This window comes from Grampus griseus, assembly GCF_964374135.1.
Source record: "Grampus griseus genome assembly, chromosome: 10".
NCBI lineage: Eukaryota > Metazoa > Chordata > Mammalia > Artiodactyla > Delphinidae > Grampus > Grampus griseus.
In genome coordinates, this window is record NC_139004.1 from 98,810,301 (window position 1) to 98,880,429 (window position 70,129).

A 70,129-nucleotide genomic window follows, 5' to 3' on the forward strand; every position below is an offset into this window, starting at 1 on the left:
TTTCTTTCAGGTTGCCCATTTTATTTGCATAGAGTTGCTTGTAGTAGTCTCTTAGGAGGCTTTCTATTTCTCTGGTGTCCATTGTAACTTCTCCTTTTTCATTTCTAATTTTATTGATTTGAGTCCTCTCTCTCTTTTCACTTGATGAGTCTGGCTAAAGGTTTATCAGTTTTGTATATCTTCTCAAAGAACCAGCTTTTAGTTTTATTGATCTTTGCTATTGTTTTCTTTGTTTCTATTTCATTTATTTCTGCTCTGATCTTTATGATTTCTTTCCTTCTACTAACTTTGGGTTTTGTTTGTTCTTCTTTCTCTAGTTCCTTTAGGTGTAAGGTTAGATTGTTTATTTGAGATTTTTCTTTTTCTTGAGGTAGCACTGTAATGCTATAAACTTCCCTCTTAGAACTGCTTTTGCTGCATCCCACAGGTTTTGGATCATCATGTTTTCGTTGTCATTTGTCTTGAGGTATTTTTTGATTTCCTCTTTGATTTCTTCAGTGATCTCTTGGTTATTCAGTAGTATATTGTTTAGCCTCCATGTATTTGTGTTATTACATTTTTTCCCCTGTAATTTATTTCTTATCTCATAGCATTGTGGTCAGAAAAGATTCTTGATATGAATTCAATTTTCTTAAATTTACCGAGGCTTGATTTGTGACCCAAGATGTGATCTATCCTGGAGAGTGTTCCGTGTGCACTTGAGAAGGAAGTGTAATCTGCTGTTTTTGGATGGAATGTCCTATAAATATCAATTAAATCTATCTGGTCTATTGTGTCATTTAAAGCTTGTGTTTCCTTATTTATTTTCTGTCTGGATCATCTGTCCATTGGTGTAAGTGAGGTGTTAAAGTCCCCCACTATTATTGTGTTACTGTCAATTTCTTCTTTTATAGCTGTTGGCATTTGCCTTATGTATTGAGGTTTTCCTATGTTGCGTGCATATATATTTATAATTGTTATATCTTCTTCTTGGATTGATCCCTTGATCATTATGTAGTGTCTCTTGTAACATTCTTTATTTTAACATCTATTTTATCAGACAGGAGTATTGCTACTCCAGCTTTCTTTTGATTTCCATTGCATGGAATATCTTTTTCCATCCACTCACTTTCAGTCTGTATGTATCCCTAGGTCTGAAGTGGGTCTCTTGTAGACAGCATATATATGGGTATTGTTTTTGTATCCATTCAGTGAGCCTGTGTCTTTTAGTTGGAGGATTTAATCCATTCACGTTTAAGGTAATTATTGATATGTATGTTCTTATTACCATTTTCTAATTGTTTTGAGTTTGTTTGTGTAGGTCCTTTTCTTCTCTTCTGTTTCCCACTTAGAGAGGTTCCTTTAGCATTTGTTGTACATGGTTTGGTGGTGCTGAATTCTCTTAGCTTTTGCTTATCTGTAAAGCTTTTGACTTCTCCATCAAATCTGAATGATATCCTTGCCAGGTACAGTAATCTTGGTTCTAAGTTCTTCCCTTTCATCACTTTAAATATATCATGCCACTCCCTTCTGGCTTGTAGAGTTTCTGCTGAGAAATCAGCTGTTAACCTTATGGGAGTTCCCATGTATGTTATCTGTCATTTTTCCCTTGTTGCTTTTAATAATTTTTCTTTGTCAATTTGATTACTATGTGTCTTGGCGTGTTTCTCCTTGGGTTTATCCTGCCTGGGATTCTCTGCATTTCCTGGACTTGGGTGGCTATTTCCTTTCCCATGTTAGGGAAGTTTTTGATTATAATCTCTTCAAATATTTTCTCAGGTCCTTTCTCTCTCTCTTCTCCTTCTGGGACCCCAATAATGCGAATGTTGGTGCATTAAATGCTGTCCCCGAGGTCTCTTAGGTTGTCTTCATTTCTTTTCATTCTTTTTTCTTTATTCTGTTCCGTGGCAGTGAATTCCACCATTCTCTCTTCCAAGTCACTTATCTGTTCTTCTGTCTCAGTTATTCTGCTATTGATCCCTTCTAGTGTATTTTTCATTTCAGTTATTGTATTGTTTATCTCTGTTTGTTTGTTCTTTAATTCTTCTAGGTGTTTGTTCTGTAATTCTTCCAGGTCTTTGTTAAACATTTCTTGCATCTTCTCAATCTTTGCCTCCATTCTTTTTCCAAGGTCCTGGATCATCTTCACTATCATTATCCTGAATTCTTTTTCTGGAAGGTTTCCTAGCTCCACTTCATTTAGTTGTTTCTCTGGGGTTTTATCTTGTTCCTTCATCTGGTACATAATCCTCCACCTTTTCATTTCGTCTGCCTTTCTGTGAATGTGGTTTTTGTTCCACAGTCTGCAGGATTCTGGGTCTTCTTGCTTTTGTGATCTGCCCTCTGGTGGATGAGGCTATCTAAGAGGCTTGTGCAAGCTTCCTGATGGGAGGGACTGGTGGTGGCCAGAGTTCAGTAAAACTTTAATCCACTTGTCTGCTGATGGGTGGGGCTGCATTCCCTCCCTGTTGGTTGTTTGGCCTGAGGTGACTCAGCACTGGAGGCTACAGGCTCTTTGGTGGGGTTAATGGCAGACTCAAGTCCGGCAGGGCTCACGCCAATGAGTTCTTCCCAGAGCTTCTGCTGCCAGTGTCCTTGTCCCCATGGTGAGCCACAGCCACCCCCGGCCTCTGCAGGAGACCCTCCAACAGTAGCTGGTAGGTTGGTTCAGACTCCTATGGTGTCACTGCTCCTTCCCCTGGGTCCCGATGCACACACTACTTTGTGTGTGCCCTCCAAGAGTGGAGTCTCTGTTTCCCCCAGTCCTGCTGAAATCCTGCAATCAAATCCCGCTAGCCGTCGCAGTCTGATTCTCTGGGAATTCCTCCTCCTGTCACCAGATCCCCAGGTTGGGGAGTCTGATGTGGGGCTCAGAACCTTCACTCCAGTGGGTGGACTTCTGTGGTATAAGTGTTCTCCAGTCTGTGAGTCACCCACCCAGCGGTTATGGGATTTGATTTTATTGTGATTGCACCCCTCCTACCGTCTCACTGCGGTTCTCCTTTGTCTTTGCGTGTGGGGTATCTTTTTTGGTGAGTTCCAGTGTCTTCCTATAGATGACTGTTCAGCAGTTAGTTGTGATTCCAGTGCTCTCGCAAGAGGGAGTGAGCACACGTTCTTCTACTCCACCATCTTGAACCAACTTTGTAGCTTATAGGTCTTGAATAATCTTGTTATGGATTGAATGTTTATGTTCCCTCAGAATTCTCTCACCACCCCCACCCCCAATGTGACGATGTTCAGAGGTGGGGCCTTTGGCAGGTAACATGGTCATGAGGGTGGAACCCTCATGAATGGGATTAGTATCCTTATAAGAAGAAACATGAGACCTTGCTTTGGGTCTGCTGGCTCCACTGTGAGAGAAGACACTGGGAAAACAGGCCTCTGCAACTAGGAAGAAGCTCTCACCAGAAACCGACCATATCAGCAAACCTGGTCTCAGACTTCCAGGCCCCAGAACTGTGAAAAATCAATTTCTGCTGTTTATAAGCCAACCAATGTGTGGTATCTGTCATGGCAGCCCGAACTGACCAAGGCTGATGAGAAATACTTATTTTATCCCATAAGCAGTGGGGAATCATTTTAGCTTCTTGAGGAAGAACCTGACCCAATAAAACAAAAACACTTGCAGAAGAAAACAGTAACAAAAACAATAATAGAAAGTAATGACAGAAGTGACATTTACTGAATGCTACCAGGCAGTGTCCTAGTACATAGGACACTTGGCTTGCAGGACCTTCACTACAGCCCAAGGAGGTCTGTACTGTTATTCCCTTTTCAGAGATGGTAAAACTCTTCAGAGACACTAAATAACTTGCCCAAAGTCACAAAGCTAGTCAGCAGTGGAGCGAAGATTCAACCCAGTTTGGTCATATCTTAAGCCTGAGCTCTTTTGGGTTGGAATGAGCTGAACCCAAAGGTAGAAAAAATTAGTAGAAAACTATTGTTCAAATTTTCAAAAGAACCTAAGGGTCTGCACTAGAGCACTGGGCAATGGAAACAGGGTGAGGTAGAGACAATCTGAGAAAAGAAAGACAAAACCTGAGCTTGGACTGAAGAGATGATGTGCCAGGTGAGGGAACAGACGCTGCCTCCCCCCCATCCCCCCATTTCCATCCATCTGTCAGCTCATCCTGCAGCCCATGAGCTGGAGGGGAGGCAGGCTCAGGTCCAAGCTCCTTGGCCTGGTTCCCCCCGGCCATTCCTGGTGCAGTGATGGGCAAGTTACCCATTAGGGCCCAGGAATCCAGACAGAGGCTTGCTGGGAACTGTTGCAGTTCTGTTGCTTTTCTAAGAGGGCTTCTGAAAGGAACTCCCCCTGTCTCCCCAGATGCAGATGGGGGTGCACACAGCCCTTGAGGCTGTTGTCAGGGGTCTCAGAGTTAAGAGGAGAGCTGGCCTTAGTGTGATGTCAATGTGGCAAAGGATGGAGAAAGGACAGAAATTGGTCTGTTAACCCCCTAAATCAATCCAACTCTGAAGCCCACCAACCTCTGACTTTCCAGTTCTTTGAGCTGATGAGTCCTTTGTCGTTTCCTGCTCCCCAAACGCTCCTGTTACACGGGAAAGCTCTGCACCGGTCTGTTGCAGGTTCCTCACTTGAGTCACTGCCACACACCCTCATGGAGAACAAGGAGAAATGTTAAACACCCAGATCCAGGAAGATGCTGACTGGAGCTCTCACTGGAGAAAACCGAGTGAGCGGATGGAGCCGAGGCAGACAGAGCCAAAGCTCCTGCCCTAGCACGGGGCTGCCGGTCCACAGCGTGTGCACCGCCACTTAGACCTCTGACCCTCGTTGCCAAACAGACCACAGCCGAAGCTCTCAGGAAAGCAGGGCCCAGATGGTGCTGTGTGTAACGAGGACTCTTCTCATGCTGAGTCCTCAAAGGTATTGGTTCCCCCCGGATAAAGGTCTGACGCATACATTTCCAAAATCCAGTACAGTATCATGCAAACCAAGACCTCTTCAAATTCAACCAAATAGGTCAGAGTAACAGACGCTGTTCCGTCAAAAAGGATCATTTTATTCAGCTACACATAACATAGATAAAAGCAAGCAAAATCAGGATGTTTTTCTCAGCCATCCTTTCCACATTTTACGCAGTTTTAGAGAACTATAAATCATTGATTTCTTCAGGCCTAAAAGAGAAAAGAAGAGAGAGTAAGAACACTGAGGCTTACTGAGTAGATGCTCAGTGGAGGTCCTGTGGTATTCAGATCAGACTCATCTTTGGAGTAGAACAGCGATGGGCTGACTGGGGTTCCAGGAGAGCCTGGGGGCCTGACAGGGTCCAGGAGACCCTGGGGGCCATCGTGATCAACGGGAGGGAAAAGAGTGATTTCCGCATCTGCTGAAGCAGTGATACGGATGCCAAAGGCACCCAAGCTTCTAGGGTAAGGGAGTCCTTTCAGATAGGAGCATGCTGCAACCTCTGAATTTAGCAGCTCTTTGAAAAAGGAGGAGAAAGGAAGGCAAAGACAAGACGCCATATGTAAGTGAGCGTCCTTGGCCCCCTTTCTAGCCCCCGATGCCTCCCAACCACCCCCAGCGCACTGCTGCCATGTCCCTGCGTGTGACGCCAGTTTGCCCGCGGTGAAGGGCGTTCCCACCACACCCTGCCTGGTAGACGCCACGATCCCGTTCAGATTTTTCCCCTGGAAGCACCGGGCTCCCCAGCCGATTCAGCCACTGTTCCTCCTGGTCCCACGGTGCCTGTGCTGACGCCCAGCTCAGCACTCACCACACTGCACAGTGCTCTCCTGTCCCTCTGCCTACACCGGGAGCTCCTTGAGGACAGGGACCTTGTCCTATTCATCCCGGGTTCCCCATTACTTAGTGCAGCACCCGGCACACAGCAGTTGCTCAGTAAACACCTGCAGTGATGGAACAGATGTACCTTGTTCAGACACCTGCCCTTCCAGCACCCCATCTACTGAGTCACAAGTGCCTGATGAAACCAGAGGAGAGGCTCTCGGGGGAGTTTACGGGAAAGAAGTCCGACGGCATGGACTAAGCGGGGTGCTGCTATCTGTCGGGACTCACAGGATCCCATTTGCAGACGGTGTTACGGGCTTGACCTTCTTTGTGCTGAGGATGAGATCATGCAGTCTGTGTTTCAGGGTGTGGCCCAAAGATCCGAACAGTCTTTTTCACCCTGGGATCCAGACCGTGGTCTGCGCTGCAGGTGTGACATGTAGTGTGGGCACCGCTCACAAGGTATAACAGGACTGGTTCCGGAGGCTCTGAGCACTGGCGTGTAAGCGCTCTCAAAAATACCTGATCATGTTACCTGTAGGCCGCCTCATGCACTTAGGACCTTTTACGCCGCCACTGCAGGCAGCGGCAGGTAAAAAGGCAGGGCACCGATAAAGTCATTAGTGAATGCTTCTAGAAGCTGTGGCCTCGCTTGTCCACTGACCGACTCCTGCAAACCGAGACTCGTCAAGAAACTCAGAGCTCCTTTTCCTGCCTCCACCCGTTTTAATTTTCTCCCTGGAGCAACCACTCTGGTAAACCTCACCCACTCGAGCACTGGGACTGGAATCTTATTACGTAAGGTGCTTTTTAAAATTCCAGGCAGAACCGATCAAGACACCAAGGTAGCTGCACACGGTAAGGGTCAACGCGGCAACTCCAGGGCACTGAGTCACAGCGAGAGGAAGAGGCATCGACCATAATGAGTCCCAGCTCAGCTTCACAAACCTTCCTCACAGACTCTGGGGAGCTTAACATTTACGGTAAATACACCACAGTCCACGAGCGGCATTGTGGAGCCATGTTTTGCTGCTAGTGGATAGAAACCTCCCTTAATTAAGAAGTCTCTCCCTTCGGCAGCTCTGCCAGAGACATGTTCTCAGGACGGCTGCAGCCGGGGACGGATCTGGCAAGGGCGCTGGAATGGGAGTCAGGAGAGCGGAATGTTAGTCCCCGCTGGGGACAGGGAGACTCCCCGTCTCTGGGCATCGACTTCCTCATCTGCAAACTGACAGGTTGGACTAGGTTACGGGTTCTCCAACGAGGGGCCAACAGACAGGCCTCAGTCTGAGAACTCCCTGAAGCTGCAGGGAGGTTTGCTGAGTGTGCGCACGTGTGCATGTCTGTGCAGAGGGCCCAGAGTTTTAGTCAGAGTCTCACTGGGAGCCAGGATTTTCAAGAGGTTAAGAACCAAGAGATTAGAAGGAAGGATCCTGCCTTAATATTCTAGTTGCAACGAAGGTGGAGGACAAAACTTCATGAACTTGGAGTAGGCAATATTTCCTAAACAGGACACAAAAAGCTGCTAACCTTACAGGACAAAACTGATAAACTGGACTAAGTAAGATTAAGCACTTTTCATCAAAAGACACCATTAAGACAGCGAGACGACAAGCTCTAGAGTGGGGGACTTTTGCATACCACTTGTCCAACGAAGGACCTGTATCCACACTATACAGAGATTTCAGTGTAAAAAAAGAAAAAAAAAAAAAAAAAGGCAGACAATTCAAAAGAAAAATGAGCAAAAGTAGAATAGGTACTTCACAAAAGAGGATCTCCGACCATGTAAGCATGTGAAGAAACGCTCAACTTTATCGGTCATCAGGAAAGTGCACGTTAAAACTCCAATATGATACGTCTACTCACCTACCAGAGGGTCTAAAAAGAAAAAGACCTGCTATCAAGCACTGGTCACGGAGGTACTGCAGCAGGAACTCTGCTGCTTGGAGTGTAACCTAGACACTCGTTAGGTAGTATCTACCACAACTGGACATTCACACACTTTATGATACAGTAATTCCACCCGCAACTAAAAACCTAACAGAAATGCATACCTACGCTCGCTCGAAGACAGGTACCAAAACATGCATAGCAGGACTCTCTGAAATAGCCCCAAACTGGAAACAACCCGGGGGATCATCAACAGTAGAAGGGATGAACTGTGCTCTAGTCAGACGATGGATGCAATGAGAATAAACGGACTACTCCCAACACCACGAGGAATCTCACTGCTGTTACAAGGAGTGAAAGACATGAGAGAGTACGTATTTATATGAAGTTCAAAAATGGGCAAAACAGAAGCATGGCATTAGAGGTCAGGAGAGTAGGTACTCTGGGAGGAGCAGTGACTGGACGGGGCACAGTGGGGTTCTGGGGGAACTGGCCCTATTCTAGTTCTTCATCTAGGTACTGGGTTCACGAGTCTGTTCACTTTGTGAAAATTCACCAAATTTATGATTTGTGTACTTTTCTGTATATATGGAGACTTTGCCTACTACCAGAAAATTCAGAATCTTCCATTTATTCAGTCACTGAAATACACTGAACAGGCATTTCTTGGGCACCAACACATACGGGACACGGAGCTAGTTGTTCGGGACACCGGTATGAACAACAGCCCTGGTCTCTGCCCTCACAGAGTTTATAATCCACAGACTTCTACTTGGCCGACACTGAGCTTTTGTGTGGTTTCTGCTTCCTTTCTAAAGATGATGGTGACTTAGGAAGTCTGCATTTAGAATGCGTCTTGAAGGAAGACAGCCTGCTAAGAGAGAAACTCTACTCTAAGAACCATCATTGTTGACTTTGCTCCTTCCCCAGAGGATAAAGGTGCAAACATCTCCTTAGCGACATCCTGTTTAGGCAGATCCTTATTTACCTAAAGCTGGTCGTTATGAACACTGATTAGTAACCAAAGTCAGGATTTTGTTTTGGAAGCAAACGGAAATCTACTCTAATACATGGCTCCTAAGGTTTTTCTTCTGTTGGTTTCCAGTATGTTTCACGTTACCTACAGCAAAATCACTACATATGTAATACTATGAATTCCCTGCGTGACCTTAAACTGATAGGTCCAGTGACAGACAAAATGCTCCAGGAAACAATGTGAGGCAGAGATGAGACCAGGTTGTGAGAGGTCTCTACCTTCCCATAATCCTATATTTCAGATATTTAGGAGAGAAAATCAGCAAGCCTCAAACATTCTTCCAGTTAATTTCCAACCACAGTTAGCTACATCTACAAAGAAAATCTTTTCTGAGGCAGTTTTATTTTTAAAACTTTCAGGTTTAAGTGATAAATACATCACCAGAAAAATCTTTATTATCATGTGTTCTTCTTATTGAAACATGTAGGTACCAAAAAATGGAGATAAAATGTTTCAGTCATAAGAGATGAGAAGGAGAAGATAATCAATGATACATTCTATCACTTTCAGGAAAGGGCTGGAAAGGACCGGCCGAGGCGTGCCGGAATCTTTTTAGGCACAAGACTAAACCTGTCTTGTTTAAGTTGAATCTTTTGAAGCTACAGAGGTAAATAGGTATTTGACTCCAAAGTGAATTCTGATTGACCAGAAAGTCAGGTGGGGAAAAATAAAGCAATATTTCAAAGATTAAACTTGTCATCCTCCCCCGCGTTCCCTCACCCCAGGAAAGGCACCTCCGCCTCCGCTCCCCAAGCCAGAAACCTGGGAGCTTCTCTGACTCCTCTCTGCTTCACTGCCCAAATCCCTCTCATCACCAAGACCTGGGGATGCGTCTTCCAAGTATTGCCTGCATCTCTCCTCTGCCTCTCCTGCAAAACCCTGAGTCAGGGCGGCCAGGCCTCCTCACCTGGCGGGCTGCAGCCGCAGTCGATCAGTTTCCCAAGCAACAGCGTCACCTCCCTCCAAGCTGCTCTCTATCCTCTCGCTACAGCCGTCTTTCGACAATCCTTCAGCGGCTTCCCTCTCCCCTCAGTGAAACTCTGGATTCCCCTTCAGGCTTTTACAGGCCTTCCCCTGTCTGGCTCCTGCTTCCTTCTCAGTCTAACTGCTAAGCCCCTGACCCATTTCTCCCCAAGCTCCCCGCCGCCGTCCCGCAAAGATGCAAAGAATTCCACTCCTCTCTACTCATTCAGGTTAGACACATAAACGGCTGTGGCTGATCAGAACGTGATGTTTGCTTGGCCGGGCTGAGCCGTGATGCGGTGTGCTGCTGCCCTGCAGGGCGGCGCAGGCAAGGACCAGGAGGCTAAACAGTCTCCTGCTCTCCCGAGCTGCCTGGCTGCAGCTGCTGCCCCGAGACCCTGATAAAAACCGCTGCTCCATTAACAGCACAGTCTAAGAAGTCAGTATTATCTTGCCAATAACCGACTCCCAGGCTAAAGGGAAAAACAGTGTTTGGTTTTGGAAGTAGTTCCGTACTCACCTTGGAACATGGGTATATCTGATGGTAGGGGAATTTCAGGGAACTAACACAGACAGAGTGTCAGACCACATGAGGACACCTGCCGTGTCACCCAACACAGTTCATTAGAAAGGGCAACCCTTTGGGCTGACATAGAGCCTGGCTTCCATCTCTTCCAGGAAGAGACTGATACTTAGATCTAGACTCACTAAAGTTTATAAAGCACCTACTAGGTACTGGGTACATACTGGACACTCTCACAACATGCCACGAGTTGGGTATTAGTATCCCCTTCATTTCAAGGAAGAAGGGCTGTTAACATACCAAGGTTACAGAGCGAAGACGTGAACTACAACTCTGAGCCAAGGCCTTCTTATCACCATCTTAGCTTCGCTCTCTCTGAATTTAACAATATTTGAATATAAAAGTTATTCACTAGCTAAGGAGACCCTTCCTTTTTACCCCCACTACGAGTGGCTGGCTGCAGAGGGGAGGAGTGATAAGAGCTACAAAGGAGGAAAAGTGCAACCAAATAACCCGGGATTTTCTCACTCTGCAGGTGATACATCAGCTGGCTGAAAACCTGACCAGAGGCAGAACTTGGGAGATTTGAGGAAGATGCACCCAGCACAAGCCAGGCAGAACAACAGCAATTATGGCCACATCCAGAGGACTTCTAAAGAGCAGCGCACAGGAGAGAGAGGTTCTGACGCTTGCTGTGAAGTTAGAGGACAGAGAAAGAGTAAACCAGCCACTCAGGGCCTACGGTTGCTAGTCTACTCCAGCTGGAGACCTAGTGACGGGGCTACTGCTAGCTGAATAGGAAAATGCAAGGAGGCATGTTCTAAAGAGACGGCAGGAAGCCTTTAGGTAATGATACCAAAGAGGAAAGACCAGGCACAGTGCTGGTGCTCTTATATGTCTTGAGATATAATTTTCACAACCCAGTGAGGCAGGCATAATTATCTCTATGAAATTAAAACTAAGAAAAATTAGGTAACTTACCCAAGTCACAGTAGTTAAGCTGGAGTTCGAACCCTAATCTCTGAGGCTCGCAAACCCCTGCCCTTGGCCTGGGCCACCTTCATCACAGCCCTCAACCACCAGAAACCAGAGAAGCCAGAGCACAGGGTAAGCAAACCCAGCGAAATCTGAAGGAACGCGCATCACCTTCCACAATTCCTGCAACCTCAGAGCAGGCTGCAGACATTCTGTCCCTCTGGTTCCACAATCCAATGAGACATCTTTAGAGGGGAAGGGAGAAAATCAGTGAGCACTCAGAGGAGGCAGCACTGGGCATTCCACTGCCACAAGGAAATCTGGGCTGCGGGTTCCATGAGATGATACCCACTGCCCTCTGCTGGCAACCAGGAAGAACAAGAGGAAAGAGGACCAAAGATCCATTTCAGGTTGACGTGTCAAGAGATGATGAGGGTGGATAGAACTTCCCTGGTGGCACAGTGGTTAAGAATCTGCCTACCAATGCAGGGGACATGGGTTTGAGCCCTGGTCCAGGAAGATTCCACGTGCCGTGGAGCAAGGAAGCCCGTGCACCACAACTACTGAGCCCGCACGCCACAACTACTGAAGCCCGCATGCCTAGAGCCCGTGCTCCGCAACAGGAGAAGCCACCGCATTGAGAAGCCCGCGCACTGCAACGAAGAGTAGCCCCTGCTCGCCACAATTAGAGAAAGCCCATGCACAGCAACAAAGACTCAATGCAGCCAAAAAAAAAAAAAAAAAATAGAGATGATGAGGGTGGATTTTTAAAAACCTTTTATTAGAGATGAATTCAAGCTTATAAAAGAATGGCATATTATGTTCCCATGTATGTTCACCAGCTTCAACAATGTATCAACTCATAGCCAATCTCGAGTCATCCCCACCCTTACCCACTTCCCTCCAACATGTTTTCTTTTGAAGCAATTCTCAGACATTCTGTCATTTCATCTGTAAATATGTTAGTATGTATTTCCACAAGAAAATGATTTTTTAACCCCGTAACACCACCATTATCACAACTAAAAAAAAAAAAAAAATCAATAAATCTAGTAGTTGCTTATAGCACAGGAAGCCAAAAATAAAAAAACCCGAAGCATCCAGCCTCACCCAAGGATTATGGTAAGGGAGGTGCAATCATGCAAAACACAGATTAATAGCCTGAGCCACCCAAGCAAACAAAAGTACCTCATCTTCAGCCTTGCCAGGATAACTCAGCAAGAAGACAGATTAAATAAATACCTTAACTGGAAATGCAAAGCTACGCACCCCTGAGTGGTAGGACAATCTTCAGCTGAGTAGGTTTGGCACACGTGCTACTAAACCTTTGTGGACGGGCTGAATCTTTCCAAAGATTCAGGACGGCAACATTTGGCTGTGTCCCCAGGCAACCGAAGCGAGGCCTTAAGAGGTGTGATCGTGCAGCTCCCTGGCAATCTCAAGCCAGGGACCAGAATCAGGCTGAAAGACCACTCCTTCTTCAGGTTCCCTCTGTGCCATTTATCCCTAGTAATGCAAACTTCTATTTATGTGTCCATCTCCCCTTCTAGATGATGAAGCCTCTGAAGGCAGGATGGTACAGGGTTCACCCTGTATCCTGCGTGGCGAGCACATAAGTGATGCTCAGTAGACAGCTGCATAAAGAGAGACTGAACTGGAAAAGTCTGTCATCAGACAGTACCAAGTGTTGGAAAGAATGGGGAGAAACAAGAACTTTCGTTTACCCCTAGTGGGATGATAAAATGATAAACCACTTTGGCAACTTGGCAATATCCAAAGATATGTTCCAATGTTTAAGCCCATAACACAAGAACAGGATGTTTTAAATTTAAAAAAGAAGGAATATTCAGAGAACAAAAAAAGAGAAGAGCTCCTAGAAATTAAAATAACAAAAATAAAACAACTCAATGGAAACTCAAGTGGAGAAAGCAAAGCAAAAGGACAAAGAGATCGGGCTTCCCTGGTGGCGCAGTGGTTGAGAGTCTGCCTGCCGATGCAGGGGACATGGGTTCGTGCCCCGGTCCGGGAAGATCCCACATGCCATGGAGTGGCTGGACCCGTGAGCCATGGCCGCTGAGCCTGCGCGTCTGGAGCCTGTGCTCCGCAACGGGAGAGGCCACAACAGCGAGAGGCCCGCGTACCGCAAAAAAAAAAAAAAAAAAAAGGACAAAGAGGACACGAAAGAAAGAAAACCAAAGGACCAGTCTAGGAGGTCCAATGTTTGAATAAAAGGCGTTCCAGAAAGAGAAGAGAGAAAACAGATGGGAAGAGCGAATACAATAAATTTTTCCTATATTCTTATACTCTGAGTTTCCAAACTGAAGGGTAATGAGTATTCAGTGTAACAGATAAAAAACAGACTCACATCGAAACACACCACTGAGAAACTTCAGAGCCCTGGGGTTAAAAGAAGACCTAAAAGGCTTCCACAAAGAACATACACAAAGGATTAAGAATCAGAACTTCCTAGAAGTGAGAAGATAATCGAAGCAATGGTATCAAAATTCTAAAGGACAACTATTTCTAATCATCTCCAGCCTGAGCCTCAGTCAGGCGTGAGGGTGGACTAAAGATACGCTTGGCCACACGTGGGCTCCAAATCTGCCTCCTCTGCCCCCTTTCCCACGAAGTTCCCGGATGGTGCGCTTCACCAAAATGATGAGGCTGTGTGCCACAAAAGTCAAAGACACCAGATACAGGAAACAGGGTTCCTCACATGAGACAGGTGACGACAGCCTCTGTGGGAAAAGAAAGCTGTGACGGCAAGGAGAAGTGTATCACATGGCTCAGCTATGAATCACAGTAACACAGTCAGACAATGGAAACTCAAGATTGGCTTCACTAAAGCTACGGCACAACCATATCTGGAACACAGAGGGATGGGTGCGGGGGGGTGTGTGTGCGCGTTGGTGGGGGCAGTTGAATTCTAATCTGCTAGAGTGAGAAGTCCACAGATGATGCCTAAAATTAAAAGGAGAGAAGCAGCAATATAAGCTCATTATCCAGAGAAACAGCAGTGAAAACAAAAATAACCCACCAGGAGAGTCAGCAGTGGTTGTCTCTGGAGAGGAACACTGGCCGGCGGGGAGGGCAAGGTACTGCTGTTTTTGCAACGATATCATGTGTAACTCCCACAGATATGAAAACGCAAGGGGAAACCTGCACATAAGGAGTAACTGGGAAAACGCAGAGGGGCAGCAAATCCTCCCAGCAGCACCTCAGACTCCGGATTACAGCGCCATCTGCCTGTCTATATGTTACTGCCGTGTCCTAGGTTATGACCATCAAAATTCAGCATTTCGCAAGTACTTGCAGGATACAGATAAAGCTTTACATTTTAACCAGGAGCACTGAGGCTGCTCAATCCAGCAGGTACGTTAAGTGTGGATTTTTAACAATTCTTACCAGCAGTGAAAATGCCTTTGGTGCTCTGTCTCATACTGGAAGGTCTCACGATTGCTGAGAGCCCTGTGAGAAAAAAACAATAACAATGCCAAAAAAGCCAGATGTGAGTCATCCTAACACTTTTAAAACTTGAAACTAAATATTCTTTCCAGCTATCCAATAAAACCAGCAAATCTATCTCTGGTGTCAGAGTGACAGTGAAAAGAGTATCAGGATCGAGGTCCAGGAGACTGGAGCTGCCAGCTGTGTCAACGACCAGCTGTGTCGCTGACCAGCTGTGTGAACACAAGCAAATGACCGCCCCACTCTGGGTCTGGGACGCCTCATCTTACAACCAGTGGGTTAGGTGACCCTTGAAGGTCATTTTTTTCACTTTAAATCTGCTTAAGTCTGCTGGCTCTCAATTCCAAGATGTGGAAAGATTGGGAAAAAAAACACCAAACGTTTCTGCCTAGGAGGAAAACTTATTCTGAAATCACTCAGAGGACTCCTCGGTGAAGACAGCGGGACAGTCCTTCAGGCCCGCAGAAAGGCAGAAGGACTCACACCATGATCAGAAAAGACACGCCTCCACATGTATCTTCAGAAGAGGTACCCGGCGCCCTAGGCACATGCTCCGCTCTGCCCGACGGGCAGGTCTCTCCATGTGACACCGTCACTGTGACTTGCATCCTGCCAGGTGGCCAGGCTGCTCCCTGGGGAAGCTCAGCAAATACGTACTCAACAGTAAACGGTGCGCTCATCTGAGGGAGGGCATCATTTTCAGTTTCATGATTTCCTTACTTACTGACTGACCTTGTAAATTACCTGTAACACCTCAAAAGGCAGCAAGTCTCTGAAGATCAGGCTCAGATTTTTGGTCCACATTGGGGATGACGTGAGGAACAGGGGCCATGTTGGAGCAGACCTACTGTGCACACAGGAGCCACACCGAGGGGGCGTCAGCCGAGGAGAGTGGTGTTCTTGATGTTATAAAAGCATTAAAAATGTCACCAGTCTCGGGCTTCCCTGGTGGCGCAATGGTTGAGGGTCCGCCTGCCGATGCAGGGGACGCGGGTTCGTGCCCCGGTCTGGGAAGATCCCACATGCCGCGGAGCGGCTAGGCCCATGAGCCATGGCCGCTGAGCCTGCACGTCCGGAGTCTGTGCTCCGCAACGGGAGAGGCCACAACAGTGAGAGGCCCGCGTACCACAATTAAAAAAAAAAAAAAAAAAATCACCAGTCTCCATCCTCCTCAGACCACCGTGAGGAACAAACACATGTCTTTGAAATAACTTCTAAACATTATGCCCTTGGGACCAAAAGAATCATTGTTTCCCTCTCTGTCAGTGATTTAGGACCCAGGGATCTGAAAATAGAAGTACTTTCAGCACCCTACTTCAAACAAACAAGAATTTAGGTTGGGAAAACCCCCAGACTGTTAGTGCTTTCTTATTCTGAGTGGAAATCTCTCTCTCCATCTCACTAGGCAAGGAAGAATAGAGAACCCGTCTCAGCCACAGAGTTTGCTCCCCCCGACCCCCTCCAGCCAACACTTCCTCCTCGCCAGATTCATGCACGTACCTAGACGCACCACGTCTCCACAGTCGGGGTCATGAGCTACTTGTAATAAAGTTTCTTCCACATCTCTGTTTTTTCCAGGAGGGTCCATAATATGATTTATTTGCTGCTGTAAGGTTTTGGGCAATGTCATTAGTTGAGCGAACTGTCCTTCTGGGCTTTTATCGATCTAAGGAAAAAAAAAAGATGATGTCTTTGGAAAGTGCTTTGAATTCTATAAATATTCAAAGCACATGGCTTCTCCTTAAAACCACATGAACATATATGAACTCACACCTAGTAGACTAGGCAGGTGCTAAGGAGACTTCCTCCTTTCTGAAACTGAATGCCTAGGTGTTAAGGATTCTAAGTTCCTTCGAACAAGTTAATTCTTTTCCTATGATATTCTACTTGTACTTAAGAATAGAAATTTCTTTCAAGAATCAATTTTTGACTCTCAGTTTTAAAATTTCTATTTGTTCTAAATCCGGTAGTTAAAGAAAGTAAAATTTCAGCTAAAATTCATCGACACACCGGCTCACCCAAGTACTCATTTTCTTTTATTTATTTATTTAAATTTTATTTATTTATTTATTTATTTATTTATTTATTTTTGGCTGTGTTGGGTCTTTGTTGCTGCACGCAGGCTTTCTCTAGTTGCGGCAAGCAGGGCTACTCTTCGTTGCGGTGCGTGGGCTTCTCATTGAGGTGGCTTCTCTTGTTGTGGAGCACGGGCTCTAGGCGCGCGGGTTTCAGTAGTTGTGACAGGTGGGCTCTGCAGTTGTGGCTCATGGGCTCTAGAGCGCAAGCTCAGTAGTTGTGGCGCCCGGGCTTAGTTGCTCCCCGGCATGTGGGATCTTCCCAGACCAGGGCTTGGTCCTGCATTGGCAGGCGGATTCTTAACCTCTGTGCCACCAGGGAAGTTCCCCATGTACTCATTTTAAACACAGGGGCACAAAGTAACATAGCCAGTAACATGCAGCCAATCAGAGAGTGGGATCTAAATTCGTTTCTCCTGTCTGTAGGGCCTTTTATATACCATGCTGTATTTCATAAACTGTAGGAATAAACTGATGACAGAGACTAATCTTTATTCACTTTTAATCCCGTGGCACATAGTAAGTACTCAAAAAACATCGGCTGAATAAGAGGATGAATAACTGCACCAATAAAGCTTAGTTGTCATTATTTCTTAAACAGCAGTAAGTTATACCAATGGTTTCTGTTCCCAGTGTATTCTAAAATACATCAAATTTAAAGAAAAATACAGAAATAAAGCATATATAAAACTATGCATTAGACTTTACTTGGAAACCTGTGAATCAAAAGTTATCCATAGAGCTAAGCCCACACCCAGCTTCCCTAACTCCTAGTCTAATATATTTTACGTCATGGAACTAAATTTTTCCAAAATCATGTAAACATATGACTCCCTGCCAAGGTGAAAACAAGTACCACTGCCCTCAGCAGCTCAGCACATTATTCTCCCAGTAAGAATCTGTCTTGTATTCTTTCAACAAGCGTTTAGGTTTTAACTTTAACAGAACAGTAAGAAAAAAGAATAGATACATGAATGTATTAAATTTTAGATTTGGATTTTCCAGATATGACCAACTTTCTTAATAATTAGAATTCATTCATTCTACCACTTTTTCATTCAACAAATATTTACTGAGTATATGCCAATGTCTAGATTTTCTAGTTTTATCTATAAATCTATGCAAAAAAGAAGAAAATGCTATTATATAGTGGCTTCAATAAGGTGAAGGTTTTTTTAACCTAAATATTTCATATTTATCATGGAGATGGTCCTAAATTCACAGGATTCAACCTCCACTTAGCTTTGGCTAGATAAATGACAAAAAATGTGATTATTTCTGTAACAGATGCCAGAAATGACACTTATAGACTCATATTTTCGGGCCAAGTATTGAGATTAGTCACTAGGATCTTATATTTCAAGGCTTTACCTATGAGACTTCCAGGAATTTTAGAGATGCCAAAATGGCTGAGTAATATGAGGAATTAGAAAACAGTTATTTGCCACTGCTTTCTCTTGAGGAAAAGAATGCATTGGAGTTTTTGTTTGAAAGCATGTGTTCCAAGACAAAATATTAGGTGACATGTTCAAATAAATTGCAAAATTTTAATTATCCTTACTCTTCAATTCTCATTAAAACACAAAAGTGAAAGCATTCAGTTAAATTATGAGTCAAATTGCATTTTAAAAGCAGACATGGAGAAGACCACATGTTCTATGATTCTATTTACAGGAAGTATCTAGAAGAGGCAAATCCGCGGAGTCAGAAAGTAGATTAGTGGCTGCCTGCCGGGAGGGGAAGCTAGGTACTGCTACTGGGCATGGGGTTTCTTTTTGGAGTGATGAAAATGTTGTAAAACTAGATTGTGGTGATGGTTGCACAACTGTGTAAACAGACTAAAAACCACCGAATTTTACAGTATGTAAATTATATCTCAATAAGGCTGATGTTTTAAAAAAGCAGATATGGGCATATGATAGTGGATGCTGTGTTGCACAGACCACATCCTGGCTTTGGGGCAAGGTACTCATTCTGCCAGCTGCTGGGAAAGTTGGCTGACTCCCTCCCTCAGAGTCCCTCCCGCAACTGTCCTCAGGCAAAGGGAGCTGCCTGTATCCAGAGACTGGAAAATGCAGGAGTCCAAAGGCCTGGTCTCTTTGCCCCAAGTGGGGACGGCTAGGAAGGGCCATCGAGCTCCACAGTGCCATCACAGGATCAGATGGAGTCTTTGTTTCTAATCTCCCCAGTCCTGATCCTACACAACTGGTACCAAGAGTGGTCCTGGAAAGCACATTCTCAGACAGCATTTTGGAGCTATCGCAGTGCAGAAGGCCAAGTGGAAGCCTCTGAAGCTGCCGTTCTCACCCCCTGGCCAAAAGAGTAATGAAAAAACAAAACCACATCACAGGAGGAATGGCAGAGATTAACGCCACCTATAGGCCTGCAGGATGCAGGGGTGTGATGTTTAATTTTGTATGTCAACTTGGCTAGGCTATAGGGCCTAGTTGCTTGGTTAAACTTTAGTCCAGATGTTACTGTAAAGGTATCTTTTTAAGTCAGTAGACTTTGAGTAGCAGATGACCCCCGTTAACATGGATGGGCCTCATCCAGCCAGTTGAAGGCCTTATGAGAAAAGACTAAAGTTTCCTGAGGAAGAAGGAAGTCTGCCTCCAGATTGCCCTCGGGCTCAAGAGTACAACACACTCTTCCCTGGGTCTCCGGCCTGCTGGCTTGCCCTGCAAATTTCAAACTTGCCAACCCTCACAACTCTGTGAGTTAATTCCCTAAAATACATCTTTCTCTATATATCCTATTGGTCCTGTTTCTCTGGAGAACCCTGACTAATACTAGAGCTGACGGTCCCATCATGTCTCCACTGAGTCTGGCCTTCACAGAATCCCAATGGATTCTGGCAGATGGTAGCAGACCACCACAAACTCAGCCAAGTAGAAGCCCCGCTGTACCGGCTGTGGCAGATGTGGGAAGCCTGCTGAAGCGTATCAGCAGAGCCTCAGGTGTCTGGACGGGGCCACAGGCCTGGCGAGTGCATTCTCTGCCATCCACAGAGCAAGGAGGATGAGAAGCAGCTCGCGGCCGCACAGGACAGACCAGAGTGCCTACCACCTGCCTCAGGCCCGTGTTAACTCCCCCACCCTGTCATAAGATATTCAAAGAAAGCCAGACTGTTTGGATATTCTGTATAATCTCATTGGTCCGCTACATCAATGACACGTTGCTGCTGTCACCTGGTGAGCGCTAAAGGGCAAGTACACTGGAGGCCTTGGTAGATATATGCACCCCAGCGGGGAAAAGATACACCTCATGAATTGTGAGAGCACACCACATCAGGGAGGAGTTTAGGGGTCAAGTGACCTGGAGCTCTGGGACAGCCTCTCCAAAGTAAAGATCAACTTAGGGCATCTCGGACCTCTCACCACTAAGAAGGAAGCACACTGCCTGATAGGCCTCTTCAGGTCCTAGATGCAGCGTATTCCACACTTGAGAATAATGCTCAGAGCCATTTACCCAGCGATATAAAAGGATGCAAGGTCTGTGAGGGGCAAGAGCGAAAACGAGCTCTGCGATAGATACAGGCAGCAGGGTAAGCAGCCCTCCACCACGTGGGCACACCTCCCTGTAAACTATGGTACTAAAGGCCTCCTCAGTGTTCAGAGAAGCCAGGGGAAGTTACAGTGGGCTCCCAGTGGGAGATCACAATGGAGACTGCTAGGGTTCTGGAGCAAGGCCACGCCATCTGTAGTGAAGAACCACACACCATTTGAAATCAGCTCCTAGATGCTACACCCTGGCAGAGACAGAGCTTCTAACCATGGGACATCAAATGACCATGTGTCAAGAACTGCCCATTATGAACTGGGATCTGCCAGATTCACCAAGTCATAAGGTCACGAAGCTCAAGAGCAATCCACTGCAGGACGTAAGAGATACACCAGCATTGGACATGTGCAAGGCCAGAGGGCACAAGTCAGCTGCACAAACAGGAAACCCAGACCCCCATCATTTCCACTGTTGCACCAGCACATAATGTTCTACTTCTCCACTGGCTCATGCACACGGCTACAAGGAGGCTTTTGGAGGAGGATAAAGGATGGGCTTGCTTCATGGATGATTTGGCTTGAAGTATGTACGGGGTGAAAATGATGCATTACAGCCGCACCCAGGGATGGCCCTGGAAGACACTGATGAGGAGCCATCGTCCCAGTGAGTACGCTGCAGGTGGCACAGCTGGTTACCCACTTTACATGGAAAAGTGGCCCAAGATAAGAATATACAAAGACTCAAAGAGTGGACAATGGTTCACTGGTTGGTTAGGGACCTAAAAGGAAGAAGATTAGAAGGTGGAAGACAGGATCTGGGGGGAAGAGGCATGTGGATGGACCTATGGGAGGGGACACAAAGTATGAAGATCTTTGTATTGTACGTTAATGCTTCCATCTGAGAGCATCCAACACAGAAGAAGCAACAACAACCAAAAGAACAATTTAGCCAGTTGATTCAACAGGCTCTTTCATCCCAGTGATGGCATAACGGCTTGTAGCAGGAGTAGTGGGCGGGAGAGACAGAGGCTCTGCCCAGATCCAATATCAGGGGCTTCTACTCACCAAGGCTGACTGAGCCACTGCTGTGGTTGAAAGTCTATCCTGACAGCAACAGAGGCCAACACTGAGATCCTCATAACACGACCATCTCCTGAGACTAACCAGCCACTTGGTGATAAGTTGACTACACTGGATCCCTTCCACCTGGGAACGGGCAGCAACTCCTCTTGCCTGGAAGTGACTCATATTCTAAGCATGGGCTTGCCTTTCCTGCCCACAGGACTCAGCCAATACCACTGTACAGGGCTCACAGGGCACAGGTGCAGGACGGGCACAGGATCACGGCTCCACTGTTCCTACCACACAGTGTGCCAGAGCTGCCAGCCTGGGAGAGCAGTAGTTCTCAAAAGGGGGACATTTTTGGCCCCTACAACAAAGAATTATTCAGCCTAAGATGTCAATAGTGTCACTACTGAAAAACCCAATGAAAGAGCTTTGAAGAAGAGCTGAGCAACAGCTTAGAGATGATACCCTGTGAGAGTGGGGCACAGTATATACCCTAAATTCATGGCCGTTATAGAGTACTATGTTCCCAACTGCTAGACTACATGAGTCTGGGAACCACGGGGTAAAAGGAGAAACAGCCTTGCTTACTGTCATTCCCAGGGACCACCTGGGCAATCTGTGCTTCCCACCTCCACAACTTTAGGACTGTGGGTCTAGAGATCCTAGTTTCAAAAGAAGAAATGCTTCTCCCAGAGGACACAGTAAGCATCCTATTAAACTTAAAGCTATGAGAGGGCAGACAGCAGAAGCAACAAGAACTACAATCCTGCAGCTTGTAGAACAAAAACCACATTCACAGAAAGATAGACAAGATGAAAACACAGAGGGCTATGTACCAGATGAAGCAACAAGATAAACCCCCAGAAAAACAACTAAATGAAGTGGAGATAGGAAACCTTCCAGAAAAAGAATTTAGAATAATGATAGTAAAGATGATCCAGGACCTCAGAAAAAGAATGAAGGCAAAGATCGAGAAGACTCAAGAAATGTTTAACAAAGACCTAGGAGATTTAAGGAACAAACAAACAGAAATGGACAATACAATAACTGAAATGAAAAATACACTAGAAGGAATCAATAGCAGAATAACTGAGGCAAAAGAATGGAAAAGTGACCTGGAAGACAGAATGGTGGAATTCACTGCCGTGGAACAGAATAAAGAAAAAAGAATGAAAAGAAACGAAGACAGCCTAAGAGACCTCTGGGACAACATTAAACACAACAACATTTGCATTACAGAGGTCCCAGAAGGAGAAGAGAGAGAGAAAACACCTGAGAAAATATTTTAAGAGATTATAGTCGAAAACTTCCCTAACATGGGAAAGGAAATAGCCACCCAAGTCCAGGAAGCACAGAGAGTCCCAGGCAGGACAAACCCAAGGAGAGACACACCAAGACACATAGTAATCAAACTGACAAAAATTAAAGACAAAGAAAAATTATTGAAAGCAATAAGGGAAAAATGACAAATAACATACAATGGAACTCTAAGGTTAACAGCTGATTTCTCAGCAGAAGCTCTACAAGCCAGAGGGAGCGGCATGATATATTTAAAGTGATCAAATGGAAGAACCTACAACCAAGATTACTCTACCCAACAAGTATCTCATTCAGATTTGACGGAGAAATCAAAAGGTTTATAGACAAGCAAAATCTAAGAGAATTCAGCACCACCAAACCAGCTCTACAACCAGCTCTACAACTAAAGGAACTTCTCTAAGTGGAAACAGAAGAGAAGAAAAGGACCTACAAAAACAAACCCCCCCAAATTAAGAAAATGGTAATAGGAACATACATATCGATAATTACCTTAAACATGAATGGATTAAATGGTCCAACCAAAAGACACAGGCTCGCTGAAGGGATACAAAAACAAGACCCATGTATATGCCGTCTACAAGAGCCCCGCTAGGGACACATACAGACTGAAAGTGAGGGGATGGAAAAAGATATTCCATGCAAATGGAAATCAAAAGAAAGCTGGAGTAGCAATACTCATATCAGATAAAATAGATGTTAAAATAAAGAATGTTACAAGACACAAGGAAGGACACTACATAATGATCAAGGGATCAATCCAACAGGAGACTATAACAACTATAAACATATATGCACCCAACATAAGAGCACCTCAACATAAGGCAACTGCTAACAGCTATAAAAGAGGAAATCGACAGTAACACAATAATAGTGGGGGACTTTAACACCTCACTTACACCAATGGACAGATCAACCAAACAGAAAATTAAAAGGAAACACAAGCTTTAAATGACACAATAGACCAGATAGATTTAATTGATATTTATAGGACATTCCATCCAAAAACAGCAGATTACACTTTCTTCTCAAGTGCACATGGAACATTCTCCAGGATAGATCACATCTTGGGTCACAAATCAAGCCTCAGTGAATTTAAGAATTTTGAAATCATATCAAGCATGTTTTCTGACCACAGTGCTATGAAATTAGAAATCAATTACAGGGGAAAAACCGTAAAAAACACAAACACATGGAGGCTAAACAATACATTACTAAATAACCAAGAGATCACTGAAGAAATAAAAAAGGAAATCAAAAAAAACCTAGAGACAAATGACAACAAAACCACGACGATCCAAAATCTACGGGATGCAGCAAAAGCAGTTCTAAGAGGGACGTTTAGGGCAATACAAGCCTACCTCAAGAAACAGGAAAAATCTCAAATAAACAATCTAACCTTACACCTAAAGGAACTAGAGAAAGAAGAACAAACAAAACCCAAAGTTAGTAGAAGGAAGAAATCATAAAGATCAGAGCAGAAATAAATGAAATAGAAACAAAGAAAACAATAGCAAAGATCAATAAAACTAAAAGCTGGTTCTTTGAGAAGATAAACAAAATTGATAAACCACTGGCTAGACTCAGCAAGAAAAAGAGGAGAGGACTCAAATCAATAAAATTAGAAATGAAAAAGGAGAAGTTTCAACAGATGCCGCAGAAATACAAAGCATCTTATGAGACTACGACAAACAACTCTATGCCAATAAAATGGACAACCTGGAAGAAATGGACAAATTCTTTGAAAGGTATAACCTTCCAAGACTGAACCAGGAAGAAACAGAAAATCTGAACAGACCAATCACAAGTAATGAAATTGAAAGTGTGATTAAAAATCTTCCAAGAAAAAAAAGTCCAGGACTAGATGGCTTCACAGGTGAATTCTATCAAACATTTAGAGAAGAGCTAACACCCATCCTTCTCAAACTCTTCCAAAAAATTGCAGAGGAAGGAACACTCCCAAACTCATTCTACAAGGCCACCATCACCCTGATACCCAAATCAGACACAGATATTACAAAAAAAGAAAATTACAGACCGATATCACTGATGAATACAGATGCAAAAATCCTCAACAAAATACTAGCAAACAGAATCCAACAACACATTAAAAGGATCATACACCATGATCAAGTGGGATTTATCCCAGGGATGCAAGGATTCTTCAATATATGCAAATCAATCAATGTGATACACCATTATTAACAATTTGAAGAATAAAAACCATATGATCATCTCAATAGATGCAGAAAAAGCTTTTGAGAAAATTCAACACCCATTTATGATAAAAACCCTCCAGAAAGTGGGCATAGAGGGAACCTACCTCAACATAATAAAGGCCATATACGACAAACCCACAGCAAACATCATTCTCAATGGCGAAAAACTGAAAGCATTTGCTCTAAGATCAGGAACAAGACAAGGATATCCACTCTTGCCACTCCTATTCAATATAGCTTTGGAAGTCCTAGCCATGGCAATCAGAGAAGAAAAAAGAAATAAAAGGAATACAAATTGGAAAAGAAGAAGTAAAACTGTCACTGTTTGCAGATGACATGATACTACACATAGAGAATTCTAAAGATGCCACCAGAAAACTACTAGAGCTAATCAGTGAACTTGGTAAAGTTGCAGGATACAAAATTAATGCACAGAAGTCTCTTGCATTCCTATACACTAATGATGAAAAATCTGAAAGAGAAATTAAGGAAACACTCCCATTTACCACTGCAACAAAAATAATAAAATACCTAGGAATAAACCTACCTAGGGAGACAAAAGACCTGTACGCAGAAAACTATGACACTGATGAAAGTAATTAAAGATGATACAAACAGTTGGATAGATATAGCATGTTCTTGGATTGGAAGAATCAATATTCTTCCTATCCAGGAACATGGAAAATGACTATACTACCCAAAGCAATCTACAGATTCAATGTAATCCCTATCAAATTACCAATGGTATTTTTTACAGAACTAGAACAAAAAAACCTTAAAATTCGTATGGAGACACAGAAGATCCCGAATAGCAAAAGCAGTCTTGAGGGGAAAAAACGGAGCTGGAGGAATCAAACTCCTTGACTTCAGATTATACTACAAAGCTACAGTAATCAAGACAATATGGTACTGGCACTGGCACAAAAACAGAAATACAGATCAATGGAACAAGATAGAAAGCCACACACTTATGGTCAACTAATCTATGACAAAGGAGGCAAGGATATACAATGGAGAAAAGAGTCTCTTCAATAAGTGGTGCTGGGAAAACTGGACAGCTACATGTAAAAGAACGAAATCACAACACTCCCTAACTCCATACACAAAAAGAAACTCAAAATGGATTAGAGACCTAAATGTAAGACCAGACACTATAAAACTCTTAGAGGAAAACATAGGAAGAACACTGTTTGACATAAATCAGCACAAGATCTTTTTTGACCCACCTCCTAGAGAAATGGAAATAAAACCAAAAATAAACAAATGGGACCTAATGAAACTTCAAAGCTTTTGCACAGCAAAGAAAACATAAACAAGACGAAAAGACAACCCTCAGAATGGGAGAAAATATTTGCAAATGAATCAACGGACAAAGGATTAGTCTCCAAAATATATAAACAGCTCATGCAGCTCAATATTAAAAAAACAAACAACCCTATAAAAAATGGGTAGAAGACCTAAATAGACATTTCTCCAAAGAAGACATACAGATGGCCAAGAAGCACATGAAAAGCTGCTCAACATCACTAATTATTAGAGAAATGCAAATCAAAACTACAATTTTGCAATGAGGTATCACCTCACACAGTTAGAATGGGCATCATCAGAATATCTACAATCAATCAATGCTGGAGAGGATGTGGAGAAAAGGGAACCCCCTTGCACTGCTGGTGGGAATGTCAATTGATACAGCCACTATGGAAAACAGTATGGAGGTTCCTTAAAAAACTAAAAACAGAATTACCATATGAACCAGCAATCCCACTACTGGGCATATACCCAGAGAAAACTGTAATTCAAAAAGACACATGCACCTCAATGTTCACTACAACACTATTTACAATAGCCAGGTCATGGAAGCAACCTAAATGCCCATCAACAGACGAATTGATAAAGAAGATGTGGTACATATATACAATGGAATATTACTCAGCCATAAAAAGGAATGAAATTGGGTCATTTGTAGAGACGTGGATGGACCTAGAGACTGTCATACAGAGTGAAGTCAGTCAGAAATAGAAAAAGAAATATCGTATATTAATGCATATATATGGAACCTAGAAAAATGGCACAGATGAACCGGTTTGCAGGGCAGAAATAGAGACACAGATGTAGAGAACAAAAAGTATGGATACCAAGGAGGGGAAAGTCACAGGGGGTGGTGGTGGTGTGATGAATTGGGACATTGGGATTGACATATATACACTAATATGTACAAAATGGATAACTAATTAAAAACAAACAAACAAACTTAAAGCTATAACTGCCATCCAATCACTTTAGAATCCCAGGCAGACAAGAAGTCCAGAAGACAAAGAAATGAATCACCATACTAGCAGAAATAATTAAACCTGACCATCAGGAGGTAGGGCTGCTGGTACACATCTCTTATTACCTCTTACCCAACTTTGATGGTAAATGGAAAGTGTAGTAGCTACAGTCCAAGATGGGCATGGTGACCAGAGTTTCAGACTCCTCAGGGGTGAGAGTCTGGGCCACCTCACCTAGACCAGCCTAAATGCTAGAAAGGGTGAGGGGAATTTGGAATGGGCAGCAGAGGCGGGAGAAGATGGGTATCAGTGGCAGCTTTAAGATTAGACGCATCTCTGGGAACTGAAGCTCAGCCCACTCATCTTATTCTTGTGCATTTCCCCACAATAAGAAGCCAGTTAGAACATAGACCATCCAGGCTTTCAGAGGCCAAACTGAGGGATTTGGAAGTTTATTTTCACAGTTAAAGGAAATTCCCAGCTGTTTTCCCTTGCTCAGTTTCTAAAAGTTGGCAGCTAGCCACACTATCTTTCCCTATCCTCTAACCAGAGAGTAGATGATGTCTCTTTGGAGAAATTCTACAAATACTGAAACTTGGGGTCCTCCAATGAAACAGCCAGGTCCTTGTCCCAAATCCTATAGTGAAGCTCACTAGCTGACATGCTCTATCCATCACAAAGAACTCCCAGTCTGCATTTTTTAAACTGCCTTGCTCTTTAAAATACAGGCCACAAAGGATGTGCAAACATTTGAGAAAAGCTTCTAACACAACAGATGAGAGTGAATCCATAGAAAAAAAGGAACTAAGAGAAACAGAGACAATATAGGGAGCAAGAAAAAACTTCAAAAATTTTAATAAAGATCATTAAAGAGATGAGGAAAGATAATGCATTCATATAAGAACAGGATGCTATAAAAAAGAACATTCAGAGGAAATTAAAAATTCAAAAGAAGTGTTAGAAGATTGATTCAAACAATTCTTCTGGAAAACAGAACAAAACCCCAAAGAAACAGGAATGAGGGAAAGAAACAATCGAACAAGGAGGTCCAACAACCAACTAACAGGAATTCTAGAAAGAACAAGCTAAGAAAATGGATATGAAGAAATGATGAAAGAAAATTTCATTACAGAAATGATAAAAGAAAATTTCCTAGAACTGAAGCTCGTGAATTTCCAAAAGAGGCTCATGAAATGCCAGACTAATAAATGAAAAACATGGGAATTCCCTGGCATTCCACCAGTTAGGACTCCACGCTTCCACTGCAGGGGGCAAGGGTTTGATCCCTGGTTGGGGAACTAAGACCCCATAAGCTGCATGGTGCAGCCATAAAACTAATAGTAATTTTAAAAATAAATGAAAAACATACACACAAAGACAAAGGCAAATCATCATGAAATTTAAGAATACTGGAAAAAAGGAAAAGATCCTAAATACTGTCAGAGAGATAAAAAAGGTCACATCCAAAGGATAGGGAATCTGAATAGTGTTGGACATTTTATTTTTTTAATTCAAACAGAAAGTCACAAAAATTATAATCATCCTCATCAGTTCACTCAGTCCCATGTAATTAATTTTTTTTTTCATTCTTGATTTTTGTTACCACTTTTATGAATTCATCAGTTTTCCATTAGAGCTATGAAAATCCTTATTCATTCAGTTCAGCAGTACAGTCAGTTACCAGAAACCTGTACTTGTCAGAGACTTTTCTATGAATTCCTTGAAGATGAAACCCTTTTATAGGAACATTTTTGCAAAAGCATCAGAGTACACCCAGAACTGTCTGTAAATGACAAAAGACTTAAAAATGACCACGGTTAAAGATTTGATGAAAGTTCATAATAATGCAATTGACAAGGAAATTTAGTTATTTCTGAGATATACATTTTAAAGTAATAACTAGAATTATGACTTATAACATTATACCAAAACATATAAGATTTTTAGAAATTTCATGTCATGTCTGAAACATTTATATTAACATATTTCCATACAAATAACCCAAAGAAAGTTTAGTATTAGTTGTTTGTTTGTTGTTTTTTTATACTGCAGGTTCTTATTAGTCATCAATTTTATACACATCAGTGTATACATGTCAATCCCAATCGTCCAATTCAGCACACCACCATCCCCACCCCACCGCGGTTTTCCCCCCTTGGTGTCCATACGTTTGTTCTCTACATCTGTGTCTCAACTTCTGCCCTGCAAACTGGTTCATCTGTACCATTTTTCTAGGTTCCACCTACATGTGTTAATATATGATACTTGTTTTTCTCTTTCTGACTTACCTCACTCTGTATGACAGTCTCTAGTGTGGGACTTCTGAATGTAACTCTAGAAGCTAGAATAAATGAAGCTATGACTTAAAACTTCTGAGGGAAAATTACTTCCAGCCTAGAATTCTATATCTAGCTCAAACTATCAATCAGTGTGAGGTAGAATTTTCAGATGTACATGGTCTCAAAAAATTTACGTCCTTCACAACCTATGTTAGGAAGTACTAAAAGGTATACTTCATCAAAATTAAAGTGTAAACTGTGAAAGAGGAAAAGATCCAGTAAACCAAAAACTTGCAAAGGAGAGGGAAGAAATTCTCGGGTATTAATGAAGGAAAGTTTCAGGAGAAGAGCTGTGCATCAAGCCTAGAATGGAACCATACCCGAAAGGAACAGGGGACACAGGGCTCCAGGAAGAACGTCCCCAAGAACAGTAAGAAACAGAGAACACACGTGATGTGTTTGTCTACAGTGGAAGATGTTCTACAGGTCTGTAGCAGAATTTGAGGGTGAATTAGTTACAGGTACGTAGAAACTAAGCAAGTGAAAAAAATGAGACAGTGATTAACTCCAAGAAAAACAAAGTTGTACAGGAAAGGAAATTTCATAGTAGTATATCTTAGCAATGAAGAAAGTTATGTGTCACAATAAAGTAAATATCGACTATTACCCTAACCCAAAGTTATGTAATAACTATACATGGAGCATAAGCGGTGGAGGAGTGGGGGTGGGGGGTGGGGAGAGGAGGAGAGAGAGAAAGAGAGAGAGAGAATGTATGTGTGTTGATTGCGGTGCATAAGAGAGTAAAAAGTCCTCATTTTCCATAGAAAGATGACAAAAATAAAGTACAAGTTGAAAAAAATCAAGAATAACAATCAAACCATATTACTTAGAAATATGGAGGTAAACGTAAGAAGAATCAGTGAAGGAGACGAAAGCAGTTGCTCTGGGAAGTAGCACAGACAAGTAGGAAGGTGTACAGCCGGGAACTGCTGCTTTTTGTTACAAACCTTGGGGTGCCACCTGGTTTTTAAACAATATGTATGCATTACTTTGAGAAAAGTAAAAATTAAAAACAAAATACCTCAATCTAAAGCAAACATGGCAAAATCTGTTAACCTGAGTGGTGGGTATTCTGGGCATTCATGTTATTCTCCAACATTACATTTAAAATAATTCCTACTTTTTTAAAGTTTCCTTTCAGTTCTAGAAATGCCATTAACTTGTCATTCAACATAATATTAGTTGCCCCTATTATGTGGAAGAGGAAGAGCATTAAAAAAGTAAAATAGTATTCCTTAACTTAAAGATAAAAAACTATGAATTCTATAGTTTAAAAAATCTTAAATCCAAATTACTTTTCTCAAAGGAAAGGCTCTTTGATTTTTCTTTTCAAAAAATTTAATATTTTGAAGAATGCCTTGAAAGAAAGTTTTGTTTGATGTATCAAAGAAAAGTTCCAAGACATGATACATATAACAAGTGGGGAAAAAATAAGCTTCAGAATAACCTGTATGAATACATTTATGTAAAATAAAACCAAACAAAAAAGACCAAACTGCTTCATACATGTGTATATGTACAAATACATACAAAAGTACATGCAACAAGATCTGGAAGAAAACATGCCAAACTGTTAATAAGGCTACCTCTGGGGAGGCAGGTGGGCTTGGGGATGGAAAGAAGGTAATTTCAGAGTTTATTTTCACTCATTTTTGATTAATAATTAACATACATAGTAAGAACTTCAAATGGCAAAAAAGACACACACAGTGAGGACCAGTCCCCACCTCCCCCCGCCTCATGTCAGCCCTTGGTCCCCTTCTCCAAAGGCAGCCTCTTATTACTAGTCACTTACTAGTCATTTGTGTACCTTTTAGCCTTATTTCAAATATACGGAAGAACATAAGTCCACAGGATTTCCCACAGATAGTTTACCTCCAGGCTGCCTTGCTGGATTTTATACACCACTTGGGGATTCTCCTGTAGAATGCTGCCGTAGAGCTCACGAAAATGGGCTATGTTGGGCTTCACAATATTCAACACTTTTGCCTTATCCTCTCCAACCACCATCCGAAAGTCACCTGGTTAAAACAAACAGAAAAACGAATTTTCCACTGCGAATTCACATTCTGACCTGTGAACTACAGTCCCCCAGCTGACACTGCACTAGTTCAACCTGGCAGGATCTCTCATTCAAAACACTTGCTTTTTCACCTTAAAACTGGGAACACAGTACCCCAGAAATGCAGGCACATGTTCGGGGGGAAAGAGAGCCTCTCAAATCACAAAGCCCTTTAGCAGTTAAAATATAGTTACCTAAGTACAAAAGGTAGTCACCATTGAGAGGTTAATATGTGTTTGTTTTTCCAATGCAGAAGCTTCTGTATTTATAAACTTTCATCTTGTGAACAAAACTCTGCCTGTGACCAATCACAGAGATGGGGGCTGTGTGCCTCACCACAGCTGTGTCCTTGGTACTGCTTACTCAGCTTGGCCCTCTTGCTGTTTGCATGAGGGCTTTTGAGGCGCTTTATGAATATAAATAACCTTATTATATTTGATAAGGGCAAGGTTTACATTTAAGATAAACTTTAAAGCAGATATAATTTAAAAAATTGCAAGTGGTGAACTTGCTGATCTTCTAGAGAAGCCAAGAGGCAACTGGGACTCCTGGGGACACAGACGCTGATGGTGGCCATTCTGAGGAGCTCATTCTACCATGAGGACACTGGTGCTGGCAAGTGCCATCTTGGAGTCCTCCCTCTAGCCTATTAGCACAAGGCCTGCTCATTACTGGGTCAGAACCAGCCCCAGGCCCTACAGCCAATCACCCTTGGACAAGCCCCAACCACCAGCAAGCCAGCGGCCACCACACAGGCAGGGCCTGACAGCTAACTGGGCCAGGGACCAGCCCTGCCTATGAGCATGCCCAAAGAAGTCAGTCCCACCACAAGAGAAGGGCCCATATGGCCCATACAGGGTACACCCCTATATAGTCCTGGTGACCAGAAGGAAGAGTGCTGCTGGGACCCACAGGACGTCTCCTACATAAGGCCACTCCTCCAAGATTGGGAAACATCCAGCATCACCCTGATGCCAAACCAAACAAGCAGGCATCATCACCCTGATACCAAAACCAGACAAACATGCCACAAAAAGAAAGAAAAGAAGAGAAAAGAAAATTACAGGCCAACATTAATGATAAACTTAGATGTAAAAATCGTCAACAAAATATCACCAAATCAAATTTAACAATGTATTAAAAGGATCACACACCATGATCAAGTGGGATTTATCCTAGGGATGCAACAATGGTTCAATATCTACAAATTAATCAATGTGATACACCGGATTAACAAATTGAAAAATAAAAATCATATGATCATCTCAACTGATGCAGAAAAAGTTTTTGACAAAATTCAACATCCATTTATGATCAAAACTCTCAACCAAGTAGGTACAGAGGAAACACACTGAACATAATAAAGGATATATATGATAAACATACAGCCAACATCATATTCAATGGTGAAAAGCTGAAAGCATTTCCTCTAAGATCAGGAATAAGACAAGGATGCCCACAGTCGCCACTTTGATTCAACCTGGCATTGGAAGTCCTAGCCACAGCAATCAGACAAGAAAAAGAGGTAAAGGGAATCCAAATTGGAAAGGAAGAAAGAAAACTGTCAGTGTTTGCAGATGACATGATACTACACATAGAAAATCTTAAAGTTGCCACCAAAAAGCTATTAGAACAAATGAATTAAGTTGAAGGATACAAAATTAATATACAGAAATCTGTTGCATTTCTATACACTAACAATGAAATATCAGAAAGATAAATTAAGAAAACAATCCCATTTACACTTCCATCAAAAAGAATAAAATACCTAGGAATAAATCTAACCAAGGAGGTAAAGGACTTGTACTCAGAAAACTATAAGACATTGATGAAATAAACTGAAGACTACACAAACAAACGGAAAGATATACCATGCTCATGGATTGGAAGAGTTAATATTGTTAAAATGACCATACTACCCAAGGCAACCTACAGATTCAGTGCAATCCCTATCAAAGTACCAGTGGCATTTTTCACAGAACTAGAATGAATAATTCTAAAATTTATATGGAAACACAAAAGACCCCAAAAAGCCAAAGCAATCTTGAGAAAGAAGAACAAAGCTGGAGGTATCACGCTCCCTGATTTCCAATTACACTACAAAGCTACAGAAATTAAAACAGTATGGCACTGGCACAAAAACAGACACATAGATCAAAGGAACAGAACAGAGAGTGCAGAAATAGACCCACACTTACACATTCAATTAATCTATGACAAAGAACACAAGAATATACCATGGGGAAAAGACAGTCTCTTCAATAAATGGTACTGGAAAACTGGATAGCTACATGCAAAAGAATGACACTGGACTTCTTTCTCACACCACATACAAAAATAAACTCAAAATGGATTAAAGACTTAAAAATAAGACCTGAAACCATAAAACTCTGTCCATATGAGCTTTAATATCAGTCTTAGCAATATTTTGGGGGGCTCTGTCTCCTCAGGCAAGGGACATAAAAGCAAAAATAAACAAATGGGACTACATCAAACTAAAAAGCTGTTGCACAGCAAAGGAAACTATCAACAAAATAGCAGTCTACTTAATGGGAAAAGATACTTGCAAATGATATATGCAACTCATACAACTCAACAACAAAAAAACCCAAACAACCTGATTAAAAAATGGGCAGCAGATCTGAATAGACATTTTTCCAAAGAAGTTTTATAAAGATGGCCAATAAACACCTGAAAAGATGCTCAAATCACTAATCATTAGGCAAATGCAAAATAAAGCCACACTGAGATACCACCTTACACCTGTCAGAATGGCTATCATCAAAAAGACTACAAGTAACAAGTGTTGGCAAGGATGTGGAAAAAAGGGAACCCTCATTCAGGAATGTAAATTAGTACAGCCGCTACAGAAAACAGTATGAAGGTTCCTCAAAAAATTAAAAATAGAACTACTGTATGATCCAGGAATCCCACTTCTGGGTATTTTTCCAAAGAAAACAAAACACTAATTTGAAAAGATATATGCACTCCTATGTTCACTGCAGAATTATTTACAACTGCCAAGATATGGAAGCAACCTAAGTGCCCACTGATGGATGAATGGATAAAGAAGATGGGATATATATATACACACATACACACACACACAATGGAATATTAGCCATAAAAAAAGAATGAAATCTTGCCATTTGCGACAACATAGATTGACCTACAGGGTATTATGCTAAGCAAAATAAGTCAGAGAAAGACAAATACTGTATGATTTCACTTATATGTGGAAACTGAAAAACAAAACAAACAACAAAACTGAAACAGACTCACAGATACAGAGAACAAACGTATGGTTGCCAAAGGGGATGGCGCAGAGAGATGAGTGAAATAGGTGAGAGAGTAAGAAGTATAAACTTCCATTTATAAAAGAAATGTCACAGGGATGTAATATACAGCATAGGGAATATAGTCAGTTACATTGTAATAACTATGTATGGTGACAGATGATAGCTAGACTTATCATGGTGATCATTTTGTAATGTATAAAAATATAAAATCACTGTGTTGTACACTGCAACTAATATAATATTGTAAGTCAATTATACTTCAATTAAAAAAAAAAGCACCAAAAGGCTGCCTCTATATGATGCCAAAGCATCTGGGAAAAAAGTATGAAATTTAGTTTAAGAAGAAAAAAGACTACGCTCAGTTTAAAGTTAAAAAAAAATGCAAGTGGTGAGAAATGAGGAACCTTACATTGGCCTGTGGGATGAATTGAGCTGCAAAATACTAATTCCAAAGGACAAAGAGCAACTTTTGAAACAACCTTAAAGTGCCCTACCCTGCCCATGCCACTGGCGACCATCAGCAAGATATGGGGGCAAAAGAGTGATGAAATGGGAAAACTTGTGTGAATGCCTATTGGGCTAACGTTAACTCAGAAGAGGCTGGGCACACGTGAGGAACCCCTGGGGAAGCTTGGAGAAAGCCATGTGGCTGAAGCCTTTGCTGGGCAGATAGAAAGAAGTCTGGGGGAGGAGTGAGGTGGAAAGAGCAGGCAGATACCTCAGCTGCTGAGGAATCCCCTGGGGGGAGGGTGACAATGTAACTTATCATCCGAACTAGGTCACTTTTGAGGGTGAAGTGGGCAATGCAAAGTCATCAGGACAAGTATTAACTGGGCAAACCAGGACATGTGGTTACCCTCACCGATTTCTTTTCTTGGGAGCAGGGAAGGGAATCATCAAAATTATGACCAGCCACAGCAGATCTTCTAGAGCAAACTGTTGGTCTGTTTGGAAAAATAAAAAGATATCCAATAGTCAGTATGTACTTCAGTAAGGAATAAAATACACTGGATTTTTAAGCTTCAAAGGACCAACTTACACTACAATTTGGTAGAAAGCATGTGGGGACTATAAGCTTCGGAAAAAGAGTTACAAACAGCCTCTGGAACCCGATCTTTGTGAGATGAGGTCGGGACTGGTTAGAGCAGTGAGCTCAAGTGAATCCTGTCCTAACAAGCTGCTCAAATACAGACAAGACTGTTTTTTTCACTATTATTTTAAAGGGAAGAGAGTTACATAGTTAAACCCTGGGACGACTGCTAGTGAGGGTGTAGAGAAATTGGTTCTTTCACATAATGCTTTTGAGTTTATAAACTGCTAACATACTTCTGGAAGCGGTGAATGATGAAACCTCATCTCTGGAGAGGAAGCCCCAAGCAACAAACCCAAACAGAGGTTAGGAGGCAAACTTCGCTGAGCATTTGCTTTGTCATATTACCTCATTTGTCCACGCACCTGTCCTCTCCGGTGGATGCTGCCCTATCCCGATCGAGCACGAAGGCAAAAGAGACACAGGGATGATGGAACCCGCCTGAGGTTTCACAAGAAGCAACTGAATACATTCCACACACACAACGGTTCACTGAAGCACTATTCATAACACTGAAATCCTGGCAGCAACCAAATGTCCCACGACAGGGGAACGGTGCACCCACACCTACCACGGAGCAGGGTGCAACCACTAAAAATTACAGGCACGACACACTGTGAGATGTAAAATGACCATGTAATAATGTGCAGCTAAGAAACCAGGATACAGAAGTACAAGAAGGAAACAACTGTAAAAAACAGGAAAGACAAGACAAAAGGGCTATTTTAAAATGGTTATGTTTGCTCTAATAAGATACACATTTATTGTGGGCTTTTTAATGGCCTGTGCTTCACACTGGCTGTCTAGTTCAGGGCTGGCAAAGCCTCGTAAAGAAGGTACTGATTGGGACTTCCCGGGTGGCGCAGTGGTTAAGAATCTGCCTGTAAGAGCCGGGGATACGTATTCGAGCCCTGGTCCGGGAAGAACCCACATGCCTCGGAGCAGCTAAGCCCGTGCACCACAACTACTGAGCCTGCGCTCTAGAGGCCGTGAGCCACAACTACTGAGCCCACGTGCCACAACTACTGAAGCCCATGAGCCTAGAGCCCATGTTCTGCAATGAGACAAGCCACAGAGGTGAGAAGCCTGTGCACCGCAATGAAGAGTAGCCCCCGCTCGCCGCAACCAGAGAAGGCCTGTGCGCAGCAACTAAGACCCAACACAGCAGAAAATAAATAAATTTTAAAAAAAAAGAAGGTACTGATTATTCTCAATTTCAATGATGAGGAGATGGGGTTGCAAAGACAGCTTGCCCAAGGCCCAGCCACCTCTTAGTATCAGGGCAGCAATGTCTTAGGTAATAGCTTTACTTCACTTCGTAATTTTCCTCCATTTCCCTCACTTCTGTAACGATGGCACACTACTTCTGGCATTTTAAAATAAATTCGCAGATGCACAGAGGTGCTAGCTCAGCAAATGTGAATGGAGAGGCAGCTGGGTTAACTTTCAATTGTGTAAATCCTTACGCTTTTATTCAGAGCCTATAAATGTCTTCTATTAATCTCTGAAGGGGTGAAATGTCATCAAACTCTGAATCTAACAGGCTGGCTCGGAAGTGAAAGATCAAATTGCATCACTGTTGAGTTCTCAATATTTGTGCCATTTCTTCTCCCCTGTACATTCCACAAACAAAAAGTTCTTATATTTTAGATAGTAACTTTCTGAGAGAGGGACTGTACATTACCAAAATGTAAGGGTATACAAATCCAAATCCTCCCCAAAGAACAACTGCATGCCACAATGAAAGGAGCTGGAAAATACCATGGACTTTCTGAGAACGCGGACTGAAGCTTATTCGTCCCTGAACCGCCAGCTCCTCACGCACTGCCTGGCATAGGAAGGCACATCAATAAATGTCTGCTGAATTGAATTTCTCCAATTGCTGTGCTCAGCCATGGGGAACAGCAAGCAAATGGGCTTATTACCTGCTGCTTCAGAACAAAATGAATAAAATCGTGAGCACAGCATGAACCAGCATCATAGGAATCAATTTTTCTTACCTGCAAATATCTGTTTACAACAAAATACAGGGATTGAGAAAAACTGACTGCTGACTTTTATTTTATGCCTCTACCGGTGGGTTTATAATTGCTCAAGCCAGAGAACTGCCAGTCTAATTCAATGGGTAACCAAAAGGGTAACCTCTCCTTGACTTGAAATAAGACAAACTCAGAGGCTTGTAACCCATCTGTAGCTGGCCTGCTCTATGATTCCAGCATGTCTGCAGCAGTCAGGGACGTTATTACAAAGGCAGGGATGTGAGTGGAAAGGCCCCAGCTCTCAAGTCTGGCAATGTCCCAGGGTGGCTGCAGTTGAGTTACTTAACCTTTCTGAATCAGTTTCCTTTTCTGAAAAATGTCTGTAATAGTCATACTAACCTCACAAAATTGCTTTTAGGTTCAAATGATTAAGGTATTAGAAAATGCTTTGTAAATAGTGAAGCAGATATTGTGACGATGTGTATATGGGAAGGGCAAGGACAGAGGGTGCAGGAAGCCCTGAGTTTTTAAGATACTGACTGGGTAACTTTCCCCTCTTAGACTAACTGCACTACCACTGTCATCTCAGTTCAATAAATATCTGGGTGGTTTCTAAGTGCCAGGAGCCGTGCTGGACTCTGGGGATACAAAGATACAGGCTCTGCCCAGGAGGTAAGTGACATGAAAACAGAGCATTTCAGTGCAGGTTACGACGTGGGACTCCCATGTGAAAGTGTTCAGGAATAGGAGCCCAAACTGGAAGTCGACACAGCAGCATAATACTCATTTTAAACAGTTGTGGGTTTTTTTGAGATGTAATTCACACACCATACAATTCATCTATGTCAACTACATAATTCCATGCTTATTCACAGGGCTATGCAACCATCTAATTTTAGACCATTTCAGCCTCCCTAAAAGAAACCCTGTACCATTAACAGTCACTCTCCCTCCACCCATCCACCCCCAGCCCCAGGCAAAGACTAATCTGCTTTCTGTCTCTATAGATTTGCCTATCCTGGACATTTTATATAAGTGGAACTGCACAACATATGGTCTCTTATGATTAGCATAATGTTTTCAAAGTTTATCATGTTGTAGCACTTATCAGTACTTATTCCTGTTTATGACTAAATAATATTCCACTGGATGGATGTACCACATTTTAGTTATCCATCTCTCAGTTGATGGGTATTTGGGTTGTTTTTACTTTGGGGCCATTTTTTATGAATAACGCTGCTATGAACATTTGTGTATGACTGTTCGTCTGGATATATGTTTTCATTTCTCTTGGGTAGATACCCAGGAGTATAACTGTTGGGTCACATAGTTACTCTAAGCTTAATATTTTGAGGGACTGCCAGACTATTTTTCCAAAGCGGCTGTACCATTTTATGTGCTACCAGCAATGTACAAGGGTTTCAGTTTCTCCACATCCTCGTCAACACCTGTTCTCACCTGTCACTTTGGTTATAGCCATTGTAGTCGGTGTGAAACAGGGTCTCTGTGGTTCTGTTTGACATTTCCCTAATTACGAATGACGCTGAGCATCTTTTCATGTGCTTATTTGCTATTTGTATACTTTCTTTGAAAAAATGTCCTTTGCCCGTTTCTATATTAGGTTATTTGTCTTTTTACTGCATTCTAAGAATTCTTCATACATTCTGGATACTAGTCCCTTATCAGATACATGATTTGTTAAGTATTTTCTCCCATTTTGTTGGCTGCCTTTTCACTTTCTTGACAGTTTTGTTTGCAGCACAGAAGTTTAATTTGTATATAGTCTCATTTATCTATTTCTTTTGTTGCTTGTGCTTTTGGTGTATACCTAAGAAACCACTGCATAACCCAAAGTGACTCTTCTAAAAGTCTTACAGTTTTAGCTCTTACATCCATGACTCATTTTGAGTTAATTTTGTGTAGGGTATATGTTAGGGGGTCCAACTTCATTCTTTTGCATGTGGACAAAATAATTCTTACTTGAAAAAAGATGACTAAGGCAGTATTTCTAGGAGGCAGCCTAACACATCATTTGAAATACATCCCCAAAATACCTCCATGGCACGTGGAAGAGAATGAGATAAGAATAAACAGCTGATGTACTTGGTGATATAAATTTGAATCATATAAAAATTTTTGGGGACTTCCCTGGTGGCACAATGGTTAAGAATCCACCTGCCAATGCAGGGGACACGGGTTCGAGCCCTGGTCCGGGAAGATCCCATGTGCCACGGAGCAACTAAGCCCATGCGTCACAACGATTGAGCCTGCCTTCTATAGCCTGCGAGCCACAACTGCTGAAGCCTGTGTGCCACAGCTAGCGAAGCCCGCGCACCTAGAGCCTGTGCTCTGCAACGAGAAGCCACCGCAGTGAGAAGCCCGCGCAGCGCAATGAAGAGTAGCCCCCGCTCGCCGCAACTAGAGAAAGCCTGCGCGCAGCAACAAAAACCCAATGCCGAAGACCCAACGCAGCCAAAAATAAATAAATAAATTTATTTAAAATAAATAAATAAATAAAATTTTCTCTTCCTGTAGAGAACACATAACGGAGAGGTGTAGGGAGGGACGGGGAGGAATCAGATTTACGATACTGGTTCAGGAAGGAACCAATGTCACAACCATCCACCCATTCATTCATCAAGTATTTACTGAGCGCCCAGTACATGTCAGGTACCACTGTAAACACTGGAGGACAGTGAGCAAAGCAAGGCAAAAACGTCTGCCCTCAGCATCCTAAGTGGTAGAACAAAGACCAGAGACAAGAATCCCAACAAATAAACAGTACTTCAGATGATGGAAAGTGCGCCGAAGAAAACACAAGCTGCAAAAGCTGACCGGAAATGGGGAGCGAGACACAAGGGGCCCTGGGGGAAGAGTGTCCCAGGTGTAAACCAGGAATGACACATGCCTCACAGACACTTTGTAGAACAGTGACGGGCTACGAGCAAGGGTTCTAGAACCAGAGTGCCTGTGTTCTAATCCAAGCTCAGGACTAGAGGCTACATGACCCAGGACAAGCAACTCACTTCTCTGGGTTTCGGTATCCTCAAATGTAAAGTGGAAGCAGCAGTAGTTGTTAGTTTACAAGTTTCCAGGATTAAATGAGTTAATACATGTAAAGCACTTAGAACAATACCTGATCCACAGTAAGTAATCCAGAAACATTAGATATGACTGGTGATTAACATCCCTTCAGGAGTGTTGCATGCTCAGAAATTAGCAAGCGACTGAGTAAAAAGAGTTCCAAGTGAGGTTTCAGCACAAGCTCGAGCTTGCCAAGGCTGGAGAAATATGCTTCCAAATTACTGAAAGAGTCAATCCCCAACATGCAAGTCATTCAATGACACTGCTTGCAAGGTCACAGATGGTGTGACTGTCATGGAATAAATCTTAACACTCTCACCCCAGAGAAAATGTTTCTTTACCAGCTTTGACCAGGATCCAGAAATGGGGATGTTTACTCCCACTTAGAGTCCGGACACCCGTTTCTAATTTTTTTCTCCAAGAATCACTCAACTGGCACTTCCTCACTGCTTTGTCTTATTCCTAGAAGTAGCTGAGACTGCGTTCAGACAATCTGGCATCGAAACAAACCCATTCTATCTCTTACTGACAGTGCTTGAAGGTGTTTTTTGTTTCTTAAGGACTGTAAAGGGCCAAGTGAATCCACCTGATTTAAGTACTCTTCTAACTTCAACAGGCATTATTTGTCAACATGTAACAAGTTTTATGATTATTATAACTGACAACATAATTCCAATTTGGAGAATGTGTCCAAGGAAGTTAGACAACTTCCAACTCTGCCCCCTTCTGTACCAAAGTAACTTGGCCAAAGTGATTCGCAGCAGTGTCATTAATAAAACAATGATGGACGGAGGCAGCCTGAGCACCCACCAATCACTGAATGATCGAGCGAATAAAGGTGTCTCAGCCTGAGGAAAACCTCTATAGCCAGCAATAGTACACAATAATAGTAATAAATAATAATAGCAGTCATTTTCTGAGCCCCAACCATCAATGAGGTATGAAGCTGGGGGCTTTTATAAATATTATCTCATTGAAAACCTTTTTATGAGATTGTTATTTCTGTTTTACAAAGAAGAAAACAGGCTCAGAAAGGTTCCAGCACCTCCACAAGGCTGGTGTTCAAACTCAGGTCTGACTGTAGTCTTGACCTTTCTAAGTGTGTGTTAATACAAGCAAACATGTATCCAGAATAATAAGGGCTAACATTTACTGAGCATTTACTATGTGCCAGGCACTGGGCTATGCACTTTACATGTATGATTTAATTTAATCCCTATAAAAACCTTTTTTAGGGAGAAAGAAACTGAGTTACAAGGAGGCAGAAAGTTAATTAAGGTTATAGCTAAGACGTGAACCCAGGAGTCTGACTGGGTTTTTAACACTTTACAAATGCTCCCTTCCATGAAGTAATATTATGACTTAAGAAAAAAAAAAAAGCAAAGTAGTAAATATCAATAGAATACTTAATTGAAGCAGTTAAGGGTTTGACCTTGATTATTTTCACGTGAAACTGTTCACATCTCTGAGGCACTGCCCTAGTTCGAGCCCTCGTCACCATCCAGACTTGCTGGGCTCTGTCCATCCACCCAACACACATGCACAGATGCCTACCATGAGCCACGGCAGAGTTCCGGAGGTCAAGGATACAGGGCAACGGACACAGACTCGGTCCTAACTGTCCTCCCCACAGACGCCTCTCTGCCTGGCCAGCTCTCACCCGGGCTCTGCTCACGGGTCCTCAGAGGCTGGTGCTCAGTTCCAACGTCACCTTGCGAGAGGCCTTCCCTGGTTACACTAAAGTAACGTTCTCCTTCCTCCCCTATTCTGTGCTGCCATGTGTTTGCTGTCTGATTTTTTACCTACAAAGAAAGCCCCATGAGGGCAGGGACTGTGCCTGCCTTGTTTATTTCCTTCATCCCCAGAGCTTACAGGGGCGCCGGGCAGAGAAGACTCCCCTAATTATATGCTGAATGAAAAAACTTTCCTGTTTTTCGTCTCTTTCCCTCCTGCACAGTGCTGGCAAAATTATCTTTCCAAAACAACAAATCCTGGACCAACTTGCAATGCCTGAAAACTTCTGTGGCTCTTAGCTGTGTATCGCTTGTGAAATGCCCACCTCTTCACTTTGTATTCAGTGCCCTGCCCAACACCGGCCTAACCTCTTCTCCAAAATACCAGAGAGGCAGTGAATTTAAATGGTTAAGAGTGTGGGCTAAGATTCCAGCTCCACCACCTACTAATCTACCAAACAACTGACCTGAGACAGATCTGGGCCTTGGTGTTCTCACCTGTTAAATGGCGACAATAATAGAGCACTCAATCAAAGGGTTGTGGTGAGGATTAAGCTAGTTATTAGATCAAAAGTATTCAGAGTCATTCCTGGTACACAATAAAAAATGCGACTTTCTCCTGCCATAAGCCATGGACCTGAGTCACGTCAATCTGCTCCTTCTTCCCTAAACAAGCCATGCTTTTCACACTCCCCTGCCTTTTCCACATGGGCTGTTTTTTAAATCTACCACTGACTCACCATGGCTGTATGCGTTTATTACTGTGCAGTTCTGTACAGCAGAAACTGCAGCTTTAGTTCTTCATATGTTATGGTGCGCTGATTCACTTGATAAATATTCAACCAGGATCATTACCTAAAATTAGTCATTTAATAGTTTGTACTTCCATAAGAATGTTCAAGGTGGCCCTTTAAAGTTCACTTGGTTTTCTTTTTGTTTACTTAAATGCTGACTTCTAAGAATAACTGAAGGATCAGAAAGCTTTCTCCTCCCCAATTTTGCAGGCTCTCATCATCCACCTACTCCTTTCTCACCATCATTTATAACAATAATGCCATAAATACTGACCCCAGGGCAGTTAAAGTGATCCTTAAATACTGCATAAAATATAGGGGTTATTATTACTACCAGCAATACTGACAGATCTTGCCTCTGCCAGTAATTACTGGCAGGAACGTGTCCAATAACACGGAGACACTGTTTTCTCTGTGTCCTTCCCGACCCTGCCTGGGAGAAATGTTGAATTTCACAGGTTAGGGACAACATATTCTCTCTCTCAACTGGAACCAGGTGGAAAATAAATGTCTAAGTTGGAAATAAAAATACATTGGTGGGTAACTTGAAGTCTGGAATATTCTGAGGGCTTGGGAGGTTTAGGTAGTTTGCCCAAGGGATAGAATCTGATCAATTCAAGGATACTGGGTTCTCAGAAGCCTAAGAAAGGCAGGTAGAAAAGCTTGCCTTTCAACACATCGCCTGGGGCAAGTCTCATACCTATGAAGGACACATGCCTGCAGGGCCTAGATCCTTCCCCATGTGCACTCTCCTCGTATAGTTCCATCATATTATAGGCTAGGTAACCATTAATTATACTGTGTCCTGGCTGAGGAACAACCATCATATACAGTGTTGTTTCAATGGGAAAATATATCCCCAGTCTAAACAACTGGCTTACAGAAGACTTTCTGGAAAATGTCTCATTCATAAGGTAGGGACTACACAGTGTTGGAAGTAGTCCCCCTGGAGAGGATTGGCAAGTATTGTGTCCTAAGTTTTGCGGGAAAAAGAAGCCAACCTCTTTGAAATGAGTAATGTAGGCTACTTGGCCAAATTCTCAGATCCAAATCTGGGTTAAGCAATCACAAATAACAGGAAGCGGCAAGGTGAGGAACGGAAGGGACCGGAGGCCGAGGGGCTGGAGTCACACACAGCGAGGTGCGAGACCCGGCTGTGGGGAGCAGCCCGCTTCCTCTGCCAGCTCTTCCCCCAACAGCCCAGGGCCGGCTCCTTGTCACTATTTCCACCTACGCTCCGTATCACCACCTCAGACTGCCTTCCCGGGCTACCCACTGTGAGACAGCCTTACCCTCAGCCTGATATATTTTCTTCTCTTCATGGCACTTAGCGCGATCTCAAACTGCCTTATTGCTTCTTTACTGCCTGCCTCTCCCTAAAAGACCAGAAACTCCACGAGGAGTTTCACTCGCGCCACGCTTGCTAGTGAGCACCCAGGCCTAGCACAGTGTGTGCCACAGGGAAGACACACAACACAACACACATCTGTTGAACAAACAGGGCTGTAGTACGAGGATTCAGTAATGGAATAAAGGAATAAATGATCCATCCACCTACCTACACATCTATCTACCTACTTACTGACCTCCTTATCTGTGTCTGGAACAGTGTCTCTATACAGCAGCCCTTAATAAATATTATAGAAGAAGCGAAACAGAGGATGATACTGCTGTGAATCAGCAAGTGTTTACTGAACAACAGGAGAAACCAGGAGCATAAGACACAGCCCTTCCAGGAGGCAGAGCAAAACTCAGCTCAAGACTGAGAGCAGCCTGAGTGCCGACTTAAAGTCTGCAAATAGGTGGGAGCAGTGATAAGATTCGATAAATGTCTTTAGTCAGTGTTCTGAATTTACAGAGAACTGGAATCCACCTAACACTATGCTGATCTTGACAACGTGGGCAGAGCAGAGAACGGCTCTGCATCTTCTCCCACAGAAGTCGACAAAAGGCTTCTGGTCCCCGCTGTCTCACAGGGGAGCGTGGGGAGGGAGGTACCCAGAGGCCCTCCCCACATGTTCACCCTGGAGGCAGCCACGCCACGCTTGCTCCCCTGCCTTTGCCATGAGAAGCTGGAAGCAACCAAGACCAAGGTTATGCCACCTCCTTTCTCGGCCGTGTTGCAATGACAGCTGTGGTCACAGCACACACATTTTGGAAAAAAGACTGAAGAACAAGACCTTTCAGGTCTCTTTCAGCATTGCGTTTCCATGAAATCGTATCTGTACAGGGATTCACAAAATGAGTCAACTGCCTTTGGAATTTTTTTTTTTTTTTTTTTTTTTTTTTTTGCGGTACGTGGGCCTCTCACTGCATGGCCTCTCCCGTTGCGGAGCACAGGCTCTGGACGCGCAGGCTCAGCGGCCATGGCTCACGGGCCCAGCCGCTCCGCGGCATGTGGGATCTTCCCGGACCGGGGCAGGAACCCGTGTCCCCTGCATCAGCAGGCGGACTCTCAACCACTGCGCCACCAGGGAAGCCTGCTTTGCAATTTTTTGAGTACAGAGTTCTTTGACTCATACTTAAAAGTTGGGAAAGACGATATTTATTTAAGATAGTGGTTTTCAAACTATTTTTTAGGTAGCAGGCTACTTTTCTGTAAACGGAGTTTTACATGGACCCTTAACACATTAAAAAGATCAGTGGGGTGCGGTGAGGGGTCAGGATCCGCCCTCTCAGCCTCCCCTGTGCCCTGACATCTCTGAGGAGCACAACTGGTTTAAGGGGAAAGGAAGTTAATATTTAGATAAATAAAGAGATGACTGGGGAAGGAGGGCAAGCTTTCTTTAACGTGAGGAAAGACGGAGTGGGCAAGTCTCCACTTTGTGCCCATCATAGTAAAGACTGGCTCAAGCAAGGACCATCAGTGGAAACTCACACTAGGAGGGCAAGTTTAGTAAGAAGCAGCGTATTTGCCTCACCTTCAAATGTCTCCCCAGAGTTCGCTTAGAAAGGAGAAAACGCTGCTTGTCAGGGCATCAACATCACTGGTCTGTAGACTTCAAATGTGTGAATGTCATGCAAGACAAAGGAAGGCTGAGGAAACATTACAAATTAAAAGATAAAAGAGACATGGTGGCATCCGGAGACTGCGGCATCCGGAGCCTGTGCTCTGCAATGGGAGAGGCCACAACAGTGAGAGGCCCGCGTACCACCAAAAAAAAAAAAAAGAGAGACATGGCATCGAAGTACAATATATGATCCTTGACTGGATCATGTACTTGAAGGAAAAAAACAGTATAAAGGACATTATTGGGACAACTGACAACATCTGGAATAAGGATCAGCAATTTGACAGAAGTCCTATATTGATGTTAAATTTCCTGAATTTGGTGACTGTACTCTGGTTATGTAAGAGCATGTCCTTGTTCTTAGGAAACACGTACTGAAGAATCTGGCCTAGAGGGGACGCGATATCTGTGACCTACTCTCTAGTAGTTCAGAAAAAATATATATAATATGGCGCATTTACACATACAGAGGGAGCAGTGGTTCTCAGAGTGGGATCCCTGGAGGAGCACCAGGCATCACCTGGAACTTGCTTGATATACAGATTCTCGGGCCCCAGCCCAGACCTCGCAAGTCAGCTGTCTTGTCTGTTCTAACAAGCCCTCCAGAGGATTCAGCTGCCCACTAGCTTTGGAAAACCACGGATACAGAGTGATAAAACAAGTGTGGCGAAACATTTCTGGGGAAAGGGCACATGGCAGTTTTCTGGATCATTACTGAAACTTCTCTGTACCTTTGAAATTGTTTCAAAATAAAATTGAACAATAACAACAACAAAAAGGTGACCCTATGTAGAGAAGTGGAAAGGAAGAGACCCTGGGGGCAAGGAGGCAAATCAAAGAACTCCTGCCTCGACCTTCAAAGAGGTGGTGGGATTCGAGCCTCGGCTGCTGCAGCTCCAGTGCAGGGCGAGGGGCGGGGTGTCTGGCCTGCACGGTCTTCCAACAGCGAATCTCCTTCCTGTAGAAAGTACAGGCATGAAACCTACTGACCTGAATATGAGAGTCTGGCAATCTCTATAAACAGGTCTTCCTCAGAAAAGCTTTCGGGGAGCATGAGGAAAGCAGCAGTCACGGCACTCTTCAGATTTTTATCCAGGGCCGACCTGAGAGCGACGTTCTCATTCATTGCTACGATTTTCACCTGGAAAAAGCAGATCATTCAGAAGAAAAATTCCAGAAGTGGAGTACTGCCCAATCTATGTGTTTATACATACACTGGAACTGTCCTAAACACTTAGCCCTGATGATCTTTGAGTTAGGCCAGTTGACATGAAATATTTATTATTCTAATAAGCAATTCCAGAGTCTCCTGTTTTAAGCCCAAATCAGAGAACTCGTGACATAGGAAAGAAAAACAAATATTGTTCTTAAATGAGGAAATTCAACATGAGTTTTGAAAAAGAAGTCAGCACAAAATGGAATAAATGACCTTTGGGAAATTTAGTATTTTTTTATTTTTTAATCTCACTGTTCTTCACTTAATTTTATGGTGGAAAAAGGCATTTTACTTCTTTATTTAGAACTCACCTCTGTTCTTAACCATACATAACCTAAGCAGGTCATGCTCTATTTTGAACTGATTTTCAATGTGACTAAGGAAAAGGGAAAGAAAATTAGCTACAGTAGAATCTGCTGTCTTTGACTTCTCCCAATCCATCAAGATACAAATTGCTCCAGTGTGTTCAGATTGGTTTTAAAGACTGCACTGCAGTTCAGAGAATGTGTTCAAGTCCTAGCTCCATCTCTTACTAGCTCTTTGACTATGGGCATCATTCCTTATCAGTAAAACAGGGTTAATAACCGAACCAAGCTTATAAGGTTGCTGGGAAGATTAAATGAGATGTTTCATCTGAAGCCGCAGCTGAAGTGAGATTCCTTGTGTGTTTCTTGTTGCACACGCAAGCGTTTTTCTGAGCCAGGGGTTCTCACCTTTAGTAAGCGTCAGAATCTCCTGCAGGGCTTGTTAAAATACATATTATGGGACTTTCCTGAGGGCGCAGTACTTAAGAATCTGCCTACCAATGCAAGGGACATGGGTTTGATCCCTGGTCCGGGAAGATCCCACATGCCACGGAGCAACTAAGCCTGTGTGCCACAAATACTGAGCCTGCGCTCCAGAGCCCGCATGCCGCAACTATTGAAGCCCGCGCGCCTAGAGCCCGTGCTCCACAACGAGAAGCCACCGCAATGAGAAGCCTGTGCACCACAACTAGAGAAAGCCCATGCGCAGCAACAAAGACCCAACGCAGCCAAAAAACCCCCCAAATATTATTAGGCCCATCCTCCAGTGTTTCTGACTCAGTAGGCCTGGCTAGGGCCTGAAAATGTACATTTCTAACAGGTTCCCAGGTAACGTTGCTGCTGCTCGCCCAGGGTCCACATTTTGAGAACCACTGCTCTAAGGTGTATAATTACTTTGAACTAGAATTGCCAAATCGCTCTTTGTAGCAATTGTGCCAATTTGCACTCCTGACATAATCTTAAACTATCATGTTGCTTCTGACTGATTTTCTCAACAAGTGAAGGATCTAGAAATCCCTAATAAGGACACCCATGTATCTGAAATGTAACCACCATCTCTAAATCATTTAGTGCTGTCACCACATTTTTCTCATGTTCTAGAAAGTAGGGCTTAAATTGCCTTTTATTTATCAAATATAGATAATTTCTGACAAAATTCAGATGGCACATAAAAGACACATACAGTATGAGAAACTCCAAACTAAAATTTTATTAGATAGCAAGGAAAGACAGGAATGATGTATATCCCCAAGTATAGTTTCTTCTCTAATTTTTTTTATTAATTGTGAAAAGCAATATTAGAAAACATAACTATTTTATAAATCTGGCTTAAGAACCTAAAATCTGTCTTTTACCTTTTGTCCCTACTTTTTTTTAAGGGAATATTTATAACATACAAACCTCTCATGTGATAGGTAAGCCGCTTAATTCCATACTACCACCTCCTCCCTCATAATTACAGGGACTTAATGGCCCTGAATTAAGGCTTGCAGCACTTGGGTGAGTTCAGTATTATTGCAAACATCTGCAGATAGTCAAAGCAAGAAGCAGTCCAGCAGCATGATCTGCCCAAGGTTGCATAATGAGTTGATGGCAAAAATCAGGGTAACACCCTTGTACTTGGCAAATCCAGATCTAAATATTTTGAGTTATCCTCATGCATTCTGTTCTTGTTAACTTTTAATCTTGAAAGATGATTAAAACAAAATTTAAGGTCCTATTATAATTCCTATGTCTATTCCTTGAATAACGTTCCCTCCTTATACTCCATACAGAATCAAGGATCTAGGAGGGCAACCTCCTCATCTCACTAATGGGGAAACTGAGGCCCAGAGGGTTAAAAGATCTCCCCACGAGGAACAGTGGCACACCGTACCAGGACCCAGGATTTGTGAAGTGAGCCTGTGAAGCCTGTTTACTTCCAAATTCCTATTTTCATCCTCATTCACCAGGTCCTGCTCAATAATTCCTCACCCTCTTCTCTGTGTGTGTGTGGGGGGGGAACTTTTTACAGAAACTCAATGAAAACAGAAGTTATTTTATTAACAAAGATGCAAAGGAAAAAGTTTGGGGAAATTTTCCTTTTCAATAAAATACCCTTGTTCTCCAAGAAAGTGTCTACGTGAGGTTGTTAAAAAAAAAAAAAGGCATTCTGTTTGCTACTTAAGGTTAAGAGAGTGAAAATAAAATCATCCTTACTCAAAGGAAAAATGTCAGTTCAGAAGACTCTGCTACTGTGCTGATCTGGTTCTCCAGTGTAAGGTGAACTAGCAACTTGTCTCAGAAGCACTGTTATTTGCTGTTCAGAGTGAAAAGCCAGTGAACCCTTGGGACACTGCCAGAGAGGCCTGGGAAAAAAAGAAAGTCCTCAGATTTGTGAATAGCTGTTTGTATCTTACTGGGAATGCCCCGAACTGAACCACAGATATAGCATTAGCACTACTGCCAAGGGGAAAATCTTTACTGGAGAGAGGAAGGGGCAACACTTGAAGGGACTTTCAAAAGCCCAACTTGAGAGATTTGTGAGTACCTTTCAAGATAGAAAAAAAGAGAAAGTCACATGTGGTCTCCTCTATAATAGTCACATGGAGACAGAGCTTGAATTGCAAAGAGTGAAGTTATAGTCACAAAGAACACAGTCCTACCTCAGTGTTCAAACACTCGACCATTAAGCAAATGACACTTCCCGCAGTAGTTTTCCATTCCAAATGAACAGAAAGGCTAATTTTTGCTGGAGGACCAAAAAGAAATAGTGAACATTTGAGCTGAATTAAAAAAAACCTTATCATCTACCTGTTGGATTGTGGGCTCTTGAGGCTAGCAATGTGGTGATTTTTTAAAAAAAATTCGTTTGGCATGCACAGAGAAAAAAACTTATTTGTCTTTTGAATAAGTAAATGAATGGCTTAATCTTTTCATTTCCAAGGCTAGAAGTCCAAAGATTTGCTCTCAGCCGGGCAGAGCCAAGATAGTAAGCTGGGCTTTCCAAGTCCCATTCAGGGACCTTTTATACCGCTGGGATTTTACTATCTACAAGAAAGTAAATCAACAAAGTTACAATATGGTGATGCTTGCAAACTGTGAATATACTAACAACCACTGAATTGTACACTTTAAAGGGCTGAATTATATGCTATGTGACTATATCTCAGTAAACCTGTTATAAAAAGCTATATGACTAGCAAGTAAAAGAGAAAATATATTGGAATGAATACATTAAAATAAATTAAAATCCTCTTAACAAGGTGGCAAAATACCATTGTTTGCCAACGTGAATGCTTTAAAAATTCAAGCCATGTTATCTATACATGAAATACAAAACAACGTGAAATACAAAAATCCAACTTACATTAAATAAATTACAGAAGTGAAAATACTACTTTAGACTTCTTCTGACTTAAAAAAAGATTGGCCACAACAAGGTTCTATTAAATACTTTTCATGTTTCTTGACTTGGAAAACTGACTGGTAAATAACTCAAACTTAAAGCTGCACTAGAAGTAAAAATGGGTTATCTCCTCAATTATGAGGTAAGGTAATGGTAAAGTCTGATAGAAATTTAATTTGCACTCAACTTTTTCCAGAAATGTCCATCTTTTTAAACCAAGTACTCCTTTATATATTTTTTTGATAGTAAACTTTATGTTTTAGAGCAGGTTAAGGTCCACAGCAAAACCAAATGGAAAGTACAGAGAGTTCCCATATATCCTCTGCATATTCCTTTTAAAGACTTAAATTGCTAGTGACTGAGAAATTCTACTCTATTTGCAATATGGAAGATAATTTTAGAGCTTTAGACAATATAATTTAATGTAACTCGTTTTAAAACACATAAAAACAAAAGATTCACACTCATTCTCACAATTCTTTCTTAAGACAGCCACCCATTATTTTTGTCCAAAATGCTACCAACCCTTTCTTTTCATCGGATTTGTTTCATGGAGTTTCATTAATATTTGCTGCCACCTAGAGGTAAAAATAGTTTAAAGATAGTTATCCTAAGAATTCTCCCGTTAACCGTGATTTCTGCGGCAAAGGGAAACTGGAGGCAGGTGTGGGTGGAAGAGTTAATTCACCCATTTATGATTTTTGATTTTTTAAAATCGTGTCATGTTCAACACCTCAAATGGTTTTTAAGATTGTTTAATTTTCTTGTGCTAGAAGCTTCTTAATAAGTCGGAGGGGCAGTCACTGTTACAAAGAACGTTTTCTTCTCCAAGTTAGCTGAGAAATGCAGTTTTGTATGATAAGTGTATCTGTCACTACTTGCCTTGAATTGATGTTTTAATCTTTTTAGGATACATGACATTTAGATGAAATGTGAGGTCATTTCCAGTGTTTACATTCTGAGATTTCATGGCATTATAGTTTTCTACAGCCTATTTCTAAAAAAACTTGAACTATTCCAAGCACAAAACATAGTACAGAGAATAATATCACATTCAATATCTCATTTTATCTCAAAATAACTCTGAGACAGGCAAGGACAGAGAGAAGAGAAAGATTGTTTCCTGAGTGTCTAGTAGATGCCAGACATTTTAGATCTAGGCATTTCTCAAACACCTTTTGAGGTCGGTGTCACTGGCCTTGTCCCCAGGTGAGGGTGTCACAAGGCCCAGGGAGATTAAGTCACTGGTGCAGGGTCACACAGCTGGGGAGTGTCACAGCTGGGACCCAAACCCCAGATCTGTCTGATTCTAAAACACCTGTGTCCTTTCCAGCATTACCATTCTGCTTCCAATTTTCAACACCTTTGTGAAGTAGGCAGGGCAAGGATTGCTACTCCCATTCTACAGAGAAACTACCTGAGGTCCAGAAAGGTAAAACAACTTGCCTAAGATCACATAAACAGCTAATAAGTAGCAGGAATGAATAAGGCCCAAGGCTTCTAATTCCACGTTTATTAATCGTCCCATCAAACTACATATTTTGCATATTTAAAAAGAAACTTGGAAAGAAAAGGAATATTTACAAATTTCCAATTACATTTATTTGCGTAATTATGAGGCTTACTAGTTATCCAGCCTAGAAATGAGAAACTCATCTACATAAATATGAAATTAAATCAGTAACCTATTGTTTCCAGACTTAAAATGTGTTTTTAGTGAAGTAAAAATTATATACTGTAAAGCAAAGAAATCTAATCAGCACGGCTCGACAAATTTTTACACATGGATGTACCCATGTAACTATCACCCTGATCAAATGCTTCTGTATGTCTTAATGATCTACACTGTTAAATTTTAAGCCCAGATACAAGGCAAGAGAATCTGAACCTCCCACATATATCAACAGAGATTTTATGACACAACCAAGCAAGCTAGGACTGTATAAATTTCTCTAATTTCTTGCCATAGCTGACAAAAAAGGAGCAGCATAGTCACCCATGAGAGGCATTTGGGAATAATTCCTGAACCCTCTTTGGGACCTAAGACCCTCTGACAGCACAGAGAAAATTCTTCCTTGCTGGGAGATTAGCAACTGTCTAGTTATGCTAAGAATTCTCCAGTTAGCCGTGATTTCTGCGGGAAAGGGAAACTGGAGGCAGTCGCAGACAACTGCGACTAGTTTTTTCTTTTTTTAATTTTATTTTTTAAATTTTTTTGGCTGCACTGGGTCTTAGTTGTGGCACGTGGGATCCTCACTGCGGCATGCAGGATCTTTCATTGCAGTGTGCAGGCTTCTCTCTAGTTGTGGCATGCGGGTTTTCTCTCTCTAGTTGTGGAGCGCGGGCTCCAGAGCGTGTGGACTCTGTAGTTTGCAGCACGCAGGCTCTCTTGTTGAGGTGCGCGAGCTCAAAAGTTGTGGCACGTGGGCTTAGTTGCCCTGCGGCATGTGGGATCTTAGTTCCCCGATCAGGGATCGAACCTGAGCCCCCTTCATTGGAAGGCGAATTCTTTACCACTGGACCACCAGGGAAGTCCTCAAATAGTTCTTAAACTACGAAAATACCCCTTCTCAGAAAACAGACTATACAACTGGAAAAAAGAGGAAACCTGATTATTTGTGAATGCGAGTCAAAAGTTCAAGTCCTCTCGACTTTTTTCCTGTTTTCTGTTTGTTTCCATTTCTAGTAAAGCCGGAGAAGCCTGCCCCTACAGCCTCCTCCAGCAATGTTGCAAATGAGGCTAGGGCCTGAGGAGGAGAATAAAGGGGAACAGAGTCCACTAGCCTCAGAATGATGACCTGCCTCATTCATTTATTCAACAAACACTTGCTGAATGCGTACTACAAGCCAGGCATCGTCCCAGGCACTGTTGGGACAAAGCACTGGACAAACAGTGCCCCATGGCACTTGCATTCCAGAAGAGGTGGCGATCTGGGGAGGCCGACCGAGGCTCCGCCAAGGCACTGGACACCTCTTCTGCCATCCTCCCCAGCCAAACGGACTGACTCTGAACCTGATGCATTCAGACAACTGGAGAATCTTGAGAGGGAGGGAGGGAGCAGTGTGGGTAATACCTGGATACTGTCTGGCAACAAGTTCTGTAGGGAGGGAAAGGAGTGTGAAACTCATTTCTACGTCATTGCAATCACAAAGATTAAACGAAGGTGAGGTTCAGAGAGGAGAGACGTCCCTAATAAAACACTCACTCACCGGTTTTTGGAGTCGTCCAGCAATGTATAAGTTATTCCAGTTGAGGAGATCTTCAATCAAAACACTAGTGCTAATAATGCCATATTTGATAAGCTGGAAAAGAAAAGAAATGGGCATGAAAAATAGCAAAATACCACACTGATGCTTATGCAAGTACAAAACGTAAAGAAATAAAATGAATTTCTGACCAGAGCAGAAGCTCCATTTCCAAAGCCACTCAAACTGCCTACCTTGTAAAAATACACATCTCCACAAAACCTTCTGCAAAGGATTAGTTTCCAAGACTGTGTGTTTCCTCAGGTATTCGAGGTGAAGTGACCACTGTTTTAACTCAGGCTCTCGTGACGGTCCTTCACCACAGACACTTCAAGAAGTGATAACACAGTTCACGTTTCTCACCTGAGAAATAAGAAACCTAAAGCTCGGAGAGAACAGATCGTGCCCAAGATGGTACCACATACAGCAGGGTTAGACCAGGCCCCCGAATTTCAGTCTGGGCTTCCAACGTTTGCTTCACGACAGAGCACAAGAAATTTTCTTTAACGTTTTCACTGACATCCTTTACATGGTGAAGTTCTCTTTCACTATAGGCTATTTCAAACACTTTTATAATCACAAAGCAACATTCAAAAATAAAACCTCTTTATCAGTGCTGAACACATGGAATTATGGTCAAGCTCACTTCAATAGTAATTCACACAAACCCTGAATGCAGTTGTTCCAGGTTATGAAATCCCATTTGCTTCAACAAATATCTTCAGACTCACTTCACTGAACGTCAGTACCCAAACAGCCTTCTCAGGCTGCAGATATCTAAAAAGTAGCTAAAGAATTTCAATTAAAAAGTACAGTCCCTTTGGCACATAATTATGCCCAAACATTGGGTTACTGGAGCTTGTAATATGATTTGAAACTACTAAATACAGATCGGCTCAGCATAATATTAATATGGAGAAAGAACACAGCTACGCGTCTGGCAGGACTAGAGTGGATGTGCAACGTTGTGCTGAATAACCTTCTTCCCTCCACTCTGGCCGCAGTATTGCAGACAGCCCTTCTTGCTGCAGGTGCGTAACAGCTGAGAGGTAATGGGAACATCACAGGGGCCTGTCACTAACTAGCTGCAAGACCTTAGGGAGGTCATTTCCTCTCTGTGAACCTTGGTTTCCTCATCTGCGAACCACAGGTGGTGTCGGGTGGGACCTTAACCAGAAAAGTAAATGTATGGCCCAAAGATGTCACCAATCAACCACAGCACTCGTTCCTGCCACGTTCAGATAGGTCTTCAAAATCCTTCTCAAGTCAGTACTCCAACCTCCTGCCCTTCAAAGTGTGGTCCATTGACCAGTAGCACCAGCATCACCAGATGCAGAATACCAGGCTCCATTCCGGACCAAATGAATCAGAATCTGCATTTCAAAAGGAGCCTCAGGTGACTCGTCTGCACATCAAAGGATGACTGCTCTAAGCCATCAGCAGCATGGAGCAAAGCTGGCACAGCAGAGTCACCCTCAGCCCAGCTGACCTCTAGGAGGCATCTGACTCAGTTCCCCATTGGTCCTCTCAGACTGGGGTCCTGCCTAGTTCCGGGAAGCCCTTTTAGAGCCTGGGCCCTCCATATGAAAGACGGCTGGGCAGGGTTCCTGCTGTCACACAACCCTCTGCTGGGATCGGGGTTCTCACCTGCTCTCCAATACCCCTCATCAAATTCCACCCACCCGATGGCAACAAGAGGCACCATATGCTCCCATCTACCTATGAAACCCTCGCCTATGATACCCTCTCCACTTCCAACTTCTTTCTGGGAGTGTCTGCCCCTCTGTATGTAGATAAGATTAATTTCCACCCTGATCCACAGTGGGTCCGCCTATTCCTCCCACTGCCCAAACCACTGGCTCTCAAAGTTTGTTTCAGACCAGTAGCATGAGCAACATTTGAAAGCTTGTTAGAAATGCAAATCTTTGTTGCTAAGAGAGTAAAGCTTAAAAGTTCTCATCACCAGAAAAAAAAAAGAATTGTAAATACATGTGGTGATGGATGTTACCTAGACTTACTGTGGGTAATCATCTCACTATATATATATATATATATATATATATATATATATATATATATATATCTCAAATCATTACGTTGCACACCTAAAACTACTACAATGTTATATGACAATTACCACTCAGTTTTTAAAAAATGCAAATCCTCAAACCCTTACCCCAGACCTACTGAATCAGGAACTCTGGGGGTGGGAACCAGCAATCTGTGCGTCCTACAGGCACTCCAGGTGATTCTGATGCACACTAAAATTTGAGAACCAAAAAAATTTGGCCAAAGGCAAAAAATAAAAACAGTCACATTCACCACCTTCATCCAGCAAAAGTGTGAACATTTCCTAACTGTAAGAACACATCTATTTAGCTGGTATTCTATTAACAAAGGTTAATAACCACCCAAGTTAAGACAAAGGCCCGCAGTCACTTACCCTCCCATCACACATGATCAATGGGTTGTAGTAAACCCCGGCGCCGTAGTTATTCTGGACAGTGGTGATAAACCTGGGCCCCAAAACTTTTAGGAATGAGTAATGGTTCCAATTTTTCTTCAGGTTTTTTGAATGCCATGCAACAGGGTCATCAACTGTGAACACGAAGTCCAGCATGGCGTTCTGGGAGGTGAAGAAAAGAGACTAATTTTAGTTTTAATTCCTAGAAAGGCACCTAGGCAGAGTGGAAAGCTCTAAGACTCTATGCTGCTGTGATTAACAGCCGACCCAGGGCTGTCATCAGAAACTTAAGCAAGTCTCTGGAACCAACCTGAGCTTCGTTTTTGTCAACTCACATAATAACAGTAACGCTTATTGAAGTGATGTTCCAGACCTCTTTTAAACACTTTATATATTATACATATAGTAACTCTTTTTAGCCTCAAAACAATCCTACAAGGTAGGTACTGTCATTATCCCATTTTTATAGGAAAGGAAAACCAAGGCACAGAGTAAGTTCCTTGCCCAAGGACACATGGCTACTGAGTGACAGACATAATCTGGTCCCAAATTCTGTGCTGGACCACTTGGCCACACTGTCTTTCATCTAAATCTAGTTAAACGTGCTCTACTTTTCTCCCAGATCAAATAACACCATGTGGACAAGCTCTATAAAGTGTTATGTAAAGGGAAATAAGTTATTTTAACTCTCACCCATTTGCCAACCCCTCACTGAGCACCTACGATGAGCTCTGATAGGTCCTGGGATAGAGGTAAAGACCTCAAAGTCTACTGGGGAGAATAGACAGGTTGCTAGCAAAAACTTGGTAGAACACAAAATGCACTAACTTCACTCAGAGTGGGGTCAGAGAAGGAGGAATTTTCCTACAGGTTTATATCCTTCCAGACTCTGATAAGTCTGAGTCTTAAAAGAATGTGCAAGAGTTCAGTAGGCTTGGTGAAGTACTAGGAGGCCTGAGGAAGGGAAGGAGTACTGTTAGAGGAAAACACTCTTGTGGAGATGAGAGCTGGTAGGACTGGAATGCGACGCAGGCAGGGGAGTGGCGGGAGATGGGACCAGAGAGGGAGGCTGGTTACCATGCTAATGTTCCTGCAGTAGAAAGGGAGGAGGAGAGACTAAAGGATGGAACACCATACGAGGCTAACTGCCACTAAGGCACTGAGGGCAGGGGCTCATCTGGGAGAGACTTAGGTGCTGGAGTTTACTTGTTAACTTGTAGGGAATGAAGGTGAGGGAAAATGAAGGACCTTTTCTTGGAGGGAATTCCAGGTCTGCTCAAAGGAAAATCTACACAGGAAAATGAAGAGGTGGCCATAGAATCAGGAGGCCAAGGCCTGTTCTGAGTTTCCCACAGTGTGATCCACAAACCAGTGGTGATACTTAAGATTTGGGGTGGACACGTTTTTTTAAAACTTTATGTTAATTTATGTTACAAGAAAATAACTAGCCTATTGCAAACTACAATTAGGTTGCCCAACCTATATGCCCCACATCTGTAATTTCTCATATGCTCTCAATTTAAAGAAAACTATTACTTAAATACTAGTATAGGTGGGAAACAGGAAATCCAAGCAACAGTACAGACGGCCTCACCAGGAAGCGAAGAGACGAAGGTTAACTGAAAGATTACAGCCAGGTGTCCAAATCCACGAGGCCCTATTGCAAACTGCACACTACCATTTCCTTCATTTATTAAAGAAACCCAGTCCAGAACACGAGCTGTACAGACAGAAAACATCTCCATCTAGACTCCCGCTCCTTTTACATTAATTCAGCAAGAGCTCAAAAGCTGTATCAAAGTCAATTAAAAGCCTCATTTAAATGGAAAATACCTGCCTGCCACTTGTCTGCTATGTCTTGAATCTTGTCGCCACCTTGGAAGCAAAGGTGAAGAAAAAAAAAAAAACTGCAATCACAAGGAAAACCGTACCCTCATTACTGCTGTGCTCAGCCAACTCTGAAGAGAACAATGCGTAGCCTTAAACAGACTCCTGTTACACGTCCTGAGCAGGGGCAAATATACTGCTCATCACTAACTCTGCGGTCAGTTAACGTCACTGCACATGCCCTGACCCTACAATCACTCCGTCAGCTTCCCAAAGTCAGGAGAATCATTTTGTATTTTCTCCTACAACCAGAGACGTGATTCTCAAGCTTGGCTGCGTAGTGGAATCACCTGGTAAGTTTTTAAAATTCCTGAAGCCCAGGCTCATCTCAGACCAATTAAATCTCAATCTCCGCAGTTGGAACCCAGATATCAGTATTTTTTTAAGCTTCCCAGAAAACTCCAATGTTCAGCCGAGGCTGGGAGACCTGAACTAGCTCCTGGCAAATATTTCTCTTCCTTTCTTCCATCTTGTCCCCGCATCAGCTCTTCCCTCCGCATGATTGCACCTCCCGCTCTAGACCTAAGCTGACTCCTACGTATCCTTCAAAACTCAGCTGACGCTGTCGTTCTACTAGGAGCACTTTTGTACGGCTTCTACTTTGCCAGTTGATACGTGGAGTGCGCAGAGCAAACAGGTAGCTCTACGGCTCTGGAGGGACCGAAGGCAAAGGGAACTCGTGAGAACATTCCCGGCGTGGGGCCGACCCGGGCTCACCTTCTGGTCTGAGCTGGGCCCCGCCTGGCGGTACACCCCCGAGCCGTAGGCGAAAGCCAGGCTCAGCTCCTCGGGGAAGTGACACAGGATCTTGCGAAAGGCCACCCCCGAGCTCTGCAAAGCCTGCAGAGCCATGGGGCCGGGGCTCTGACAGGGACCCGTGGAGGGCAGCAGGCGGGGAACGAGTACCCGCTGAGGGGGGGAGATGGAAGCCGGGGACCGGCCCAGACGGGAGAAGGCTGGAGCCGAGGGCGGGGAGTGGAAGACCCGGCAAGGACTCGGGGCTGCAGACCAGTCAGACCCGAGGCTGGTACGAACCCAACAGGCAACCGGGTAGGCGTCTGCCTGGCCTGTCTAGCGCCCACCCTGGGCCACGCCTCCTGCACGCACAAGTGCTCCGAAGGCGCAAGAGTAAGAGCAGGCGCTCGCTCGCGAGCGGGGACGCGAGGCCTTCGCAGAGATCCCTGGTGGTCGGAGGACCGCACTGCAGGCTGGCAGCCTGGGACAGTGACCTGAACATGAGTGGGGGAATGTAACAGCTGATTGAACTGCTTTTCAACCTTAAAAGTTCTCTTTTGGTCTCGCCTCAAACCACACTTTAATAAGTGACTAGGAAATCATGCATGTAGTATTGCAGCTTCCCATCATCTTTCTGATGAGGTGAAATTCATATAACCTAAAATTGTACGCTTTACAATTCAGTGGCATTTACTGCATTCGCAACGTGTGTAACCATGTCTCTATGCAGCTCGAAAACTGCAGAAGATTTTGAAGGTTTAGGAAAACACAAATAAGATTAAAATCACCCCCAATCCCACCATCCAGAGATTATTACTGGTAAGAGTTTGCTGTGTCTTCTTGCCATTGAAGCCCTTTTCAGATCCGATAATGGGTATTAAAGTGTTCCATAAATGGTAAAAGCAAAAACAACAAAAAGCCTGCACCAAGGTTCTCTGATATTTGTATTTAATTTTAAGCATGGGGAGGAGTATTTGCCCCTTCGTTTTGTGGACTGGGCTCACAAAAGGGCACATTAAATGCAGTTTCTGGTGGAAACGGGACCCCAGGTGAAGAGCTCACCACTTTGTGTATAACTAGAGAAACTTGCTCCAGGTCACAGGGCCATTCAGGATGTAGTTTGAGTCCCCAGACAGAGACTTTTCAGATACTCTTCCCTTCTTCCCTGATGCTCATGTCCTCTCAACAATAACAGAAGTAGTAATAGCTAAATTTGGGTAACAGTGATGCACTCACATGCATTTTTCACTGAGTTCCCTCTACTGCCTTGTGGGAGGATGTGATTGCCTTCATTTTACAGATGAAGCAGCTAAGCGTTAGAGAAAGCAACGTGCTTGGGATCACATCAGCTTGTGGCAAAACTGGAATGAAGAATCTGGCTCCATGTCCTACGACTCCACTCGGTCGTTGAAGGGTTTTGAGCAGGGACTTGTCAGGCTCAAACGTTAGCCTGGATCAGAGTGGGGAAAGAGAGGCAGGGAGACCAGTTAGGAAGCTGTTACCATAGTTTCATTGTGATTTAAGTTGCCTGGCCTGGGGTGATAGAGGCAGGGATGGGATTAATTCAATTTGAAAAATGATTATTGGAATTCAAACTCTGAGGTAAGTCAAGATGACTAGGAATGAAGCTTTACAGGCACTCAGGGTCTATGGAGGAAACAGACAAGCAAACCCAGAATATAACATGCGGTGGTGAAGCTGGGTACCCAGTGCCCTGCAGGACCTATGATGAGGGAGCGTCAATCAGTTCTGGATGTGCAGGGAGAGACCAGAGGAGATTTTGCAGTGATGGCATTTGAGCCAGGCCTTAAAGGATGGGTAGGAGATTATCAAGCAGAAGACAGATGGGAGATTCTACCAAGGAAGGATCGATCGATAGGACAATAATAATAGGTGACAATTGTTTATTTTCTATTCCAAGCATTATCTATACTTATCTATTCTCGTCATTCCAAAGACCCCTGAGGCAGGTTCTTTTAGACTATCATCTTTCACAAGAGGAAACAGACCACCTAAGAGGAGAAGCAGATTTCCCCAGTCCCACAGTTAGGAGCGTGGTGAAGTCAGGATTTGAACCCAGGGCTCCTGAGCTCCAAAGGCCGAGCTCTTTACCACCTTGTTTCAGAGCCTTCTAAAGTCGGCAGCTTGTGGGCTTCCCTGGTGGCGCAGTGGCTGAGAGTCCGCCTGCCGATGCAGGGGACGCGGGTTCGTGTCCCGGTCCGGGAATATCCCACATGTCGCGGAGCGGCTGGGCCCGTGAGCCATGGCCGCTGAGCCTGCGCGTCCGGAGCCTGTGCTCCGCGACGGAAGAGGCCACAGCAGTGAGAGGCCTGCGTACCGCAAAAAAAAAAAAAAAAAAAAAAAAAGAAAGAAAAAAAAAAAAGAAAAGAAAAAGAAATAAAGTGTGCACCTTGTGAGGCAAGGGAAGGGAATGGGAAACCAGCTGGTTTTACTCCATCAACCAAGGTTGAGGAGCAGCTGCCATGGCGACCACAAGGCCAGAAAGAGGACGGCAGAAGGGAGACACAGTGCGGCTCAGTCCCCTTCTGGGAACACAGGCATTTTGGTTCATTCTGACTAAACACTACCCTTGCCCAGATGGCCAGAATCTGAGATGCACTCACCGTGGAATTACACTGACACCTTTCACCTAAAGATAGTGAATAAATCTCTGCAGGCGTACTTCTTTTCTTTTTTTTTCTTTCCTCCCTTGAGGAAATAATTCAGCTTATTTTATTTCCCCCTCTCTTCGCAAAAGTAATCCATACTCATAAAAATGTAAACATTACAAAAATCTGGATACCGTCCGCCAGAGATCGCCACTGGTAATCTTTGGTACATATTCCTCAACATAATTTTCTATGAATATATTAACATTAAAAACATTTTAAAATGGAAGCACATGATAGATACTCTTTTGCAATTTGCTTTTTTTCATTTAAAATATCACAGACACCTTTCCATATCAGAATATGTAGATCTATCTCATTCCATTTATTAGCAAAATTTTCTAAAATATGGATATGCCATCTTTTGTTTAAACATTTTCATGTTGATAGATATAGATTATTGCCATTTTTTTGTACATGCAAACAATGCTACAGTGAACATCCTTTTACATAGAGCTTTGGAATATATGCAAGTATTGCTAAAAAGGAGATTCCTAGAAGGGGACTTGCTGGGTCAAAGTGTCAGGACATTGCTAAAGTCCCCTCCAAAAAAATTGTACCGATTTCCACTCCCACCAGTGGAGTTCAGCCCTGGATATAAATAAAGATTCTGCAACGTTGCTCCGTTTTTTTCCCTTGCAGGCTTTCACACGTAATTATCAGTAATTTTCGTTTCCATAAACACTTTCCTTCCTGATAATGCAAAAACACCAACTGGAAAGTTCCATCACGTTCCTGTGTGCATTTCGCCTCTCCCCAGAATGAGGCAGAAGCAATGTAGCAAGAACACATTTGTATTCTTCATCAGAATTCTCCCTGCTCCTAGCAGCTCATCCACTTCCTTTTAAATTACCGTGGCTTGCTAAGTTAGAAGCTATTAAGAAGCTCCAGTGTTCTATATAATCGCTTTAGGGTTCTATGGAACTCTCATAACCAATGAAATAAAAGCATTAGGAGCCATTTTAAAATATAGATAAATGCCACTTGACTGCACGTTGGATCTCATTTTCCTGATTTATCCCGCTGTTGGCTTTGTGCTCCTTAACAATGACCAAGTCAGGCTAGGTTTCACCAAGAGAATGTTCACCTATTCCATTTTCTAAAAAACCCTGTGAAATCTCTGAAACTTTTATGCCTTAGTTTTTCTTCTAATCAGTGTTTAAGTAAAAGGCATAAAGTGTTTGGGAAAAGAAACTTCAGGTACTGTGATCCTTACAATTAACCAAATTTTCAGTTGACCTGCTAACGGACGTAAAGGAGAAATGTCTTGATCTGTCTCATCAGAGGTGGGTCACCTGCCACATCTGTCCATTCTCAGCTGACGGATGTGTCAAAACTGGGCCAGATTGAGGGCATCTTTAATACATTTTTAGTCTCTCATCGGGGCGCTGAGAGACCACCTGAGTTTGAATCAGGGCCCCAGGAGTTAATAGCTGTGTGACCTTGAGCAAGACAGCTGAAGATCTCTATGCCTTCTTTTCCTCATTTGTAGGATGGTCATGCAAATAATACCTACCTTTTAGCATCGTTGGGACAGCCAATGAAACAGTATCCAGAAAGTGCCTGCCACAGAGCAAGCTCTCAGTAAATGTTCTCCATCGTGTTGGATTCTGAAGAGACAATGTACAAGAGGAATTAAGAAGCGTAAGAATACCTAGTATCTTCATGGCACTTAGCATTTCGCACAAAGAACTTTTCCAGACATGGTTTTATTTAATTCTTAAAACAAACCCTAAGAAATTAGCATTTACTAGTCCAATTTTACAGATGGATAAATTGAAGTGTAGAATAATGAAGTCATTTGCTGGAAGTCCCAATAGAGTGCCAAATCTAATTCTTTTCCTCTTGTACCATAAAAATAACACAAACCGTTTATTTTCCCAAGGGATTCATTCATTCATTCATTCTCCCATTGAAATCTTCCTCTTCCTCAGTTCAAATATCACCCCCTTCTAATCAGAAGTAACTGTTCTGTCCTCCATGCCCACATGTAACCCTTTGCTTATAGCTCTCCAGCCCTGGTCTTAAATACGAAATGTGTCCATCAAGAAGAGTTATAAAAGGCTTGGGGACTCTCCGAGGTCAGGGGCCATATCTTATTCATATTTCTATCCTTTAGTACCTAGCACAGTGCCTGAAACAAAATTTCTGCAATTGAGAACGTCATAGACATGTATACAAACCAATTACAGTGAAATACAGAGATGGTCTGTACCATACCTGTGGTAAGACAGCTCTTCAAGGATTCTGGGAAAGCTTCTTGGCACTGTGTTTTCCAATGAAGTTCTGGAAGATCACACTCTTACAGTACTAAAGAAATGAATGAATAATAGTAGAATTTCAGGGAACAGAACAGGTGTCTCATCTTAGAGGTAGTATAATACAGTGGTCAAGAGTATGGACCCTGGATCCAGACTGCCTGGTTTGAATCCTAGCTCAGCCACATATTATCTGTGTGACCTTGGGCAAGTAGCTCAGTGCCTCAGTTTTCACATGTATAAAATGGGGATAATAGTAGTGCTTACTTCACTGGGTTGTCACAATGACTAAACTCGTTAACATACATAAAGTGCTTAGAAAAATACTTGACATGTAGTGAATACTATGTATGCATTTGCCATTATTATTATTATTATCATCATCATCATCATATACTGTCCCTGAATTTCAAGCAAGTCAGCAACTGTCTACTTTATCTCTTTGTAAAACTGGCCCTGAATTTTGGGAGAAATTGAATTGGCAAAGAACCCAGTTAGAGAAGAAAGAATTCATTACTATATACCTAGTCTATCTCTAGCCATCAAAGTCTGCAATCTGGATTTGGCGTAGAGCTGCATGTCTCAAAGTGGGTTTCATTGAATTATTATTTGGAGTTATTTGAAAAAAAATTCCATAGTCACCTAAGTTTGGGAAATCAGATTAAGTAGAGATAAATAGACTTCTTTGCTGTGGGATTTCTCAGAGCATTAAAATATTAATATGCACTGTGTAGTCAAGACATGGAAGCAACCTAAATGTCCACTGACAGATGAACGGATAAAGAAGATGTGGTATATATATACAGTGGAATACTACTCAGCCATAAAAAAAGAATGAAATAATGACATGTGCAGCAACATGGATGGACCTAGAGATTATCATACTAAGTGAAATAAGTCAGAAAGAGAAACACAAATACCATATGATATTGCTTATATGTGGAATCTTAAAAAATGATACAAATGAACTTATTTACAAAACAGAAATAGATTCACTGACATAGAAAACAAACTTAATGGTTACCAAAGGGGAAAGGGGGAGGGATAAATTAGGAATTTGGGATTAAAAGATACACACTGCTATATATAAGATAGACAAACAACAAGAACCTACTGTATAGTGCAGGGAACTATATTCAATATCTTGTAATAACCTATAATGGAAAAGAATCTGAAAAAGATGGATATATAATTTGCCCAGCATCGATTGTTGAAAAGATTGTCATTTCTCCACTGAGTTGCCTTTGCACTTTTGTGAAAAATCAATTGGTTATATTTTATGTGTATTTCTGGACACTCTTTTTTGTTCCATTGATCTATATGTCTGTTCCTTCTCTAGTACCATCAAAAAGTTGTCTTGATTAATGGAGATTTACAATATTTTAAAACTGGGGACTTCTCTGGAGGTGCTTTCACTGCAGGGGGCATGGGTTTGATCCCTGGTCGGGGAACTAAGATCCTGAATGCCATGCAGCATGGCCAAAAAAATAAAATAAAATAAAATAAAATAATAAAAAAATAAAATTGGATAGTGTGTTTTCTTCCATTTTATTCTTCTTTTTCAAAATTGGTTTGTAGTCTAGTTCCTTTGCCTTTCCCTATATTTTAGAATCAGCGTGTCTTTTTTTTTTCTTCTTCTTCAAAAATCCCACTGGGATTTTTACTGGGATTATGTTAAATCTATAGATCAGTATGGGAAGAATTGACTTCTTTATTCTGTTGGATCTTCTGATCCATTAACATGGTATGTCAGTCTCTCTGTTTATTCAGTTTTCTTTTGTAGTTTCTTTCTTTTAACACCGTAAATAGTTTCTGTAAATATTTCCGTAAATATTTACAGAAAGCTGGGGATTTATTTATCTTGTTCTACTGCCCACATCTGGGATCAAGAAAGAGAAAAATAAACAAGTTTGCCCCACCTCTTTGGGACCACTTCTGCTATAATCAGAGAGGAATTTTCCCCTCTCAGAGTTTTAGGCACCTGTGAGTCCCTTTTGCCAATGACATCACTGCCACTGCCGTGCAATTGCTTGGGGATGAGTACACAGGAGCTGAGAAAAGAAAAAAAAAAAAAGAAGGTAAAATCCCCAGGAGATTTCCCTCACTTTCTCTGAACACCAGGACTCTCTTATCCTGCTCCCAGAACCATAACTAGAGGACTTCTCTCTGTCCACGTGGATGTCCACTTGCAGGCTGAGGCTATACTGAGACCAGCCTGGGAGATACTAGAGTTAAAAAAAAAAGTAATATATCAGTTTAGTGGTACTTCGAATTCTAGTCTCCTTTCCTAATTTGACTGCTAGTATTTACTTTTCAGAGACCTCAAATATCTGTGCCAAGCATCATGCCTAAGTTTTACAGCTGTATTCAGTGGGTGAAAGAGGGTAGAATGTGTCTAATCCATCTTACCCAAAACAAAATCTCCTCTGATATTATTTAGGTGGTGAACTTAGGCCCCAAGAGATTAAGGAAACATCTTTGATGTTACACAGAAAGTGATGAAGACAGGATTTGAAACCAAGTCTGTGTGAATTCAGTCTATACAGTCTACATGTTACTTTTTTTTTTTAAAGCCAGGTTTATTGAGGTATGATACAATTATAGTAAAAGTCACTTTTTTTGGGGTGTACTGTTCAACGAGTTGTGATAAATATATGATTGCTTAACCACCACTGCAAATAATATATAGAATATTTCCATCACTCCAAAAAGCTCCACCGTGCTCCTTTCTAGTTAATTTCCTGCTCGTATCCCCAGCTCTTGGCAATGACTGACATGGTTTCTGTCTCCATAGTTTTGTCTTTTTGAGAATGTTCCATCATGCTAAAAAACAGAATCACACGGAATGTAGTTTTTTGTCTCTTGCTTCTTTCATTTAACATTAATACTTTTGAGATTCATCCATGTGGTATATGTATGAGTATTTTGTTCCTTTTTATTGCTGAGTAGTATCCTGATATATGGCTATACCACAATTTGTTTATCCATTGCCCTGCTGATGGAATTTGGATTCGTTTCTGGTTTTAGAAAATTATGAATGAAGGCTACATTCTTAGTCACTATACTATATGTCCTAGAACAACAACATAATTAAATTTAAAAGGAACCTTCAAGATGGACTGGCTTAGTTGACTCCAATAATCTTAACGTCAGTTTTCATTTATTTACTAGGCACCAGATCCTGTGCTAGGCATTGTAGGTACACTGTCTTATTTAACCTAAAGCATACAATGTTTCTGTGTTTACAATGGTTAAATAACTTCCCAACCCTCTCACCACTAAGGACCCATTTTTATGAGTTTCTTGTGATATATTCATTCAACACATATTTTATGAGTGTGTGTGTGTGCCAAGCACTGGCTGGACCCTGGGTCTTATAACAGAGAAAAAAATTAGAATTAAAATGTACTATAAAATACAAAATGTAAAAATTAAAATTTATAATGTACTACAGCCACACCCTGTGGAAACTTGAAATAACTTCTATCACAAACTGCATTTATTAAGTGTAACTCCGTTTCTTTATCTGGGGTAAGAGGATGGACACAGGATTAGCAAACAAACAACTTCTGCTCCCACCCTTATGCTTTAAGAGGTGCAGCCATTTGGCTTCTTTCTCTACACATAACAGGTCTGGATACAAAGTAGCTTAAAATAAATTCAGGGGTTAAGTAGGCTTCAGGTATAGGACAGGGCTCTCCTTCCATTTTTCTCTTCTCCTCTAGGTTCTAGCCTCCTCTAGCTTGGCTTCTTGGTTTCAAGATGGTTGCTGGTTATCAACTGAACCAGCATGCTTCCTCACTTCACCTCTGGTGGGAGAGATCAAAACTCTCTCTACCCTCCTTATTCCTTTCAGTCTGACTGGGTCACATGCCCACCCCTGGACCAATAACAGTTGATGAGAGAACAACATGCACTGATTGGCTTGAGCCTGGGTACCTGAACCAATCACTGGAAGGTGGATTGTCTCATCTCCTACATGGTCTCCTAGAGCTGAGCGTGGTATCAGCTTCCCCCTTCCCTGGGGGAGAAGTAAATCCCCTGGACAGAAACAAGGTCTGCTAGTAAGGATCCAGCCATTCCACTTCTGGATATACACCAAAGAAAATTAAAACAGGATATTGAAGATACAGATGCACTGCCATGTTTATTGCAGCTGTATTCACAATAGCCAAGATATGAAAACAGCTTAAGTGCCTGTCAACAGATGAATGGATAAAGATGATGCTGTTTATATATATCACACACAATGGAAAAAGGAAAATCCTGCCATTTCCAACGACACAGATGGACTTTGAGGACATTACGCTAAGTGAGATAAGTCAAACAGAGAAAGACAAATACTGTATGATATCACTTGTATGTGGAATCTAAAAAAGCCAAGCTCATAAAAACAGAGAGTGGGGCTTCCCTGGTGGTGCTGTGGTTAAGAATCCGCCTGCCAATGCAGGGGACACGGGTTCAAGCCCTGGTCTGGGAAGATCCCACATGCCGCGGAGCAACTAAGCCCGTGCGTCACAACTACTGAGGCTGCGCTCTAGAGTCTGCGAGCCACAACTACGGAGCCCACGTGCCACAACTACTGAAGCCCGCGCACCTAGAGCCCGTGCTCCACAGCAAGAGAAGCCACCACAGTGAGAAGCCCGTGCACTGTGATGAAGAATAGCCCCCGCTCGCCGCAGCTAGAAAAAGCCCACGGGCAGCAATGAAGACCCAAAGCGCCAAAAAAAAAAACCCTTTTGACTTTTTAAGATATTTTTCTTTCCATTTACAAAAGTAATTTATGTTTATTATACAACAGTACTGAGCAGCGAATAGAAGAAAAGTACAATCATTTAGTACCTACCACACAGAGATAATCACTGCTGACATTTTATGCGAGCCTTCTAGTCTTTTATGAATAAATAACTATCAATATATCTATTTATGTAAGTATATATGTGCATTTATATATAATTATATGTCTTATAGGTTTTCTTTTACCAATAAGGGACCATAGTGTACAAATTGTTTTTTTTTTTTAAAGAGCAATGCTTTTTCTGATTAAAAAGCAACACATGTTCATGGGGAGATGTGGAAAATATAGAAAATTAGAAAGAAGAAAATAAAAGTCATCTGTAATGCTACTTTCCGTACTAGTGACCGTTCTGTAATCTGGTATCTTTAAGTTAGGGCTCAAATGGAGCTCTTGAATATTTACATGATCCTCATCCTTTTTATTGCAATCTAATTGATATATAACATTACATTAGTTTTAGGTGTATGACATAATCATTTCATATATGTATATATTGCAAAATGATTACCCGAATAAATTTAGTCGACATCCATCCCCACACAAAGTTACACAGTTTTGTTCCTTGTGATGAGGACTATTAAGATCTACTGTCTTAGCAGCTTTCAAATATAATACACAGTATTATGAACTCTAGTCACCATGCTGTACGTTACAGCTCTAGGACTTATTCATCTTATATCTGGAAGTTTGTACTTCCGGAAGTTCGATCTCCTTCATTCATTTTGTTTACC

The 70,129-nt window shown here is 42.5% G+C and overlaps 1 protein-coding gene across 4 annotated transcripts; it reads right to left on the bottom strand.

Moving 5' to 3' along the window:
• Positions 1 to 4,989: 4,989 nt before the first annotated feature.
• TAMM41 (TAM41 mitochondrial translocator assembly and maintenance homolog) lies at positions 4,990 to 60,018 on the bottom strand. 4 transcript variants are annotated; one of them, XM_082664491.1, is made up of 8 exons: positions 59,656 to 60,018; positions 57,031 to 57,213; positions 54,552 to 54,644; positions 47,423 to 47,573; positions 31,256 to 31,401; positions 16,093 to 16,258; positions 14,530 to 14,592; positions 4,990 to 5,121 (listed from the first exon to the last, which is right to left on the bottom strand). In XM_082664491.1, the coding sequence occupies exons 1-8, from the start codon at positions 59,788 to 59,790 to the stop codon at positions 5,045 to 5,047; spliced, it is 1,014 nt and encodes a 337-aa protein (XP_082520617.1). In that variant the 5' UTR covers positions 59,791 to 60,018; the 3' UTR covers positions 4,990 to 5,044. The 4 variants fall into 4 exon arrangements, with proteins under 4 accessions (XP_082520617.1, XP_082520619.1, XP_082520620.1 ...); XM_082664493.1 differs by lacking the exon at positions 59,656 to 60,018 and adding an exon at positions 54,782 to 54,950 and having other exon boundaries at positions 57,031 to 57,123; XM_082664492.1 differs by lacking the exon at positions 4,990 to 5,121 and adding an exon at positions 6,951 to 7,968.
• Positions 60,019 to 70,129: the final 10,111 nt, after the last annotated feature.

Coding starts and splice junctions, on each gene's coding strand:
- TAMM41 (XM_082664491.1), bottom strand. CDS start 59,790: ATGGCTCTGCAGGCTTTGCAGAGCTCGGGGGTGGCCTTTCGCAAGATC. Junction 47,574..54,551: donor CTGGACGACTCCAAAAACCG/GTGAGTGAGTGT, acceptor TGCTTTTTCCAG/GTGAAAATCGTAGCAATGAA. Junction 16,259..31,255: donor TCCAGCAAGGCAGCCTGGAG/GTAAACTATCTG, acceptor TTTTTTCCTTAG/ATCGATAAAAGCCCAGAAGG.